Consider the following 72089-nt stretch of genomic DNA (forward strand, 5'->3'; position numbering starts at 1 on the left):
AAAATTGTAAAAAATAATTAAATAAAATAATAAATAGTTAAATAAAATTCAAAATAGAAAAATATAAAATAGTTGTATGGTTGATTAATTATATAAGAAATGATAAGTAAAAAAAAGTGTAAAAAAATTATAACATAAATTATGTTTATTATATTAAATAACATTTAAGAATATAAATAAAAGGATTGATTAATGATTAATGAATAGATAATTACAAAAAAAAAAAGAAGGTAAAAATTAAGAGCATTAAAATTGAGCATACGCATTTATATTAAAATTATAGTAGCAAAAATTTGAGTTTATTAAATAATTAAAAAAAGAAAATATATTTAATTATGGTTTATGGTTTAAATTATTGGAGTGATATTAAATAATTTAGAATAAATAGTTAGAATTATATAAGTTTATTTATGATGAAATAATAAGTGTATATATTGAATTTAAATTTTAGAGTGATTTTAATAAGATGAGATTAAGTTATTTTAATTAAATTATTTAATCTTGGTAGAAAAAAGAATTTTAGTAATGTAATTTAAGTTATTGGAGTGATATTAAATAGTTTAGAATAAACAATTAAAATGATAATTATGTAATATTAGTTATGATTAAATTATAAATTTATTTATTAAATTTTTAATTTAGGTTGATATTAATAAGATGAGATTAAGTAATTTTAATTAAATTATTTAATCTTGAATGAAATAAGAACTTTAGTTAGGTAATTTAAGTTATTGGAGTCATATTAAATAGTTTAGAATAAATAATTATAATTATAATTATGTAATATTATTTATAATGAAATTATAAATTTATTTATTAAATGTTTATTTTAGAGTGTTATTAAATTTCTTGAAGATTAAGTTATTTTAATTAAATAATTTAATCTTTAATGAAATAAGAAGATTAGTTATGCAATATAAATTTTTGGAGTGATACAAGTTAATTGAAATCAATTATTAATCATATAATTTAATTAATGATAGCTAATAAAAATAAATAAATATGAAATTATATTATTAGGATGTATGTCATGAATTTATTGAACATGTTATATTTGATAGTAACAATAAAACTAACACACACACACACACACATATATATATATATATATATATATAATTTTTAGATGGCTTCTTCTTTTCGACAAAATAGAATCATTCATCCTGGACCAGATGATCCTTTATTATTGCGCTTACAGAAGATTCACGTGTCTAAACATATTGGGAATGGTTGGAAACATCCTATTTTGAAGGTTAGGAAGAGCCGGTTTAATCCAACTGGTTTGGATGATGTTCCACAAGAGATCCTTTCACATTTAGAGCTTGTGGGATTTACCGGGATTACTCACATGTGTCAATTTTCATTAGACCTCTCGTTGATCACTGCATTAGTAGAGAGATGGAGGCCAGAGACACACACTTTTCACTTGCCTCAAGGCGAGTGTACGATCACTCTGCAAGATATATTCGTGCCTCAAGGCTAGTGTTGAAGAATGATTTGAATCGCATTATGGAGCCTATTTCTTCATCTGACCCTCTGATACAGAGTGACAATACTGAGGATCCAGTCATACATGTGAATCAACCTAGGGACCGTAAGGAAGGCAGGGGATTACACCGTAGACTCACTGAGGTTCAAGCCACCAACTGGTCTCTTCCTCTGATACCTGAGCGTCATGATGGTGTATTCTACGTTCCATCGCAGTTTCCTTTTCACTCATAGCCAGTGAGGCCACCTACATATTTTCACTCATCTCAGGCCACCCAACATCCGCCACAGACCCTTCAATCACCATTCATCACCACAGAGTGTTATATCCCATGTCCATAATCATTCATCACTCCGCCTCCATTTCATCCATCTACTCTAACACCACCATCACCAGATCCAGATTTTGTTACTGGTCAATCCTCATATGATACCCCATATAGTCATGGAATTGATTTGAATGCTGACTTCGAATCAGCCTTAGATGTTCCACATCCAGAGGTACGTCGTAACCTATATCGTGGAGCCAGAGATCGACCTAGGGAGTGTATCTTGACACCACATCAACCCGACCAGCCACACGAGGATTGACCTTGACAGTTCTGAGCCCACTACTTGTATACATGACTTATGCTAGTGTTATATTTATGTTGTTCCAAAGTTTGTTACTTTAGTACTTTGTTTAAATGCATATATCGTTCGATTTACATTATATGTTCTTAAATGCAGAATTTTAATCAATAAAATAACATATGTAATGAACTAACTTCTAACTAAATCAAGACAATCTCATATGAAAATAAACCTAATACACCATTCAATGTGAATACATAAAGCGTTCGTTATACTACTCGTCAGGCGAAATCACAGTACATTGACATCTATTATGACCAATTTGATGACATTTACTACATTTTGGTCTACTTTGTGACTCAACCCAATCCATTTCGTTCCTAATTCAAGTTGATTTTGGTCTTCCTTTACTTTTGATTCTCGTCTCATCAGGAACTAACTTCCACTCACTGTGTGTAAGCACATTACTATCATTTTCCAAGGGGAATCATTGTGATGAATATGCGTTGAAGACATTTTGTATGGAGTAAACAACATCAACATATTGCCAAAAGTCAATACTTATTGATGCACAAGCAGCAATAACATGTGAGCATGGAAATCGATATGCTTGAAATCTCCCACATGCACAGTATCTTCTATACAGAACAACAATCCATTTGTTATCACCCCTTTGCGTGTAGGATTGAATGCCTCTTCAACTTCAAATCTTGTTCTTTCTATATCATAACATCTCACTTGATGTGATGATGCTTCTTCTTGATTTTTCTGCATTTTTTGCAACAAGTTTTAAACAGTACCTCTTACCAGCGTTCAGGTCATTCAAAGCATCCTCTCCACGCTTTACAAAATATTCAATCAAGCGTCTGTAAGTGCATTTGACCAGAGTAGTTATAAATAAGTTTCTTGCTCCCTTCAAAACCTTGTTAACAGCCTCTGACAAATTCGTAGTCATGTGCTCATAATGACGTCCATCATCGTCATGACTCAAAGCGCTTTTTTCCTTCAAAATGTTATCAATCCACCTCTGCATTTCTGGTAATTCATTGCGAAATCTTCTCAACTTGTCTTCGAATACAATCTTGGTAGGTAAATATGTTGTAAATAACAATTAAGCCACCATTGATAAACAATTAAAATGAATATAAGTGAAGAGGGCAGCTTCCAAATAAATAGAGTCAGGTTACCTAATTTTGTCAGCTTCTTCTTCAATTCAATGTTCTTGAATCTATGATTGAAATTGTTTGCTATATGACGAATGCAATAAACATGATATGCATTAGGAGGTTGCCATTCAATATGTGGATTTGAAACAACACTTTTGATGCTTTGATGCCTATCAGATATTAAACATAATCATGTCTTAGTTTTTACGTGCACACGAATCATTGCCAAAAACTATTCCCACGCTGACAAAGTCTCTCCTTCAACAATTGCAAAAGCAAGTGGTAGGACACAATTATTCCTATCTTGTGTCATTGCAATCAACAATGTGTGATGATACTTATCATACAAATATGTTCCATCCACCTGAACAATAGGCTTGCAAAAGTTGAATGCTTCCTTGCACTGATGAAAACACCAAAATAATCGTTCAAATACTCTAAATATGTTGTCCTCATGATGTCCAACAACAAACGACTTCGTTTTAATCTTAAAAACAGACCGTGGAGCATGAAATTGCATGTACTCTAACCATCTTGGCAATGTACCATATGATTCATCCTAGTCACCAAATATTCTTACGATTGCCTTTTGTTTTGTCTTCCAAGCCTTCTTGTATGAAATTTTATATCCAAATTAACTTGTCATTCTTTCTTGAATTAAACTTATAGGCAATGATGGTTCAAGATTAACCATACCTACAAAACAACGAAACAAAATAGGATAGTCCCTTTATTGTCAAAATGCTTCACGAATTTACATTTTGTGCAAAACTTACCAATGATGCATGAACAAATCAAATCTGAATCTAACTTGGTATGATCTTGTGAAATTGTTGGGTTGAGGCATGTATGCTTACCCCCAGACCTTGTTATTTTTCACTTTGTTGCATTTTTAAGCAATGATGCTCTTATTCTCCAAGGACAACCATTGCTATAGTTTAAACACTTCACATACAACTTTGTTGGCTTTGACTCAACAATAAAATAACTCTGTGTATTTTCATTGCATGCTGTTTTAAGGCATTTTTAACTTTCTCTTTGAAGTCAAATAATAAACCCACATGTAACGGATCTCCAATAACCCATGAATTCTCATCACTAATTCCTTCTGCTTTAATATCTTGGTCTGGGTGGTCCCAATTAATATAATTGTAGTGTGAACTTATATTCCAAAAAGGTATTTCACCTACAATTATATATAAATAGATATTATTCATCATTAAAAAAATATTTAATTTAATCAAGATACTCTATAAATATCACCTCCAACATTTTCTTGTTGTAAATTTAAGTTTGAATCAAAATCACCATCTACATATGTATCCGATCAGCTATCTAACGGAATATGTCCTTCATCAATATTATCATCATCATCATCACCATGATCATCATCGTTATTGATTTCATCTTCATCTTCATAACTGCATAATTTTGCACATCCTTCAAAATACATACACTTATTCAATATGCGTAATCACTAAATATAAAAAAATTTAAAATTATAATATAATTTATACCTTCTGTAATATTTATATTCCCTATTTTCATAAGGTTAGGCGGCAATATTGATAAGCTTAAGTCCAACCTATTTGACCTAACTTTTGAACTCTCACCAAATGCAATATCCACATATAATTCAATAACAGTTGTAACACTTTGTTGTTGATACGTATTAATCATACAATCAATGTCTTCATCATCACATATATCCAATGCAGTATATTGTTTAACACTTGAATCAACCATAAAAAGAGAAATTATTCTGAATATGAAATGATTTTTACTAAGATTCAACTTGTCATTAATATTTTTTTTTTAAATTCATAAAACTTATTCCTCTTCTTATCTTTATCATTTTTTTGCTACCTTCAAATGTCACATCTTCGTTTCTAACAACAATTTTTTCTATTCCAATATACAATAATAATAATCTCACTCATTCTGCATTTATAAACAAAAAAAAATATCAATAAACAATTATAACACTATACTTATTTATATAAATAATTTATTTAAATTATTATTAACATACAGAAACATATTACTACATTTCACATTATTTTATGTTTCACCAAATATATAACATCATATTTATTTATTACACTTGTTAATATTAACTATCTAATAACTTCTAAAATTTTAAAACAGCATTTTAATAATTATATTTTTATTAATTTATACACAAATTTTAACTACCTCTATTGATTTTAGTTATTAAAAAATTATAATTTCATTAATTTATCAATAACATAAAAATTCATAAAAGTATCTAAAATTTACTAACCTGAAATTTCTTCTTTCAAAGTTTACGAACTCAGAAAACACTTCAATCTGATTTCTATTCGATCTCCATCCGCACTTCATATACTAAAATTTTGCTGGATATTTGTGTGCAGTGGCAGGGGAAGGACTGGTGGGTAAAACTGTGCTTTCGTCTAATTTGAAGACGAAATTAACAGGATGTTGACACGTTTCAACATCCCATGATTTCGTCCACATCTAAGACGACTGTCCTCTGTTCGAGCTCCACGTCAACGAGTTCTCTCTTCTCTTCTCTCTCCGCTGGTTTCAAATGGTTTCTTATTATCAATTTTGCCTGCCGAAGCAACTCTGTAAGAACTGGTTGCTTTACTGTTACTCTTACCATAATGTCCCCTGGGTCTTGTGGCCACTGCAGAGGAAGACCCAATCTTATGGTAACATTCCATTCTTCTTTGCTTGTTTCACCATTAGGTTAGAGAATCCATTCTCGCTTCCTATCCAAACCATTATTATTTGTTGTTTATTGTATGGTACTCGTCTTGGTTTACGATTAGGGTAGTGTTTCACTGTTCCTCCTTAAGGATTTTCACTGATTATTGTTAAACTTGAGAACACTTTTTGGATGAACACCACATTCCTTCTTAGGAATTAGACTAAACAACATTGAAATCTAACTCGATTTCTTCTTATTAGAGCAACATGAAATGATAATATTTTAAGATTATATATATTTTTTATTATTTAGGGATTTTTTTTACGATTAACTTATTTTAAAAAGATATTTATTATAACTAAAAAAAATATTTTTCATAGATTTTATTATTTTAATTTGTATAAATAATATTACGATTAAAAAATCAAAAGTATTTTTTGGATAAAAAATGCTTTTATTTTTTAATTTATTAGTCTAGTTGCCACTAATACCTTTCCATATTTAATTAAACAAAACAAATCGTAATATATTATTACTATTGCAATTTTTTCTTTCATTTACTTTCAAAGTTATTTAATAAAACATGCTATATAATTATTTGACTACCTTTTATAAGTAATTACTTAGAAAACGTTAATAATATTATTAATAATAATAGTAGTAGCGGAGTTTTAATGATCATATGTAACTTTATTTTAAAATTTAAAACTTATAAAAATAGCTTTTATAATAGTATAACTATAAATTCATTAAATGAATTCATGAAGTATCCTATATTCATAAACTTTTGAATTTATTTTATCTTAAAAATTAATTTTTTATTTGAAATCAATATAATCATAAAAATTATTTTTATTTTATTGTAAATTATAAAGACCATTTCACCTTTAATTTTAAATTGTTTGAACCTGTTTTAGGGGGACAATTTTGGCATTTTGCTCTCTTTTGAATATTACTCCCTCAGCAGACCCCGGGGTCTTAGTTTGCGTGCTCCCAAGTCCCCAATCCTAGCGGCCATTAACTCCGACGAGACCCATCTCGTTCTAGTGAGAACTTGAGCAGAACACTATCTTTTCCGGCTAGATTCTGGCTGTGTCTGCATTTTCACCTGGTTTTTGGTCGTACCTAGCATCTCAATTGAGACCCACCTCTCTTTGGGTCATTTTCCAGCTAGCTCCAGCACATTCTGGTGAGACTCACCTCTATTTGGATCCTTTTGCAATGTGCTCAGGCAATTTGCGGCAATACCCAACCGTTGTTTCGCCCATTTTTTGACGACTCCTTTATTTTACTATTGTTGATGCGTGTTATTAAATTCTCAAACTCTTAACTTTTGATCATTATTTATGACATAAATTAGACGATGTCGGGAGTTTTCAATGTAGAAATTTAAAATGCAGTTTAAATCTTGTCATGTTGATTTGAAAATTTGCACTTTTCCCCAGAAGTAAATGTTGCAGTGATAATTTTAATGCTTAGAACATAGTTCCTCAATTATCTGGGAGAGATTCCTCCAGAGACTCTGATATATTATTAAGAAATAAGTGGTTTGAAAGTTAAAGCTATGGAGCATACTTTTGTACAGTACTTTTTCCTAACTTCAGTATTAGTGCTTCTCATTTGCAATATAGCCAATCTCTTTTAAGTAGGAATAGGATTCAGATACTAATATCAAAATCATCTATAGGTTTCTGGCTTGATGCTTATGCATATTAATATTTTTGTACTAATTGCAGGTGCTGATCTGGATCCTTATGTTTTATTTCGGATTATAAAGATTCTTCATTCAGCCTATAGAGATGGACGTATAAAAATTGCAGATTACTCCAGTGTCTTCATCACCTTGGTCTTGCGTTTGAAAGTTTCTCCTGGTAGCTAACAAACCTTTTTGGACAACATATATGAACTTCTAACTTTTGATAATATCCATTTCTTATTTTTCCAATTTAGTGTTTTTTTCCATTATGCTAAGTAGGAGTGATTAGAAAAGTTTGGAAGGGGTTGAAATTGGCAATGCAAGACAAAACATGTTCCATATCTGCATTGCTAATTTTCATCCTTGCTGATCCACCCAATTTACGCTCCTACTGTTTATATCCTTCTTTTTAACTTACTGATAACTTTACAAGACTTACATTATTTACACGTGTACTTGAGCTAACAAAGGTACTGAATTGTGGACAATCATTGACATGTATGTATAACATGCTACGAAGGTTGTGTTCATCTCAGGCCTGGGAAAAGTTTAACTTAGTCATCTAGGGTGATTGAATTAGCTATGCTTGTCGATCTTTTAAACCTACCTTTGGTAGTATTCTGACTTTAAAAAATGTTAGTTTAATTTTGCAGAAATTGGTTCTGCTCGTTTTAAGAGTGATCCACTCTGCCAAACTTTGAAGTCAATGACAACTGTTCTTTGCTCGTACATGGCACAGATGGGTGACAATTCTCTTGTTCTGCAGATGATAGAGAAAGTTATAATTGATCACATAGTAAGTTGATGCAATTGTTTGTTTTGTTTAGATTTCTTTTTTATCTCATTTGGAGATTTTCTAGAAGAACAAGTTCTCATACTGATATTTTGTACCACAGCTGTAAAAGCCTTCTCTGGATAATAGTTGTTCTCTCCTAAGAATACTTATTACAGTTGATTCCAAGCCCACAAGACTTTCTCAACAAAGCATTATCACTCTAGGCCATCATCTTTCTGAATATCTGGTGGATGCTGTGCAGGTGAGCATGTGCCAAAAACCCTATGACTTGTTGCCTACCCATTTCATGTGTCTCACTTCATTCTTTTGGATGTCCCAAATCATTCTTTACATTTAAAATAACAAACTTCGATTTTTTGTGTTGGTCCATGGTTTTGTTTTGAAGGTCAAGATGGATAGAATATCTTTGACATATGATATTTACACCCAACTATCGAGCTAGGACTTTATTCTGTTTTTTTTTTTTTTTTTTTTTGTATCATTCTTGCATTAATTTAATTTAATGGTGAACTTTCCATATTAATAAATAGTTGACGGTGTATAAAACTAACTTTTGAACCTCAAGGGAATTTTTTTGTAAGAAATAATCAAGATCTTTTCATTTTCTCATCCTGCCATTTCTAATTCTAGTGAAATCTATAATATTATCTTTTCTGTTTTTACAAACTGCTAGATCCCAATTATCTTTTCTGGCAGTGGTAAATGCTTCTTGTAATTTATCAGTTTTCTTCCTTTTTCATTCTCTTCTAATGCAAATGGATCGTAATTTTTTGTTGACATTAATTGATTTAATTATTGTTTATTTTATGGCTTTTTTGCTAGATCCCTAGTATTTTTTTTAAAAACTAATTTATTTAATATAACAATGCTTCTAGTAATTTATCTTATTTTTCTTTTTTTTATATCCTAAAGCAATGAATATAATTTTTTGCTTGTATGAATTGATTTTAGTATCTTCAACTGATTATATATTTCACTGTACCACAGTGCATTCCGGAAGATGATGGCAAACAGTGGTCCAGCGGTGACAACAGCAACAACGGCGCTACAGTCACATCCTGTGACTGAGACAGGAAAAAAAAAGCCAGCCTAAGCACAATGAAGGTACTATGAGTTCAGGGATATGCCGTAATGAAGACGGATGCTAGGATTTGGATGCCACGATAAAGGTGGCTAAAGTTTGGCATGTGGAAGCAGGGACCCCAAGATTGGAGTCTCTAATACCAACTTGAAAATTCTGTCAAGATAAATTCTTTTCTTAGAAATTACATTACAATTACATGTATATATAGGCATGTAATCCTAATATTTACATCCTAGAATGTCTTTTAATAATTACAGAAATAAAGATGATAAACAATAAATGAGTATATATTCTCAACAGGTTTGATTATGGATTTGAACCATCCAATTGTCACCAATTTCAGTTGAGATACTTTGATAGACTATGCTAGGATGATGCTTTAGTTGCATTTGTTTAATTCTGATCATCAAGTCTTTCAAGTGTTCAGGTTACATCAGCAGTAAAATTAGGGTAGGTTCAAATGGGTGGGGCCATGTGTGCTGATATTGCTCAGGCTGACTTATATGTTTCATAGTTTGATGTGCACCTATACTAAGGTCCATGTAAGTTACAGATGGTCAAGCTAGTAGATTTGGTTAGATTGAAGTCTGGTGGTAATGGAAATTGCACTTTTCCTGTCCAACAGATACTTCATAAGCTTTGACATTTTTATTGTTTTGATATGTCGTCACTTTTCTTGTCTTATTGTTAATATATTTCGTTTCCCAAAAATTATAATATCCCTTCTTTGCTAATTTTCATTTTTTATAGTCATCAGGGGGATCAGTATGACAATTGAAGAAAGGCATCAAATACAATATGCATTTGAACAACTGAAAATCTTAAGAGGATAACCATGGTCATGAAGGATATTGTGGAGTGAAATTGGTTTACGTCAGTTTTTCAAGCCTCAAACACCATTATTTCTTTAGCAAATTTTTGTGATATGATATTCATCTTCATGCTTGTAACTTACCATTTTATTATGCATTGCTGTTAGAGCTTATTATTCTATTACGTAGTGTGTGCCATACATCTTTAGGAATTTTAGAACAATCAGTAGGTAAAATGCAAATTAGTATCTTAAGGTTTGGATCATGTGTGATTTAGTTGTTGAGATGCATTTCGCTCTCTAATGTTTATAAAATGTGCTAAACAACCTGTCTGTCGCACATGCTTTAGGGAGTAAATTGCACTTTTCCCTATTTTGTTCTTACGGATATAAGATGATATTGGTTTGTCAGCTTGTCAGGTGGGTGTTAATGCAGTAATATTTAAATGTCTCTTGATTTTGTCCAATCAGTGCGATCTGAGCCATGCTGCAAAAAGATGACTTCTGCATTGGTGAATTTTCAAATCAATGTTTATCATCCTCATTCTTGGTTTTCCTCTTGAGATATGTTTGTCTTCTTTATATCATTTTGTTCTTGCTGAAAAATCTTTTGCTTCATTAGTTTGCATTCATCCCTTCAAACGAATAATATTATTCATGACTGCCATGTTCACCAAATAAAAATGCCATTAGTTGTTGAATTTATCCATATCCATGCATGTAATGAAAATAGCAATTGGGTAGTTTTGTGATAAGAGTCATGGTCCTAACTCTAATATCTTTGTAAATACTAACTTTGACAAGGCCAAACCTTGGCTGGTTTACTCTAGAAAAAAGAGGACAACTAATAATGATAGTTAGCAGTTAGCAATGTTCCTCAGAGAATTTTCTCTGCCAAAGTAATAAAAGAAAGGAAGAAACCCAATTGCAACCAAGAACCCTAACCCTAATAGTGGAAGAGAGAAAGAAAGGAAGGAAGAAAGGAAGGAACCTAATAATAGAAGCAAGATACCCTAGTAATAAAAGAAAGGAAAAAGTTCAAGTAACCCAATTGCAACCAAGAACTCTAATCCTAATAGTGGAAGACCAAAGGCGCATAACATATATGATGCTATGTTTGGCAAAGGGATTCTTAGATCATAACGAGACCGTTTCATAATTAAAAGTGTCACACCAGCATCCAAAATGAAGTTGTTTTTGTCAAATGGGATTCTAACGTAGCACTTAACATGATAACTCAGCCTTTTGTGACAGTTTTTTAATGGGGTTTGACGTTAGGGACTAAAATGAATAATGAAAAAAGAAGTTAGGGACAAACGTGATATTTTAAATGTCTCATAGACTAAAATTCTGGACTCAAACTCTTTCAGTGAATGTTTAGTCTTTGTGTGCCCTTATAATAGTAGATCACAAACAAACTATTATTTTTATATGATAATACAACTATTTTATAGCAATCTATGAAACAAATTATAATGACTATATTATTTAAGTATGCAAAAAATTTAGTATTACATGGGACAAGTTGAGAATGTGTTTGGTTGACATTTATGATCTCAAATGAATAATGATATAAATATTCAAGAAGTTTGTTCATGTAAAAATCTAACCAATATTTTTATAAAGCTATTGTTAAGTGAATTTTTTGAGCAACTAATTCACTAGATTGAACTTCGTCCTCTTAAAAAGAGAAATAAGTATGTTATGCACTTTTTTTTTTTTGCTATGATTTTTTTATTCAATTTTTCTCACAAAATTTTTAATAAGGAAATATCTAATAACATAAAAAATTTTGTAGTTATTTCTTTGACTAAATTTTTATCCCACATGATTTTTCCTAATAATATTTTAACTAAGTATATTCTAAAATAATTGACATCCAAATAAAGTGTTATAAATTATTATAAGTAGATGTCTATCTTTTTACCTTCTCATAATTCTTGAGAGCTTAAAGATTGTAACATATTTATTTAATTCAAATTTTAAAAAAAATTGAAATTTTTGAATTGTAAATATAAACATATAATATGATATTGCATTTGTATTAAAAATATATAAAATAAATTGAATTTTTTTTTCTTTTTAACTTTTGTTCTCTCTGTTATCATATATTTCTATATAATTTTATAATATATAGATTTATACATACATTTTATTCAATTTTAAATATATTAATTACTAAATTCTTTTTATACCTATATTTATTACAAGATTTATGTTAAAGAAATATTTATCCATTATCTATACAAGTGAATATATCAATTGATTATACACGTAATCAATTTGATCATTTAATATTATAGGTATTAATGAAATACAATATAAATTTATGGCATATAACTTATTTTATTGATATTAATAAATAAATTATTTATTTTTTATAAATAAAACCAGAAATAATATTAATTTTTTTTACAATAGACCTTTAATTAAATATAATAATTCTTTTTTACTTTTTCTTTGTTATTAGAATATAAGATGATTAACCGTGATCATTTCTCTATACATTGATTAATTAGAAAGAAAGAGATTATTTAGGGCAATTTTAAAAAGATATATACAAATTATTAAAAATTTTAATTTTAATGATAACCAATTTAAATAATTTTTTAATTATTTTAAAGTAATAAAAAAATGTCTAATATACAAGATCAAATGTAATAACATAAAATTTATAATTGATATTAATTTACATAAGATTTTCAATTATGTTAAATGATTTAAAATTAATTTCACCTAATTTAAAAATAAACAGATCCTCAAATAAATAATAATTAGCAAGTTTAGATGCGATAAATAATAGTTAAAAAAATATTTTTATCAAAAAATATTGTTATTGTTTAAAATTTTGGTATGTTCAAGAAAATTATTAAATGGTAATTTAGTTTTTTTTGGAATTGTTTTATTTATAATAAAACAACTTATCATTGAATACTATCATTGGGTTTGTAAATTTTTAAATACAAAATAATTACTTCATGTAATTTATTGAATGTTGAAGAGACAAGAAAGGTTGAATTAAGAGAATTAATAGTTTTATTCAATTATAACTACTCAATTTGTTCACACATGTTTAAGAGAACTTCCTGAGAAAGTATGCTGATTCATTAAGCGTGATTTTGGATAACTTTAGGTAAATTTAAATCAGCATCTACTAGGACAGTGATAGTTTTCTTCTGAAATTTGTAATTATTTGAGTCAACACATGCTTTATTAGTTTGATAAGTGACATTGTTGTGTTCTTACTTTAATTCACTTTAAAAATTTATGTTAATATTTAAAAATAAAATATACGCTTCTAAACACTAACTTCTTATTTTTAATTGAGTAGGCTGGTGAAATTAATGTATAAATTCTTGTCCAAATATAATTAATAAAAAATATGCAAAAGACATCAGCAAATAATTAATATATTATTACTTGTCTTTAAAAATTAATGTATTATTGGGTGTTTCACGCATGAGACATTTTAGTGCTTTCGATATCGTAATTTTTGACTTATGAGTAGTGTAGGCCACTTGCTAATAAAATAAATTTATTTTGTTAAAGTGGAAAACAAAGACGTATATATCCATCATTCATTAAACAAATACCACATCGTCATTTTGATTCTTTAAGATTAAAGAGTGAATTAATCTTTCGTTGTCACTCAAATGTTTTTTCAAGGATAATATATTGAAGAGAGAATAATAATAATGGAGATTATTCTGTAGAATGATGTAATAGGAAAAGAATGGAGGAAATTATTGCAGCAGAGATATGAACACAGCATGTAAAAGGACTGAAGTTTGATTGAATATAAAGGAAAAGGATAGCTATGACCATCTTTGTGGTGTCTGAATTTTGATTGTCAAAGATCTCTATCATCGGTCCCAAGGCTGGGAAGGGACCATTCTAGGAGTTGCTGTTTTCATGCAGTCGAATTCTACATTGACTTTGCTTTTATAGACATTCTTCAATCTTTATCTGTCTCTCTTGCATAATCTCTAAGGGGGACCATTTTTAATTATTTAATTCAGTTTCTATTTTTCAAGCCATTTTCATTTTTATTTTTACTAGTTCTATCCCTTTATTCATTTATTCTTACTATTTATATACCATGTCGATTAAGCTCACTAGCTTTATGGTGAACTGAATGCAAAAGTATTTTATAATTTTGTAAATAATTATATATTAAAATTATTTTATTTTAAATAATAGCTTATTTTAAAATTTATTTTGATTTAAATATATAATTATTAATAGTATTTATCAAAATAATAAATATTTAAAAAAATTAATAATTCTTAAATGTAATTTATTTTAAAATAAAATTTTATCTTAAGGTATCAATTTTTTTTAATTAAAAGTTAATAATTAAGATATATCAATGATCACAAATTTAAAAGAGAAGATGTAAACGCTGAAATAAAAAATTGAAAAATAAAAGTGTTTACTTAAATACAATAAAACATGTAGGTGAGTTTGTTTTTATATTTAAAATAGCTTTCTAAAAGCTATAAAATAAAATTTTATAAAGCTATTTATCTTAAAGAAAATTTTTATAAAAAATCAGAAAATAAAAAATTAAGTGAACTAATATTTTTTTTTGTAAAATTATAAATCTGAAATATCATATTTAAATTATAAAGATGGAAAAACATAAATATTGATAATTCTGCATGATTATACACCGCGACAAATATAATACTAAAATAAAGATTAGATCAATTGGGATGTAAAATTGTGTTAAAAAGATATATGTATAAAAAAAAGAATCATGAATATATTTATTAAAGTTAAAATAATAATTATTTTTATGAGTTTAGTAATAAATATTGTTGTTTGGTGAATATGTAAATATTTCTTTGGTGAATCTTAAAGAAAAGTACAAATATCTTACATTTATTTTCTAATAATGTTGTAGCAACAAGTTTTAATGAAAGATAGTAAGAATAATTTAATGATGTTTTTGTTAGAAAATAAAAATTAAGGAACATTGATAGCTACAGTGAAGGTTAAAAAAAAAGCTTTTAAATTCAAATGTATGAGATAAACACTTACTTAGCTTGATAAATTTATTTTTATGGCATTAGATAAAGGAAAAATATATAATAAATTTATGATTATATCTAAACTTCTTCACACCTTTTATAGTCTCTTGTTTATGTTTTTTTTTTTTTTTTTTTTTTACTTTAGCTTCTAAGCAATACACTTTTTTTACTAAACAAGAATAGAATCTAAAAGAAAAAAATTCTAAAATATAATATATTCGATGAAGAAATTTATTTTGAGAACATCAATCAAGAAAATAGAAAATTGAGAAATTCCAAGATGAATTACATATTCATAAAGAATCTCAATTAAAGATCAATTTTGATTACATAATTAAGATTGTTCAAAACAATATTTCATTTGGACCAAAAGCATGAGAGAAATTTTATCTAATAAACAAAGACTCTATTAGAATCTATGCCAAAAAAAGAAATACAAATATTTATACATAGAATATGTATAGGTAGCAGTCGACATCTTATAGACGAAGGATTGAATGACTTAATTTAAATGTTTCTTGTAAATATTAGACACAATAGATTTGATAATTCCACAATAAGAACAATCAAATATACTCTGAGGAGTGATTAGATACACAAACATTAGATAGATTAAGACCTTATAATTATAAAGGTCTTAAGTCTTTGTTAGTGATATTGAAAGTTAGTTAACCATGAATAGTTGTAGGCCTCATGTTTGTTATATACTTGTCCTTTAGCTCTGAATCTAAATTTGTGGTAAAGCCACTAATGTTTTGACTAATATACTATGGTTGAATTTTTATGACTTTAGACACTCGATTGAGGTTTGTAGAGAAATATTGTTGATGTGGCCATGCTTTTATGTCTTACAATATATGACATACCAAAATCCCTCTTTTTGGGAGAATATCTATGTTATAATTATTTGCACATCATTGTTATTAATTTGAAAGGTAGAATTAAAAGATGTGTTTAACTGTTTTATTCTTGTTTGACCTCTTGGATTAAAGAGGTTGTTTCCATTTTACTAGCTCACATAAAGATTTTTTCAAAGATATATCATCCTTATACTCCCTCTTCTACAACACCTTGAACTTCTCTTTCCTTTCTTACAAACTATCAAACTTTTACTATGGCTTTGAAGGATCTTTCCTCTTCAACCTAGATCATTTTTGTTGTAAGGCGCATATTGTTAATTTTAACTATTCAAAAAGTTTTTAACTACTGAAAAAGTGCACTTGTCAATTGTAGAAAAAAAAGCTCTAAGACCTTTTTAATATCATTTCCATGTAGACTATATGCAAGCACTTACTATTATTATTTTTTAGATGCTAAGCAAATTTTAAGATTGAGAATGTTTGGGTTCAAAATAAAATTTAGAATTAAAAGAAAACTAAAGGCAGAGAGAGTCCAAAATTGTTTTAATATGGATAAAAGCTTAAGACTTTAGTTTCTTCTTATGATTATTTATATATTTCCCCATTTAATTGTTTTAAAGTAATTACTAATTATCTAATCTATTATTACCATTATCCAATGATCATGTAATAATGACAATTGTATCTATATGTTGCCCTAGTGATCATAGAAAACAACAAGATAAATAACAATATTAAGAAACATTACATTTGTTAAACTCAATTAATTGATTATAAGTTTAGGTAATAGAATGATTATGTTAACTTCAAAACTTATATTATCTTTTAGTTTCATTAACATACTAATAATATAATCATGTATTAATTGATTAACTAGGATTTTCCATTGAGTGGTCAATTCAAGAATAAAATTAACATAAAAAAGATAATTATAATTAACAAATAACATCAATATCATAAAATTAAATTAAGATTTAAAGGAGGATACATCACATCCACCATAAACCCTGACAAGAAGCATTTAGTTACACAACGTCATAAAAATAAAAACAAAGGTAACTAAAAACAAAACATCCATAATACTAAATAATAAGGAGAGAAAAATTGTTATGATTGATCTGATCTAATGAAATCACAACTATGTGATAGAAAAGGAGATGGAAAGGAGAATAGGTCAAGTATCAAATTTTAAGTGTCCTTCTACTAGATACAGTAAGACCTTTTATATACAATGTTGGATTAAAAAAAGATATGATTTGACTTCTAAAAAATATGAATTTTTGTTGTGAGATCTAGAATTCATCAATTCTTTGTTTATTTCAACAACTTTTCTTTATGATTTGACCTTTTTTAATTAAGTTGCATTGTCACTATTTCCTATAATAAAATATAAAAAAAATTAGTCAATTTAAAGGATAAAATAACAATTCTAATTAAGAAAATGTTAAAATATTATAGATAAAATAGTAGAATGAAATCTACGGATAAAATAACAATTCTAATGAAGAAAAAGTTAAAATATCATAGATAAAATAGTAGAATGAAATCTACCACAACTTGACATCACGCGAGGCTAATTCATCCTCCAAGACTCCTATTGTAAGAATTTATTAAGGCCTTTTGACTCTAATTCTACAAACCAATGTTATGACACATACTTACCATGGTAATTCAAGATCCTATATATGGCATACCACTCAAGATTAAAATCTTAAATACTTTTTTTTTTCTTGTTAACTAGAAAGCTTATGTCTTTCTAATCCTCAAAAGATAAATACCTAACTCTTCAATTTTAACTTTTCCGTTATAGAAATGTTAGATTAGTTTCATTAAATTACAAATTTAGATATCATCAAGTCAAAACTATCAGTTAATGCGTTATAAAATTAAAATGTTATTAACAATAATTGCCTACTTAAAAAAACTAATTTAGAACAAATTTAAAACATAAAATATATAAAGAAAACAAAATATCAGAAAATCAAAGCGAAATAAAACCAATAGTTAAAAGATTAATTTATTAATTTAACTTAAAAATAACATGATTTATATATGCTTTTCCTAATTTATTCTAATAAGTTTTTTCATATAACATTTAAATAAATATTTTGATAAAATTTATAATCTAATCTATGCCATAAATTTTCAAATAAAAAATATTATATATATATATATATATATATATATATATTAAAATAGAATAGGATATGTGTCACGAAAAAAGAAAATGAATTTTATTCAATTGATAAACGGGCACGGCAATTTAGGTAGAGCAAACTGTCAGTGATTTCCCTCTTCTTCTTTTATTATTTCAGGGTCTGGACCAGCGCTGCCTGAACACCGCATTTTACTAGCACACGGTTTTCCGACTCTATGTGATAAGTGTACAACCCATTTTTTTTTTAAAATATAAGCTTCAATTTGAATAAATTTATCGTCATCAATTTGATATTATATTTGGTTTAAATATTATTTTTTGAGAATAATAACGTTTCTTTCAAAATCATTTATTACTTTCAATAATTATTAAAATCATAATATGAGAATGTTTGATTGATTTAATTGTTAAATTATTTTATATTATATATTACACATATATAATTTTATATAATTTAAATATTTGCAAGTAGGTTATTCATATTTTAATATTATTTATATTTTAAATATATATTACACATCAAAATTAAGTAATTAATAAGTATTATATTTTAATATTACTTATGTTTTAAAAATATATTACACGTCAAAATTAAGTAATGTAATAAAATAATAATTATTTTTTTTTGTATAAAATTAATTTTTTTGTAAATAATTTTAAACTAATAATTCGATTGATTAATTTTATATTCTATGGAAAGATATCAAGTGATGTAAATATAAAAGTTTTAATGTTTAGGGTCAACTGGTTTAACTTTACATGTATATCAAATTATATAAGTATAAGTTACACTAAGAATTATATCATTAATAGAAATAAAAATAATTATAAAAATAAATATTAATATTAAAATATCTATTTCATACATATTTTTAACATTAAGTGATTGTAAGTGGTTTTTTTTTAGAAAAATACAATTATTAATAAAAGTTAGGTTACAAAATAATAATAAATAAAAATAAAAAATGATAATCAAATTATGCTAGATTATATTTACTAAAATCTATATTTAGTTGGCTAGAGTATGTTACATTTTCCATAATGACATCATAAAAAATAATTAAAAACCTTATAAACAAGGATAATAAAAAATATGCAGATTATAGAAAGTAAAATGATGTGTACAATATATTGTTTCATAACATTTTTCAATATAATTATATTAGATTTTTTTAATATAATAAAATTTTACTATCATTTAATAAATAATAAAATTATAAATGCTCCTTTTCTAAAGCCTATTTCTTCATATTTAAAATATAATTACTTATAATTAATTTTAAATAAAATAATTTAATATAAAAATACAAAGAAACTTATAAAAGGCACAAGGGTAATTATTAATAATATATATTTTATGTTTTTTAATTTATTTTTTTAATTTTTTAATTATAAATAAGTTATTTTAGTTTATTTTAATAAATTTTATAGTTAAAGCTATGATATTGTTTAAAAAATGTATATTAAATAAACATTGCATTTCAATGAACCATTATATATATAGCTTAATGATGCGTTTAGTTGATAGATGAAATAGAAAGAAAATAAACAAGTGAGAATAAACTATCTTTGCTTGTTGGACAAGTAGAAAAGAAAAAGAGAAAAAAGAAATAAATATATCGTATAAAAGTATTTTTATAATAATAATGCAAAAATAATATTATTTTAACATATTTCTTTTTTAGTATATTTTTATATTATTTTAAAATTGTGTAATATTATCATAAACGAAAGGAAAAAAAATAATCTATCGATTTTACTATTCATTTCCCATGGAAGGAGATAAAATTTTGCTGTGAGACTCACTCGCTTTGTTTTTCTTTCTTTTCACAAAAGGACAACACATCTAAACAAAAAGGAATTATTCTTTCTATCATTTTCTTTCGTCACAAAATCAACACATCCAATCAATGTCTAAACGAGTGTTAATTTTTTTTCCTTTTATTTTAAATAAAATAGTATTTGTAGCAAAATATTGTCTTGATTCAATAATAAATATAATAGTTTTTGAAAATTATTTTATTAATTAAGATATTTAGTATTTGCTTTAATCTTAGTGTAAAAGCTTTAAACGTTAATCAATTTGGGAAGGGAAATATATTACATATTTAATTGATAATACAAAATAAATTCATCACTATTAATTTTAGTTATACGGCGATGCGCAACAAATGAAGGCATAATTCTCCAATAAAGCATAAGATTTGTTTGAATAAAAAGCAATATGTCTAGGAATTTATGTCAACTCTTTTTACTTATCAATTTGATATCCTCCAAATTTCATATATGTCTACGTGTCAAAATAATAAAGATTTAATAAAATTAAATAATTTAAAAATAACTTTATTATATAGTGTAAAAAATTAATTAAATGTTAATAATATATATATTAATAATCATAAATTTAAGAGATAAAACTATTAAAGATAAAATTTAAATTAAAAAATTAAGATGATTTTTTATTAATATAAAAAAATTTATAAAATTTTTAGAGATTTAATAAAGTAATAATAAAAATTTAAAAAAACAATTTAATTTCTGAAATTTAGAATAAAATTAAAATAATAAAAATGTATATCTGGAGAACTATAAAAAAAATAGCTCTAATAAAAATTCACTTCTCAAATAGTGTACTTTCATTTATAATATGATAAAAAATTTATAAAAAAATAAAAGTTAAATTATACTTTTTATTTTCTATGTTTGAATGACTTTTTAATCTGGTTCTCCAAGTTTAATTGAGTAGTTCATTTCAGTCTTTAAACTTTACACTATAATTTTTCTTTAACATTGCTTTATTTTTCAATTTTTACTAATTCAAATAATAGTTTGATAATTGATGTAAATATAAATTCATAATAAAAATTATAGATGTATAAGATTTGATCAATAATTATAATTTGTCACCGACTGTTAGATAGTTATAATGAAAAAAAAAGTAATTAGTAGTAAATAATTTATAGACAATTAAAGAGATTTTTGGTGATGATTTAAAAGTTTTGGACAATAATTGAACAGTAAAATGCACAGAAAATGTAAAAATAAGATAAAGTTCTTGTCCGAAACACTATTTTTTGAAGAAACTTTGATAAAATTAAAAGATTGAATGAAGTTAAAGGAATCAGTGGAGGTTAAATTAAACTTACAAGACTGTTACATTGAATAAAAATTATAAAATTAAATTAAAATTTCACTTAAATTTAAAGGATAAAAAAAAATATAATTTAGACAAACTCAAATCTACTTTAATGGAATAAAATGGATGGTAGGTCCACCCATCTCTAAGATTGTAAAAGTAGATTTTGGGTCAAACTGAACGCGTAATTTGACTGTGTTGATGTAAATTAATATTCCAGTCAAATTTTTTGTACTTAATTTGACTGTGTTCAAAGAGTACCCCTTAAACTAATAATTTTGGTTGTCGCAAGGAAGGTGCTCAGTGTTTCAGACTACTGCATAATTCCATGCATGTATAGAAGAACCAAACTCATTTTGAAATGAACAGAAAAGCAGCACTATAAAATTATGTAATTTTTTTTTATTTTAAAAAATATGTTAATACAAGTTTTACAATAAATAAAAATTTAATAATTAAGATGAAAGATGATATATAATGTTACATAGGAGACAGTTGTCAGATGCACATGATAATTACACACTGCAGGCAATGAGTGTAAATAGTTTAAAGTACAATAATAAAGCGCATTAAACAAATGTAGCATATTGGTTTCAGAAACCAAAGAATTGATTTGGATAAGGAGGAATCTATATTCTTGAAACAATTATATGGGGAATGTAGGTAAAAGATAATAGCATTTGAAGATTTCTGGAATGTCTCTATTTTAGCTACAACTAGCAACTTTTTTCATGTTTGCCGTATGCTATATGGCTATAAAACTCCTCCAATAATTGCTCTATTGCAGGCATATTTTGATTAAAGTTGATATTCTCAGATCATCACGTATTATTAGCTCATGTTTATGCAAGTTCCCCCTGCACTATTTACGCCAATCTCAACCAGAACAGAAAAATGAACATTGAAAAATTAAACTCCTGAAAACAGGAAATGAACATTTAATAGAAAGAATCTACTTGATGTGACCATTTCATTTCAAAGCGTGCGATCATAAAATTGTCATATATAATTTAGTGGAAGGAAATCTAGCATAATAATCTTCCCTCGTAAAGTAGGTGATGACTGGACTGCTTTTCAACATGACAGTGACCCCTATTCTATTTTAAAAAGGTTGGTAATTTAAAATAGAAAATCTAACATGACAAAATTTCTCCCCTTTAATATATTTTACCATTACTTGTAAAATCTGTTTATTAGACGTTTAGCACTTCAAAAACAGATTAACTTTTGTAATAGATATCTAATTCTCTTTAAACTTCGTCTATAAAAGATTCTACTAAAAAATTAATTTTATTTTACTCTATATATTTTTAATTTAAATAAATTTACTATTTTTATTAAATTGTAAGTGTTCATTAAAATTTTTAATGTTTCAAAAACTACCTAGTTTATTTAAAAACAAAAAAAACTTATTTAATAGAATATAAATTTTATAAAAAGAATAAAAACCTAGAATTTATTGAACTAAAATAAACATTTATTATGACGAAAAGGTTACCAATCTCTTTCACATTGTGAACTCTCTCTCCCCAACCCCACTAACTTTTGGGTATAAATAGGGAAGAAGGAGACCACTTTTATGAAGCATTCCTCTGCTGAGAAGCAAAAAGGGTTGTCAACTCTGTTTGTCTCTTTGGTTCATTGATTACAAAACTAAAGTAGAAATGGTGGTGTTGTCGAAAACAACAGCAGAACAGTACTCTTATTCGTATATTAGGAACTGCAAAGCAACGACATTCCCCACAGCAACAGGGATCCCTGTGGTGGACCTCTCCAAACCTGACGCAAAAAGCCTCATAGTGAAGGCTTGTGAGGAGTTCGGATTTTTCAAAGTCATAAACCATGGTGTTCCCATGGACGCTATCTCCAAGTTGGAGTCTGAAGCCGTCAACTTTTTCTCTCTGCCCCTCACACAGAAAGAAAAAGCTGGGCCTCCCAATCCATTTGGCTATGGAAACAAGAAAATTGGAGTAAATGGGGATGTTGGTTGGGTTGAATATCTTCTTCTCACCAACAACCAAGATTACAACTCCATCGCCCTCTCCCCTGCTTTTCCCCATAACCCAGACAACTTTCGGTATGCTATTCCAACACTCAAACCATAATTGAAGGCGTCAAAATATGTTGTTTCTTTTCTTCATTTGTTACATTCTTTAACTTCATTGTTTCTTCAACATATGAAAGGCCAGAAATGTATATGTGAAAGTTTGGGTCAAAAGTTTTAATTGCTGTGCTGTTGCAGGTGTGTGTTGAGCGATTATATGCGTGCTGTGAGGAATATGGGTTGTGAGATTCTTGAATTGATGGCTGAAGGATTGAACATTGAGGAAACGAAGGTGTTCAGCAAGCTTCTGATGGACAAAGATAGTGACTCTGTGTTCAGGCTCAATCATTACCCTCCTTGCCCTCTTGATAAGGGTTTGAATGACAATGATGAAAACGTTGTTGGGTTTGGTGAACACACAGATCCACAAATCATTTCCTTGTTGAGATCCAACAACACTTCTGGTCTCCAAATTTGTCTGAGAGACAAGAGTTGGATTTCAGTTCCACCCGACCACAGCTCCTTCTTCGTCAATGTCGGTGATTCCCTCCAGGTAGAGAAAGCAAGTTTATTCAAGGAAAAGATTAATATTTTTTATTAAAAATATAATTACTATATTTTTTTAACTAAAATTTATTATATTAATCACCCAAATTCAAGCCTAAGAATTGTCAGTTTTTAGTGGCTAACCCATCACACATAAAGAAATTGCTGCCCGTTTCTTTTTAACTGTTATTTAGAGTGATATCATATAAAAAATCGAAATTAAGAAAAATAATTAATATTTTTATTTATTTCGATTTTAAATATTTTTAATAATCATTTTTTATTATACTTTTTAGTATATAATTTAATACAAACACCTTAATTGCAGACAAATATTTTTAAGAGTTGATATGAATATTTTTATCTTTATAATAATAAAAAATAAACACTTTTCCTCTGTTAGGTTTCCTGGTTTTTTTTTTGTTCCTTTATAATATATTTTTAGTGTCATATTTTTCTTAATTTTCCTGTTCTTATGGATAAGATATAATTGGCTTGACTGTGGATAAACCTTTTCCTTTCCCTGATATCTTTTGCATCTGTGCGTGTTCCAGTTTTGGTTGACTTGTGAAATGGGTTTATTTGTAAAATAAAAGTAAAAAATTATTTATTATTAATTTAGCTTAAAATATTAATATACTAATTATAAAAATTTAAAGATGAATAACTTTTTATTTTAAATAAGTTCATTTTTGAAAATCTTTTCCTTGCCACATTAAATTTGACTGTTTTCCAAATCTAAAGAAAAAAGAATTAAATGTCTTTTATAGTTTGAATGCGATTATCTATCTTTGTTAGGGAGTATCTAAAGGGGTTTTGTTCATTTGAATGGTTTGGTGGGTGATCCACATGCACACAGGTTATGACTAATGGACGGTTCAGGAGTGTGAGGCACAGGGTTATAGCAAATGGGTTCAAATCGAGGCTTTCAATGATTTATTTTGGTGGTCCACCTCTGAGTGAGAAAATAGCACCATTGCCTTCTCTTATGAAAGGAAAGGAAAGCTTATACAAAGAGTTTACATGGTTTGAGTACAAAAAATCAGCCTATGCTACAAGATTGGCAGATAACAGGCTTGGCAACTTCGAGAGAATTGCAGCTTCATAATGCTTCTTCAAGAATATTAGGGTTTCAATGTATTACTAGAACTGGGTTTTCCTTTTTCTCTATCGTTCAATATGTCATGTCATATATTTATCGGTTAGAATTAATCAATCATAACTAGGATACTCATGTTATGTAATGTACTGTAAATTACCAAATATGTCTTGCTATTGTATCGAAGTTTTGAAAAATATAAGGTATAATAATATTTGGCTTTATTATTAATAACAAATATTTCATTTTATAAGTTATTAATAAACTAAAAAGATAAAATTTTTGGAGCTAAAAGGAGAATAAATTATTTCAGTTAAAATATATTGCTTTTGTATTTATTAATTTAATATTGAGTTAAAATTTAAATTTAAATTGAGATTAATTAAAATTATAAAATTGTACAATTTTACATTTGAAAATACATACATATATATATAAGATTAAGTTTTGAAAATAAAATATTTTGAAATTTTTTAATTCAGGGTTAATTTGATATATTGGTTGATGAATTGAGTAAAAAAAATTAATTAATTTAATTTATAAAAATTTTAAGTAAAAATGGAAATTTAATAATTTCAGATAAAAAATTAATGAGAGACTAAAATTGTTAAAATTTAAAATTTGAAGAACTTAGCGAAACTGCACATACTTCTAATTAGAGGGATAAAAATGCAATAAACCTACTTTATAAACTAATTAAATTTAATAAATAAAAATATCAAATCGAAAAATGAAAATTAAATAGACAAAAAAATTGAATTTTTTTAACTAGATTATAATAAATTTTACTTAAGATTTTAAACATTGAAACATACATTTTTGTCAAAGAATGTATTTATAAAATCACAAAGCTAACTTAATTTTCTTGTAAACATATTCTATAGTTTTTTTATTATAATATATTCTCTAATTTATATCTTATTAGTTTTAATGTATTTATAAATTTATTAATTTTGAATCCAATTAAAAATCGTCAGATCTCATGTTTTATTTATTTAATAGTTCGTGTTTGTTTGTTAGAATAAGTATTAACAAAAAAAAGTGTGCAAAAGAGATAAATTAAATAAAAATTATATAGTTTCATCTAACGAAACTAAATAAAAACCAAAACTAATTTAACTAACACTTTTAGAGATAAGATTAAATCATATCATATTTGAATTTATAACTAAACCAATGGAATGACTAAATGAAAATTTTGATGGGATTATATCGGTTGAATTTTCTTTTTAACATTAATTTTACTCAAAATATTTAAACTTTTATTTTATTTTATTTTTCTTATATAATTTTATAAAAATAATTTCAAATAATTCTTCTTTTTTTTTCTATTAATGATTTAATTTTAAGTCTAAACTAATTAATAATTAAGACAATTTATGTAAAAATTTTCACTTGAACATATAATCGAATAACCTTTTAAATATTTTGTTAAATAAATAAGAACATAATTAATTATTTATCAAAATTTATCTTATTTTTTGACAATTAAATAAAGGAAGCTTATTATTATTTATGAAAGACATGTTCGTAATATATAAATTTTTAATAATAGAAATCTCTCAGATTTGCAATGTTATGTTAAAAAAATTTTAATATTAAGTGTAAAAATTATGGTAAAATTATATATTCATGTTCTTATATATTATAATGGTAAGATTGTAAACGCAGAAGAGGGAGATATATTTTGTAGTGATAATCAAGCTTAGTTATTTATTCACTAATTAATTTGCTACAGTTAGAAAGCTAAATATTGGAGAAATATTAGGAAAACAACATGCAAGTTTTAAAAATATTCTATAAAATGACGTGCCACAACTCATATGACGAGGTTCAACTCTAAATCCATCAATTTCTCCATTTAATGCAACTCTATCCTTTGAAATATCCTACCATAATGTGCACAACTCATATAACAAGATAGCTTCTCCAAGTTTTGAACACTTTATCAGATAGACTGAAAATCCATTACTGCTAAATCCATAGGCAATAACATAAGCTAGCTTGGTTGAGAATTATTATTTTATTGCATTACACCAGGATGATAAAAATGATGAAAGGGAGGATTCTAGTTGTATAGCAAACTATAAAAGAGATGTTGAGTATAAAATTTGAGTTTGACTTCATAAAACTTCTTTGTGTTCGGTAAGCAAGTGTATCCGTGGAGAAGTAATAAATGGTTCTTAAAAACGAGTTTCAAAATTATCGTCCCACAAGGATTGGTTACTAATGAAAGAATAGGCAAGACAAGCCCTATCTTTTTCATTACGTGAGAATCAGAATATATACACATCAGAATACTATATGTATAGATTTTATGTGATAGCCTCAAAGAATAATTACAGCAAATCAACTAATTGTAGAAACATATCAATTAATTACAGATATGCTCTAATTGCAGAAATATATTACAGATATGGTATAAAAATTAGAGCATATCATGTCCATGATATGTGTCATGTCTGTGATTTGCTCTTCATCCCCCTCAAGTTAGTGCATGAAGATTGTGAATGCTCAACTTGTCCAATAAGGAGAGAAACTGAGTTTTCCCAAGTGCTTTAGTGAAAATCTCAGCCAACTGCATACTAGTGGGCCCATTTGTAGGATGAATGAGGCCTTTAAGTATCTCATCTTGGATAAAGTGACAATCAATTTCAATGTGTTTAGTTCGTTTGTGCTAAAACGAATATTTGTGTGAGATAATTTTCTGTCTTATTCCATCTCAAAGCCTTTACATATATACACTTTCAGGCCAATGACCAGCCTTAATTGAGGCAACAGAATATCTCAACATTATGCTGGACTATTCCCTAAATAAAACATATCAAACCAATCATTTCCTAATATAAAGATATTGACAGCAAAATAACTAACAATACAAAGGTAACAGAATCTGCTAGATACAATGCAAATATAGGTATATTGTTTTATCCCCCTCAAGTTGGTGCATGTAAGTCCGTAATGCCCAACTTGCCTTGGAGAAAATTAAATTGTTTTGTACCAAGAGCCTTTGTAAACAGGTTTGCGAGTTGAGCATGAGAAGGAACATAGGATGGACTGATGTGTCCTTGAATAATTTCATCCCGAACAAAGTGGCAATCAACTTCGATGTGTTTTGTGCGTTCGTCGAAAACTGGATTCTTTGCTATGTGGAGTGCGGCTTGACTGTCGCAGCGCAGCTGAATGGGCACAGTGAGAGTGATCCCAAGATCAGAGAGTATGTCTTTCAGCCATTTCAACTCACAAGTGATGTTAGCCATGGAGCGGTATTTAGCTTCAGTTGAGGATTTGGACACAGTGGGCTATTTCTTTGTCTTCCAGGAGACAGGTGAGTTGCCAAGTGTAATAAACCAACCAAAAAGTGACTTACGAGTTAAAGGACAACTTGCCCAATCCGAGTCATACCATCCATAGAGGCAAAAATCGTTGGCACGAGGAAAGAGGACACCCTGACCGAGGTGCCCTTTTAGATACCGCACCACACGCAGTGCAGCATGCCAGTGGTCCTTTCGAGGATTTTGCATGAATTGTGACAGAATGTGAACACTATAGGATAGTTCAGGGCGTGTGAAGCAAAGATAGATCAGGCGTCCAATGAGACGTCGGTACTGCCCAAGATCAGAGAGCAGTGGGTCGTTCGCCAATGCTAACCGATGGCTTTCTTCCAATGGGGTAGGAGCAGGTTTGGCACCAAGTAACCCAGTTTCAGCTACAATATCCAAGGCATATTTTCGTTGGCAAAGATAGATACCAGTGGGAGATCGAGCAACTTCTACCCCAAGGAAGTATTTAAGGCGTCCCAAGTCCTTCATGCGGAAGCAACGATGAAGATAGTTTTTAATCTCTCGAATGGCAGCAACATCATTTCCTCCAAGAACAAGGTTGTCAACATAAACTAGGAGCACAAGCTGTGTATCTCCTCAGCAAAGGGTGAATAAGGAGTAGTCAGAATATGACTGCTGAAAACCGTACTGAGTTAAAGCAGCAGAAAGTTTGGCAAACCAACATCGAGGGGCTTGTCGCAAGCCATAAAGGGATTTACAAAGCTTGCACACCGCACCTGATCGTGATGCTTGGAAGCCAGGGGGCAATTTCATGTAAACTTCCTCTTCAAGATCTCCATGTAGGAAAGCATTGTGCACATCCATCTGGTGGAGTTCCCAGTCTTTAGCTACCGCTACAGCTAATACAGTACGAATGGTACCCATTTTGACCATCGGAGCGAAGGTTTCGGTGAAATCTAATCCTTTAACTTGGTGATTTCTGAGAACAACTAACCGAACCTTAAACCGCTCGAGGCTCCTGTCGGAGTGGTATTTAATTTTGTAAATCCATTTACACCCAAGAACTTTCTTCCCGGGAGGCAGTGTCGCGAGCTCCCATGTGCCATTGTCTTGGAGTGCTTTTATTTCATTTGCCATTGCCTCCTACCATCGAGCATTTTTGACAGCCTCAGAGTAGTGCGCTGGTTCACGATCTGTATGTATAGAAGCAAGGAAAGTCTGGTGACATGGAGAGAAGTTGTTACACGAAACATAATTTGCTAATGGATAACACACACCTGAGGTGGCTGATGGAGTGAGAGAGCGAAGTGATGGGGCATTGTGTATCATAGTGTTAGTGACATAGTCTTTGAGTTTTACCGAAGGCACCTTGACGCGCTGCCCTCTACCAAGAGGAGTATGAGTATCAGCAGAGACATCAGTTGGCGCTGCTAGCGTCGTCAGATCTTCAACCACTGTTGTTGCTTTATCACGGTTGACAAAACCCCCCATTTCGAAGGTTGCCGGTTCAGGTTCTGGTTCAAACTCAGTCGCTATTACTTCAGCCTCTCATTGACCACCTGGGTCTTCAATTATTACTATTTCGTCATGAGGTTGTTCTTGTGGACTGACCTCTTCTTCATCTTTTGCAAAAGGAAATTCTTCCTCCACAAATTTAACATCTCGTGAGACGAAAATATTTCCTTTTTCCAAGTCAAACACCTTCCAGCCTTTTTGTCCATATGGGTAACCAATAAATACACATTTCTTACTTCTACTGTCAAATTTATCTCCTCTTCTCCCATGATTGTAAGCATAGCACAAAGACCCAAATACTCGCAGGTGAGTATAAGACGGCTCCTTCCCATGTATCATTTCATACGGAGTCTTGCCACCAAGAACCAATGATGGAGTTATATTAATCAAATGCCCAGCGGCTACAATGCATTACCCCCAAAAATGGAGAGGGAGTTTTCCTTGAAATCGCAAAGCCCGAGCAACATTTAAAATATGCCGATGCTTCCTCTCCACTCGCCCATTTTGTTGAGGGGTTCTGGTGCATGATGTTTGATGTAGTATTCCATTTTGTAGGAAATATAATTTCAAACATATGAACTCGGTTCCATTATCGCTACGCACCATCTTAATCCTTTTACTATACTGTCGCTCAACTAGGGAAAAGAAATTGATCATCGTTTGTGCCACTTCTTTCTTTTCCTTTAACAAATAAATCTACACAACTCGAGAATAATCGTCAACCAAAGTGAGAAAATAAGATGCACCATATGTTGAAGGTGTTCTATAGGGTCCCCATAAATCACAGTGTATTAAATCAAAAATATTTGAAGCTTGAGAATTACTTAAAGGAAAATTGTCTCTTGTTTTTTTTTATCTTTCACATACTTCACAAAGTTTATTGGAGCACTCACGTTTATAAGTACTGCTCAAATTGGGAAGCATTCTAACTACTTTAAAAGATGGATGTCTCATTCTCTTATGCCAAAGTTCAAGTTGTTTCTCAGCACAAGTTTGTAGAGCTTGCATTCTTTTCACACTATGATACAAATAAAGCCCATCTTTTCGTTCACCCGCTCCAATCAGCATCCTCGAAGTGAGGTCCGGCATTACACAAACTTTGTTAGTGAACAATACCAAACATTGTGCCTCATCTGCTAATTGTGACACAAATATTAGATTGCATTTTAATTTTGGCACATATAACACATTCTTCAAATTGAGCCCTTCAAGAGCAACATCTTCTTCTACATTTGACAACACCTGTTCACTGTTTGGCAACCCCACAGGACAACCTTCTATAACTTGCCTGTTCACAAGGATATTCAATGTTCCTGTTATATGATTAGAGGCACCACTATCTATGATCCAAACATCCTTACCAGTCATCTTTTCATTTTCATTGATTTTTCTGGAGTTCAATAAATCAAGAATGGCACTCCATTGCTCGTTGCTTAGCCCTATCACATCGTTCCTTTTTCCTTTTATTGCAGCACCAACGTTACTGTTTCCAGCAACCTGTGTCACGTTTGCACGCTGAGTTCTGCCCCTTCCTCTGCTTCCACCAATCCTCGATTGACTTCTTCCGCTCTTTTCGCCTTCATTTCGTGGGTGTTCACCCCACCATTCAGGATATCCTACAATTTGGAAGCATTCTTTCACATCATGTCTTGGTTTGCCACAATGAGAGCATGTTGCTGTCAATTCTTTCCCATCACCTCGTCCTCTTCCTTTATATCCTGTTTGTACAGCAAGCCCTACAGTCATCCCTCTTTCTTCCTTTGATCTAGAGATTGTCTTCATTCTTTCTTCTTGCACCATGATAGAATAGACTCTATTTAAAGAAGGCAAGGGATCTGTTGCCAAGACATTGGAACGTGCTGTCCTATAAGTCACATCTTCTAGACCCATCAGAAATTGATGGACCTTTTCTTCTTCTCTCTGCTTTTCAAACAGGAAACTGAGGTTACACTTGCATCCTCCACACGTACACCTTGGAATCTTTTCATAATTCCCTAACTCATCCCACAACATCTTCAATTTTCCATAGTATGCCACCATGGTCATCCCCTGTTGCTTGCATTCAGCCTTCAACTGCTGAATTCTTGGTCTATTGGTCACCGAAAAACGTTCTTTAATTTCTTCCCACATATCCTTTGCATTCTCCGCATAGGCCATGGTGGAACGCAAGCTTGGTTCGATGGTATTCAGAATCCAAGACACAATCATGGACTGGACAGTCCACCAGTCTTCTTCCTCCAGTGCATCTTTCGGTGGTTCTTTGTGTGCTCCATCTATGAATCCCCACTTCTTTCGTGCCCTTAGTGATATCTTCACAGATCTAGCCCATTCTTCATAGTTTTCACCTCGAAATTGCACTTGTGTGATCACGTTCCCAGGATTGTCACTTGCACTCAGCTCATAGGGGGATGAAGTTTTCTTGGCCACATTCCCTTGAGTTTTATTGGTTTCTTCATCGGGTATTTCTCCTTCAACTCCTGCCATTTTGCAGTAAAAGTTTAGCCCTTATATGATTCAATATCAGAGCTCGGGCAGCTCTGATACCATGATAAAACGAATATTTGTGTGAGATAATTTTCTGTCTTATTCCATCTCAAAGCCTTTACATATATACACTTTCAGGCCAATGGCCAGCCTTAATTGAGGCAACAGAATATCTCAACATTACGCTGGACTATTCCCTAAATAAAACATATCAAACCAATCATTTCCTAATATAAAGATATTGACAGCAAAATAACTAACAATACAAAGGTAACAAAATCTGCTAGATACAATGCAGATATAGGTATATTGTTTTAGTTTGTGAAACACAAGATTTTTAGCAATGTGAAGTGCAGCCTAACTGTCACAGTGAAGCTGTATTGGTTGAGTATAAGAGACACCAAGGATAGAGAGAAGACCTTTGAGCAATTTTAGTTTCACAAGTGATGGTAGCTATAGACCGATACTCAACTTCAGCGGAAGAGCGAGAGACAATGTGTTGTTTCTTAGTTTTCCATAAGATGGGTGAGTGACCAAGAAGAATAAACCACCTGTAAGTGATCGCCGAGTCAAGAGACAGGTAGCCCAATCTGAGTCACACCATCCATAAAGTTACAAAGGATTATCCCCGCCGCAACAAAATGCCTTGCCCAGGATTGCCTTTCAGATATCACACCACACACAAAGTAGACTCCCAGTGTGCTTGTTTTGACTGCTGCATGAATTGAGAAACGATGTGAACACAATATGACAATTCTAGTCTTGTGAAGCACAAGTAGATAATGCAACCAACCAAGCATCTATACCTCTCAGGTTGAGGAAGGCTTCTCCAGAAGCAAGAGCTAATCAGTGGTTCTGCTCAAGAGGTGTAATGGCACGTTTAGAACCTAAAAGTTCAACTTCAGAAATGATGTTCAAAGCATACTTCTGTTGACAAAGAAAAATTCCTGTGGGTGATTTGACAACTTCAACTCCAAGAAAATATTTCAAAGTCCCTAAATCCTTCATATGGAAACAAGTGTGCAAGTAGGCTTTGAATGCTAAAATAGTAGCATGATTATTTCCTGAAATAATAAGATCATCAACATACATTAGAACCACAAAAGAGATATCCCGTCGTTGCAACACAAATAAAGAATAATCATGTGGCGATTGTTTGAATCCATATGCTTTGAGTGCAGCGTATAACTTGGCAAACCAACACCTTGGGGCTTGTTTAAGCCCATACAAACATTTATGAAGTTGACACACCATCCCAGGATGCATGGTATGAAAACCAAGCGGTGGCTTCATAAAAACTTTCTCTTAAAGATCCCCGTGAAGAAAGGCATTATGAACACCCATCTGATACAATTCCCAATTCTTTGTTGCTACTACTGCTAATACAGTTCGCACAGTCACCATTTTGGCGACAGGGGCAAATGTCTTATAATAATCGACCCCTTCAACTTGATGATTACTAAGAATTACCAAGCGCACTTTAAACCTCTCAACTGTCCCATCAGATTTATGTTTAATTTTGTATATCCATTTACATCTAAATGCCTTCTTCCCTAGAGGTAAATGGGTAATGGTCCATGTTCCATACTTCTCAAGCACTTGAATCTCACTTTTCATTGCTTTTCTCCATTTAAGATCTTTTACTGTCTCAGCATAATTTGCAGGTTCTCTATCCTAATCAAGACCTGCAAGAAAAGCACGATGTGCTAAGAAAAATTTCTCAAAGTGAACATAATATTCATATATTTATGTTCATCAATGCTAGTGAAAAAGTGAGTGGATGATGATGTCTAGGAGCCAATTGAGGCATTCTATACCATGCCCAAGCATGCAGAAGAGGTAAATAATTTACAATCTTGATAACATTATATTTCACCACGCGACAAAGCTCACGATAAATGACAAACCTCCAACTATATATTGCAATCCCATTAAAATCAGTAAGAAGAGAGGACTACTTCATATGAACCCTAAATCTTAATTTGTCTGGCAACAAGACCTAACCAAATATAACTATTATGTATGTTTTAGTGTAACAGATAATAGTCTGCTTGTCAGTATTGTGTACAAATTTCTCACCCGAAACTGCTCCAAGTAAATTTGTACACAATGGTCATATATCCCGATAATAAAATTTCTCCACACTTCCTACCCACTTCTAGAGAACTCATCCACACACAAACCTAGTTGAAATAAAACATCTTCCAATATGATCATTCGTTCTCCAAATGGAAGATAGAATGTGTGTAACTCAAGACTCCAACACTCTACAAGTCCAATCATTAGTGTCCTATCATAATTGAACATTAGGACTATCTACTCAACACGCCAACAATTAATCTACCTGACAAATAATTCCATTCTCAATTTGGAGTGACCATCATATTACAGTGTCTACTTTTAAAATTCAAGTATTATATATGATATAAAATATTATATATCAAATATATGTAATTATTATAAACTAAATATAAAAAATAAAAATTACACCAAAATATTGTTTAAAATTTTTTTTATATATAATATTTTATTTAAATAAATACATTACAACAAAATTACACTTAAATTAACGACCTCAGAATAATTTAACAAAAACTAGAATTAAATTTATTAAATTTTTATAAGCTAAGCTAAAATTATATAAAACAAACCATACATCAAACAACATACTAAAATAACATAATCATAATGTATAAAGTTTTATTATAACAAATAAATAAATAAATTACTACAATACCAAATTAAATTAAAAATCTCTTAAAATAAATTTAATACTCATTAAATTTAAATTTATTAAAATTTACTAAGTTACAATTAAATATTCACTTAACTAAAACTAGAATTATTTAATTTATTTCAACAAATAGTAAATTATATAAAAAATTATTATTATTTGATACACTAGTGTAAAATTTTATTCTACTTACTATTATTAAATTGAACTAATTATATGAATTACAATATTTTTTTTATAAGCAAATTAAAACAATTTCAGTATACTTATTACTTTTTGTCAAATCACGCTAGTAATATATGCTACATAATTCTAAAACTACAATAAAATTAAATAGTACACATATATTACCAAAAAAAAATATTTAATAGATAATTAATTAAATATACAAATAATTAAATTAAAGTTTATAAATCTTTCTAAACATACTAAAAATTTAATGATACATTAGATTAAATGATAAAATAAAATACAATAAAAAATTTAAAACAACAAAAAGTTACCAAGCAATTTACTTGCAATGTTAATCACATTATAGCACTTCTTTTTTTACCCCTTTGTTTAAAAGAAATCCACTCCACTTCTTCTTTTATTTTTCGCTTTGCATATGTTTGCACAAAGTCACTCTTAAAGTGTGTTTTTCTTAAGTAATAAGAATAATAAATATGTTACAAGTAGATTAAACTCAAGTTTTGATCCCCTCAAAAGTTGATTACGATAGACTTTTTTTCTTATGTAATAAAATCAATTATAATTAACTTTTCACACACATGCTTATATACACTAAAGTCGTTTATGATTGACTTTTTTCATGGCTAATAACATGCATAGGAGCATCAATGAAGCGTCATAGTTGGACTCGTTTGCACAAAAGACGATTTTAGTCAACTTATGCTATATCTAAATAAAAATTTATGTAATTGAATTGACTTTTGAAAATATATATAATATATAATTTCTTTTTAGAAGGATCTTCTTATTCTAATGTAAGTCTAAAAACTCTTGCATATAATCAAAACATTTTATTTAACTTAAATTTAATGGCCAGTAAAGTAATAAATTATAACCTATTATATTTAAGTTAAATAAAATGCTCAAATTGAGTGTAAGAGTTTTTAGATTTATATTAGTGTAAGAAAATTTGTTCCAAGTTTTTTATTTATGTAAAAAAGTCTTACATGTAATACTTTTTATTTTAATTTTTATAATTATATTTTTAATATAAAAATTAAATTAAAAAATATATCATGTACAAGCACGATTGTTAGAAGAAAAAAAAAGTATCATGCATAAGAATGAATATAAACGTATTTAAATATAGGATAACATCTTATAGCATAAGTTATTTAAATCATAATTTTATTTCCAAAATATTGAAGTGTATACAGAATAACATGTCTTTGGTCAGACGTTTGGGATTATTCTTTGCTTCATTTCATGCATGAGAAGAATGACGAGAAGAAGAAAAGAATTGAAGTTACAGAAAAAGCTTATCATTATTATTATTATTATTATTATTATTATTATTATATATGTATCTTTGGTAGTTTTCACATACATGAAGCAGTCGTAGATTTGCCTATTTTCTTGCAAAATGTTCGAACTACCTTTCAAAATGGCACGCTTTCCCTTTGCGGAGAACCTGAGCCCGGGATTGTTAGGTGGCGCTGTTGCTCTTGTAGCCGTTGGCCTCACCGCTGCTTATTTTTGCCTTCGCATGAAAAACACCAAAGGTATTTCACATTTCACTGCTTCTACGTTTTATTTGTATCTTTTTGAGTTATTTCAAATAAATCTTCTGTTTTTAAGATTGGTAAGCTATTTTTTTTTCTTTCAACTTAAAATAATAATTATAAACGCAATTTAATTTATAAACACTCCAATAGTGATTAATATTTATTCAATAAATCTCATCTCTCTCAATCTTTTTCCTCCTGTCCATTTACATCATTGCTTACATTTATCACTTCTTTTTATTTTATTGTTATATTTCTCAATGTATAAACATACATTGAAGTGTCTTAAAAAAGCATAACTTTAATAAAAAAATATAAATAAAAATTTTTATTTTCAATTTTTTCCCGTGCTTAGAAATAATGGTTTTTGATAATAATTAATCCCTAGAAATTAAAACCAACTTTGGCACAATACCTATAGTTGTGATCCTGCAACTAGTAATTTCAATATTTATTCTTCAATTTTAAACAACTTCATCATATACCGTTAGTGATTGTTGCTTCCAACTAATAAAGTTTTTTATTTTCTTAACAGTGTTATAAATCTCAAATCTTTACACCGACACTAAGAAATTAATAATAATAAGATTTTATTAAAAAATAGTTTTATTTTATTTTTGTATCTTTAATGTAATAAATATTTTATCATTAAAAAAGTATTACTTTTAGATATTTAAAATCAGCAATAAAGTTAAACAAACTTATTTTTTTATTAATATATGCAATAATAATAAACGTAAGCAATACATTGTTTTAAATATATTGTTTATGCATAAGAAATTGTACGAAAGAGTGTATTATTGACATTCTTTTGTAATATAAGAGTGTATTATTAATTAAGAACGAAAAAAATTGTAACTAAGAGAGCCTTGAATTTTTATTTTTAATTTTTTTTTGTAATTTAAATCCAACATTATCATGTTGAGGTCTAAGTGTTGACAAACATCTGTTCGAGCGATAGAGATAAAATGGTACTTGTCAAATCCAAAGGGCGATTATTTTGGGATAAGAGATCCATTTTAAGTGAGCTTATTTATACTTTATTCTCCATAACTCATAACTAGCTCTTGCTTTCTTCCACGCGCAGCAATAGCAAAATAGAATTCAGACAAGTTGCCAAAAACTATTTCCTTAACCCAACATTAGTCTTAGTTGTTGACTAGTTTTTGAACAAAAAATGAAGAACAACTAGTTTGAAACATCACCTTTTATTTCAATTTGGTATTGTTACTCTTGTCTCTCATTATCTCTTTCTCAAGCAACATCCCAAGAAGTGTATTATTTTTTCTTTCTCAACCTCCTAAGTGTGATACTCCAAGCTTAACATGCACACAATCATAACAAGCTAACATTTGGGTTATATTTATACCATGGTTTACATAGTTGTATCCAATAAACAATGATGATTTGTTAATATTCAAGCACAAAAGGGTTTATAGTTTCTATCATTTAGATCAATGAAACGGCAAAGATGAAGATGTAGTAATAAACGATAAAAAGTAATAAATAAATATGGCTGTATTTGCTTATATGCTGGAGTTTATCAAAGAACAAAGCAACTTATTGAAGTTTTGAACGGAAGGTGCCCCAATTTTACAATGTCATCAGACTCGTCTTTGCAAAGAAATTTAATATCAAAATGACAAAATTTTCAGGATGCTTGGACCCCAAAAATTTCAAAGAATTTAAACTTATAAAGAAGACTCAGCTCAGCCACAACGTTGCAAGATTCAGATTCGCCCTTCCTACTCCTTCTTCGGTATTGGGCCTTCCAGTTGGAAAAAACATACTTGCTAGGTTTGCAAAAGATTTAACTTACATCCGATGACTATTGTGAAGTAATAAATTATAATCGGTTAAATTTAAATTAAATAAAAAATTTAAATAAATGTAAGAATTTTTAGATTTATATTAATATAAAAAGATATTGTTTTATATATATATGTTTATGAAAATTTGTTATTATATATAAATTTAAACACTTAATAATTTTATATAAAATTTATCAATTTAACTTCCAGTTGAAAGATTCTATTAAGTAAATCAATTTTACAAAACTTCATTAAAAAATAAAATTAATAAATATTTTATCACATTATTTTTTACAAGTAATATATTTTTAAAACATAAGAACATAACAAATTTTAGATAATATATTTTAAAATATCTAAATTATATAAAATTTAATTTACATAATCATAAAAATAATATAAGATTTTCAACAACTATTAATTTTATCTTTTATAAAAAAGCTATTATATAAATTAAGTGTTTAAATTTGACTCTCTGTCAAGAAATCCTAATCGCTCTAAGTTTATATACATATTGGGTAAAACTGTTCTAATTAACTATTAAGCAGGGGGAAAGACAGCCAAGGAGAGGAAGTTATGAGATCATATACCCCAATCACATTGGATTCAGATATTGGCTACTTCGAATTGGTTGTGAAGGTACAATTTTTGTGGAAAATTTTTGCAAAAGGATACATGAATTTACCTTTTCCATATAAATTTAGGTGGATTTTAGCATGGGAAAATGTTCAATCCTCCTCATGTGTGGAAGTAAGAACGATTTCTTTTTACTCTTATGATTAGTGAAATTGCATGAGTCCTTTTCTTTGAACTGTCTCCGGCACCTCAACCACTCCTTGCTCCACAGGAAGAACCATAACCTCAGTCAAGACTTCCCTAACGATTACGAAACCTAGAAACCATCAACCATGGTCTCTCTTTGTTTTCACCATCTTCTCCACTCCTCGTAAAGCTTCTCAATAGAACTACAAATAATATCTTACCTCAAGCTTCTTAAGGTTGTCACACCCAGACAACGTGTGATGGTCTCCAGCCCAAAACATCTCTAGCTTCTTACCATGCCTCCCAATCCCACTTTTCTCCTAAACACGATCACTATGAAGTCTAAAATGCAGAGGCACCGCACATCCTTGCAACGATAACCAATCTAGCAAATGGGAAATAGGATTTGAGACATTTAAGGTTGTGTTTAGCTACATTGCATGTATTTATTTAGACAGTAAAGGAATGTATTTTTAAAAATAAAAATATTTTTATATTAAATAAAAATAATTTTAAATGACTTGTTTTTTTAAAAATTTTAAAATATCTTTATTGTTTCTGACATTATATGTTTATTATTCATAACCTTTTTTATACTTGATTTTCATTTTAAGCATATATATCTCTTATTATTAATTTTATATTTTTAAAATTTTCTGTTAAAACTAAAGTAAGAAAATAGAAAAGATCATTAGTCAAGGATCATTTAGTTATAGACATCGACGGTGATGAAGACCATTTTGGCACCAAATTTTAGGGTAGTCTTATTGGGTGATAATGAAGGACATGTGAGAGGACAAGAGCAAGATTGTGAAAGCAGCAACCCAATTAGATGTGGATTGATTTGCAAAATTGCAAGTATTTATAGACGGTCCAATCATCTATACTGTTAAATTATTTATGTATATATCTTAAACTAGCACTGGTGTAGAAGTTTGAACATGGTCCATGTTAGAAGAAACCATAAATTTATTGTTAACCTATGATAACAACCATGTATATATATATATATATATATATATATATACACACACACGGAGGGTTTTATCACAAATTCATTGATTTTTTATAATTTATTATTATCTCTTTTAAAACATGAATTGAAGGTAAATTTTTTTTATTTCACAGAAAGTCATGTTGGATTATGAATATATATATATAAACAGATAGAGAACTAGACTAATTTCATTTTCAAAAATTATATCATAATGTAAATGGAAAAAACTAATACCAAACTTATACAAAAAATACAGGAGAAATAAAAAAATGCAAGGTTGAATGTAGAACTAAATAAATGGATTTTATTTTCTATTTCTAGAAGAAACAAATATATGTATGATAATACACCTTTTTTTTATTCTTAGTATTCCTCTATTATTATCTTATTACTTTGATATTGTGTCTTCTAATTTTTTATTTTTGTCTCAAAATTTGTGTTTAATATATATATATATATCATATGTTTTTTTGCATGCAGATGTACCCAAATGGAAAGATGTCCCATCATTTTAGACAAATGAAAGAAGGTGATTACCTGGCCGTGAGGGGCCCTAAGGTACTACTGTCCTTAATTAGGCAAAATACAAATTAATTGAAAAAAATTATAATTAATTCCCAAAAATGAAATTAAAGCTCTAAAGTGCTTTGTTTTTAAATATTTGATAGTCTGAAAAGCATAAAAGGAATATAAGTGTAATGGACATGCTTGCAACTTTGTAGGGACGTTTTAGCTACAAACCAGGCCAAGTTAGGGCATTTGGAATGCTTGCTGGAGGTTCAGGCATAACTCCAATGTTTCAGGTAAATATATACATACTTTTAGGAACTCCAAAAGAAGGACAGTTTATTGTTCATATTCAAGGCATTTGAAGGAATTTTTAATTTATCTAAACTTATTTCATCATATTAAAAAATATTTATGTTAAAAATTAAAAATACTTTTGATCAAGTTTACTAAATTGACTGATGATTCATTTATAAATATTTGTTTAGCTTATTTACAAAGTTCTATTATAAGACTTATCATAATAAGTTTACTGAATTAAGTGTTTAAAATATAAACTTCCATGGAATAAGTATTTAATTAAGTCATTTAATGGTTTATGATTATCACATAATCTCCTGATTGATTGGAAGTAAATGTGGAAATGAGTTTATATATGTTGCCTTGCAGCTTATAAGAGCCATACTAGAAAACCCCAAAGACAAAACAAAGCTACACCTCATTTATGCTAATGTAACAGAAGATGACATTCTTTTAAAGGTAAACTCTCTACTTAGAATCTCATGCTGAGTAAAGTAAGAAACTTAATATGATACTTAAATCATGAGACTCTTCTGCAATGCTATTTTTCTTTCTTTTTCTACACAGATTTTATATAGCAATTCCAATTCCCATTAGGGATCTATAATCGGTATATTCAACTACCCGATTTTAAATTACAGAGATGGATCATTGAATTCAAAACATTGTGGCCAAAAAGTAATTTTGATCCAACTATTGCTTAAGAGAATTAAATTGATAGTAAGTTACGTCTACAACACGAGATTAAAGTCCTGTTGGGATAAGCTTGTGTATGAATTTTTATAAAAAAAAAATATAAAAATTAATAAAATTATTCCCATAAATTAAAATTAACTTATACTTTTCTAATTTTTAGAAACTAATTTTATTTAACTTCTCTAAAATTTAAAAAGATAAGTTATTTTTAATTTGTGAGAAAAATTGTATTTATTTTTTACATTATTTTTTCTTTAATAAGGATTTATTCATAAGTTTACCCAATCATAATCTAATTAGATTTTATAGAAGTTTCTTGTACCTACAATCTCTTTTGGTAACATCAATAATTAATAGTAAGTTGTTTTCTTAAGAATAAGTAATGGAATCAGACTAATTGTCTCTTATTCTTGTTTGGAAATGTTCTGCCAATTTTTATAATAATAAGAAAATGACATTGAAAAGTAAGAGTATAGAAAAAAGAATCAGACAAAATCATTTTGAATTTAAAGGTAATTATTGAATCCACTTGATCTGGGTGTGATATGTTTGTGTGCAGGAAGAACTAGAAAACTTTGCGAACAAATTTCCTCACAGATTCGAAGTCTATCATGTTCTTAATAAGGTTAGTTGCTTGTAGGATTCTTGTAATATGCATACTTTTCTGTCATTAGTTTAAATATATTTCTTCTTATATAAATACACATGATTTAAAATTAATTAAATGGCCTTAAACTAAAATTAAAATAGAAACTATAATTCATGTTAGGTGCTTATTACATTAGCTACTAAATTTAAAAAAATATCGAATACTTTTTTAAATTATATTAAGATATTAAAAGATATTTATATATATATTTTAAATAAATCATTAACTCTGCTGTTAAAATTATTTCACGTAGAATTTACCTTTTATTGTGAAGTGATGAAATTAAATATTTGATATTTTCAATAATTTGCAGCCTCCTAATGAATGGAATGGTGGCGTTGGGTATGTGTCGAAGGAGATGATTAAATCCCATTGTCCATCACCATCCCCAGATATTCAGGTTGAATTGATTACCAAATGAAAAGATTAAGTGGTCAGATTATATTATTGAAAAGCTTATATTAAAAGAAAAATGATATGATTTTCCAGATACTAAGGTGCGGTCCACCACCAATGAATAAAGCCATGGCTGCTCACCTTGACGCACTGGGCTACACATCACAGATGCAGTTCGAGTTCTAACGCTTCAATTGAGTTCCTTTAATTTCTTCCAACACTTTCTATTGCTTTGTATCGTACATTTGTGTGTTAAGCAAAATTCATCATATGATTCATTTCACACACAAAATAGAGCAATTAAAGGATATGTTTGAACGTAAGGAAATTAAAGGGCAGGGAAGAATGGGCTAAGAAATTTAATAATTAATTTCTTAGTTTGGATGGGGGTAGTATAATTTTTTTTTATTTTAAAAATATTAAATAGTATAATAAATTATAAAGAATAATTTTTTAATTAATTTATATTTTTATAAATATTTTTAATATAATTTTTTTTTCATTTTTTTACTTGTTCAAACAAATAGAAATATTGTTTTATCATTTCTTATCTTCTTATTTTAACGTATCTAAACAGTAAATATTTATTATTTTTTCACTTTATTTCTCATTCTATTTTTTTTCCATTTCTTTATTCTTTATTTCATCCCGACGGCATCCAAACATATGACCGTATTATAAAATTGTTATTATTTTTAATCTATTTTTTATTTTTAAATATTTATATACAAAATAAAAACAACAATAAAATTTTTATTTATACATAAATAATTAAAAATAATAAATAAAGTAAAGCAAATTTTATAATTAAAAGTAAAAAATAATTTATTTTTTTTTTATGTTAGAGTTTCATTTCTTGTGCCAAATAGGAAAGTTTGCCTAATACATGATTAAAACGATTCTTCTAATGCACCTTCTTTGTCTACCACCGAGCAATATAGTTTCCTTTGATTTGTTTTTAGGGCACCGTAAACTAAATTATATAACTTAATCAATGAAAATAATTAAAGTTAATTATTTTTTAACTTTTTCTATATTATAATATAATAATTTTATTTTTTATTTAATATTATTAAACTTAATATCAATACTTACTTTTGTTAGTTGTATTTTATGTTCTCACAAACTTTATTTAATAATAATAAAAAAATAATGCTTCATAAAAATTATAAAATATCATGTAAAAAATATATAAAAAAATATGTTTTACCTTAGTATGGTAACTTTTTAAATATGTTTGTAGTTCATTTCTAAATTCAATCATTATTTTATCTATTAAGAGTTCATTTAGAAGAGTTTTAAGTTTTTATTTTTAAATATCAATTTTAAACAAAACACACTTAATTAAGATGGAGTTGAATTGATTTTTAATTGAGTTTTAAACCAATTTAAATCAATTTTTTAAACAAAAAGATATTTTAGATTAAAGTTTTTAATTATACAAAGAACTCATTTAATCTTTATTTTTTTTAAGAGACCTAAATATTATTTTCACTATCATTGTTATCATCTTTCATTAACATTATTATCACCGTCACTATTATTACTTACTAATTATCTTTATTGTTGTTACTACCAATATCACTTTCATAATTGTCACAATTAGAACCATCATTACTATTACTATTATTATTATTATTGCTACTTCTATAATCTCTACCATCACCTTCATTTATATCACTACCATCGATGACTCCTGCAACCATGACCACCATCACATTGTTACTGTCGCTCTCATTGATGTAGACATAACTTTCACTATTATTTATTGTTATCATTATTGTTACTATCATAACTATTACTTTTAATTTTTTTCCTTAGTCACTAATTACCTGCTACCATCATTGTACTATTATCATTGATATTGCAATCTACCATCTTCATTGGCACCAGCTCCACTAATTTATACCACCATCATAGTCATTTCCACCATGATCATTCACTACCAACACAATTTTACTACCATCATCTTTATCATTACTTTCACCATAGATGCTACCATAACAATCATCAACATAAATGTCATTGTTATAGTTATTGCAATTATAGTCGCTATCTTTACTATTTCTTCCTTAATTATTTTAACTACTTATCATCATTATTGTCGTTATCACCTCTTTAATTGTTATTTTTGTCATCACTACCATCATTATTGTCACTATCACTACACATGAACATCAATCACTACTATTATTATTGCACTATTACCTCCCCATTCCCCATTGATATTACCATCACCATTGTAACTATCACAATCACCATTTATTACCAACACTACGATCATCTTCTACCACTATCATCTTAATTATTTAATAATACCATTATTATTACTAGTCACTTTCTCTCTAACAAATAAATTTAACTATGTAATAAATGAATTATATGTAACAAATGAAAAATCACACTTTATAACATATCATGAATCTCTAAAACCTCTTTCATAAGCAACATTTTATTTTTTGTTTTGGTCTCTATTCATAGCATTTTATTATTATTATTATTTCTATATATAGCATATTCTTTTATTTTTATCCCTTGAATTTAATTTTTTTTCATATAAGGACTGAAATAAAAATTATTTTATATATAAAGATTGTACTAAACAAAAGTATCATATATAGAAGCAAAATTTTTTTTAAAAAAAATGTTTAAATGTAAAGTAATGTTATACGAAAGTTTACAACAAAATTTATTTAAATTTTTTTATTTAGTACTTGCTTCCAATTTTTTTATATATAAGGATCAAATTAGAAATAAGTTTCATATAAAGATCAAAATAAATTTAATCCTAAATAAAAGAAGCTTGTGATGTTTTTCCTTTATATGATTTCTTGCTGATATAACTCTTGTATTCACCTATCTCACACGTCAACTAATCCAGGCCTAATTGTTTCATATAAAAAGTCATGTTAAGAAATGGTTGACACCTAAAAGTATAATGTATGAAAAATATTAAAATTCAATTGAATTTTATATGGTAAATCTAACAAGTATGATTAGTGAATTAACTTTAAATTAATATATAAAAGAATACAAAATATCATCTAATAAAGAAAAGCTAAGCACAGTGATAAGTCTGTGAACTGTTTGTATAAATAAGATGTGATTGTTCTCACCTACTAATAGTCCAAAAAAAAATTACTTGACAAGTTTAATTGTTGACAAAAAAAAATGGGATCCTTCTCGTAGAACAAAAGAAAAATATTTCTTCTTTGGTAAAAACAATAAGTGCCTATTTGGTTATTCCTTGTGCTAAACACATTTTTGGCAAAAATAAAACAAAAGAAAAAGTTCAAAAATAGTAGCACTACTCTAGTCAAAAGAATTTTCAAAAGTAGTGCCCAACGGTTATGTAACTGTCTTTGACATTACATCTTTGAGACATTTCTTTGGGGTATATAACACTATAAAAAGGAGACATCAAAGCATTTTTTTTGTTATCACTAAGCCTTCTTAAAAATATTCAAATAACCTATATTTTTATCCTTGTAATCCTTAAGAGTATAGCTTGAAGAGGTTTTAGTAGAATATTTAGGTTTAAACCTAAAAGAGTTATGCAAATATACTTAAAAAGTGAAACAATGTGTGTTGTTAAGTATATAATCTATTACTTGAAACTGAGAGTTGTTAAACAATGTCGTGTTTCTGTTTTCACTTTCAGTTTTCTATTATACAATTGGAGGTTCAAACATATTGGAACTCATCATATCAGAATACAATTTGTGTTTTTGTATTCAAGGTTCACGTTGAGGGACTGATCATGATCGATTTTAAGGGTATCTTTCCTTCTTGTAATGACTTGGGCACTGCTTGTCGGCAGGTTCCGTTTGGTTTATAAACAGAACGAGCTCTTCATCTTCTAAGCCCAGTTGAAGCTTTTAAATAAAATTTTAAAGAAAGTCAAAAAGTTCTTATAAAAAAAAATTAATATATGAATGATAAAAAAAAATTCTCTCATAACTTAAAAATAACTCATTTTCTTAAATTTTAAAGAAATTAAATAAAATGTTATAAAAAATAAAGAAATGTATATTATTTTTAATTTATGAAAAAGAATTCATCCTATAAGTACTTACTTATCTTTAATCTACTTTATCTATTCATTAATTTGATCATAAGTTAATTTCTTTTTGCAAACATTTAAAGGATGGTTGGTTTCTTTTTTAAAAATAAAATATAGTACAAATTTTTATTTTATTTTATTTTTGAAAATAGAAATGTTTTTTTAAAAAAATTCAAACATGCTCTTAATGTCAAATATATTTTTAATCACCAAAGATAGATTTTAATTTTTTTCATTTAATTTAAAAATTTTATTAAAAATAAATTAATATAATCTTTTTAATTGTCAATACCATAGTAGTCAAAAACGGATAGCACTGAGAGTTCAACAATAGATTTTGAATGATACAATAACATGCAGAAATTGAAAATGTAAATGGAGAGCAAAATCTCAAAATTGCCCCCAAAAAGTCATATAATATTAAGAAAACAAGGATAAAATTGACATTTTTGTTGTACATCAAATGGCAGCCGCGATTCGGACCGCTCCTACCGCTACACTGAATTGCAACGCTATGTACTGGAACGGCGGCAGGGAACCGCTCCGCTACATTGCGATAACAGCCATTATTAACGACTATGGGACTCAGCAAGTTTTGAAAACAAATTTACTAAACAAGTTTTCTTTTTCATTTTCACATTTCTAAAACAATTTTCAAAACAATACCTAACAGATTTAAATTTTTCCTCATAAAACAGATTTTTTAAAATTAATTTATAAGATAGTTTTCAAATACCGTGAAACAAGCCAGCCTCATAAAAACTGCTTTTCCGAAATATTCTTCATTAAAGAGACCCACCTTTTTTAAAACCTTTTTTTATTATTATTTCTGTTTAAACAAGTTTCTCCTTTAAAGAAGTTAAAAATAAATCAAATCAAACACTACCTGAGTATCTACATTCCTTCTACATAATTATACATTCAACTTTACAATTATCTTTTAAAAAAAATAAAAAATTGTCCGGACACCTAACTTTTCGTATAGATTGTCTATCATCATATCTCCCGCTAGTCTCGTTGTAACAAGATAACTCAGACATATCTTTTAGCATAAAATGGACCTGAAACACATTATGGAATTTTTTAAATCATTAGCTACCAAACCAGCAATGAGTTATCAAATACCTTTTGGTCATCAGCTTCTTTAAAAGTATTTTATGATACAACAAACATAATTAAAGAGTAATAAATTATTACAGCTCATGTTGAGCATCGGTATCTCCAAAATAGGGATGGATAGCAGAGTATCCTTGATATCATGGTTATTATCATGTATCGTCCACCAAGGAGCACTAGAGTAACAATAGGTTTTGGAATGAGGTGACATGCTATTTACAAGTTGTGCAGTGAGATCTTTTCAATTACTATAATCCTTCTACATAATTATTCTGTTAAATATCCTCTACAATGAAAAATGCAAATTGATTGAACCACATTAAATGTGTGTGTTCGTGTACATTTTCCCCCTCCTGCTTAACATCATCTGATCAAGCTAAAATTTATGCATACCTTGAATTATTGAACAAGCTTGGAACTCTAACCAGCAGTATGGTTAGCCATTAGTCCATACCCACGAGGCATAAATTCCCTGATCTTTTACTCTGCATAAATGGCAGTATGCAACATGTTAGAAATAAACAACTAATGCTTATGGAATCAATCAATGAACAAAATCATATTTTATCATTAAAACATCATACTAGAAACCAATGAGCTATAGGAACAGGGGTAGTTATTATTAATTCTTGAGCAGCTACAACAAAGCAGAAAGTTAGACAGCAAGGCCATTGATATTAATTTCAAGGGTGAAACATCAATTTTCAAAATAAAAAAATAACATACACTACATATCTATATATTTAATGTAGGAAGACTTAATTATTTTAGCATATTATCTAAAAGTAATTTTTCTAATCTTCAAACATTGAAACTACAAAAAGGATGGGAGAAAAGTGAATAAATCTTTAATGTGAATGAATTTAATGATTGTAAAAAATAATAATTCGAAAGGAAAAACAGAGCATTGGAAAAGATAAAACAAAACAGTAAGGACGTGTGGTCAAGGAATGCATAGCAAACATCAAATAATGTAGCCTTTGTACTTGAGCTCAAAGTGGAACAGACTTGACCCGAATATCAATAAATCAAAACTAAAAAGTAAGCAAAGAAAGTTTACTTACAAAGATATATCATCTCGATCAATTTCAGGGAACAAGTTAATATAAAATCGAAATCCATCAGGGCTTATATCTCTGCATAGTAAACCTGGGAAATATTCCAAAAATATCAAAACTCAGTTACGTTGCTAAAAAGTATTCAACAAAGTGGTACAGGGGCATACCCTTGCTCTCAGCAGACAAGAGATGCTCCTTTGCCATTGCTGGGGCAACCCCCAGTGTCCTTGCAGCATCACTAGCACTTATGCCAGCTCGAAGAGCATCAGGCTTCATCACAAGCATTTTGATTTTTGTGAAAACCTAGACCAAACATTATTTAGTCATTTTAGTTTAATTTGATCACCTTCCATTTCAAAATGAGTAGAAATAAATGACAAAAACATAAACAAAGACTGACAACCTAAAAAAGAAGAAAAAATAATATTCCCATTATGTCCAATATAAAAAGAAAAAAACAGTGCAGAAGATTGAAATTCTCAATCTAAAATATAATCCCATGTCAACGTAGTTATGTAGCAACCTATTACAGGTAGATTATAAACACGTCATACCCAAAGAAATTTATATGGCAGATGTTTTTTAGAAATCAGATAATATATAGAAATAAATATAATTTGGTCGCAATTGTATAGACCACTACAGATAAAATAGCTTCTCAAAAGTCAAAACTAAGAATGGGAGATCCATAGTTCAATGCTGGACTAAAAAATTAACATGATGAGTCGATGACATGTTTGGTAAATTAAAATAGTTGAATTACTTTATGAATAAGTAATTAGAAAGAGCAAAAGTCCCTTGCAAAAACATATACCACCAATCAAACTAGAGAAAAGGCCAGATTTACGCAAGAAGAACTATTTCATCATCTCATGCCAAACTTTTTTCTTTTAAAATATTAAAGGGAAACAATATTCCAAAAATACAAGCAAAACAAAAAAGACACATCAAAGCATTTTGATAGAAACCTAGTATCTCATCAAGAAGAAATAGGGATAAACCCACAGCTCCACCCATTAGAGAGGATAGCACACAGAAATTAGCACCTCGGTTTTAAGGGCCATTCCAAATTGCAGCTAGGGTGGGGGAGTAGTCTCTTGCAAATTACAGTAGCCATATTCCTCTAAAATTCATCCGGTATTTCATGTATCACAATTGAAAAAAGGCTGTGGGGAATAATCTTGTCATTCCCACCTTGCCTGATGGCATGGATGCTGAAATGGGAGAGATGGTAAAAAGACTTGAATGGTTTGCTAGCTAGATGTTTAGAGTTTAAGTGTTGTCCTACTCCTATTTTCTTTTATGCTTTAGTTTTATGATGTGTTGCTTTTGTTTTGGTAAAAACTTATGCGACTTTATAACCTTTGAGTTGTCAAAGACCTTATGAATCCTAGTTGAAGTTTAATTAACTGTTTGGTGTGATTTAAGGGTTGTTTTATATATGTTATTTTTCATTCATATAGATATGTATTTAAATATAATTTTGCAATTTAGTTGACGCTTACGAGTCATGTTATGATCCACCAATCCTACAATCCAAGACACCCCCCCCCCCTTCTGCTCCAATCTTGAAAGAAAGCATGGGAAAGACACCATTCAACAGTTAATGCAGTGGAAAGGCAAATAAGTTGAAGAAGCTACTTGGGAAGATGATTGTTCCATGAGAAGCCAATTTCCCGCATTCAGTCTTGAGGACAAGACAGATGCTGAAGGAGGGGGCAATCATAGAGCCCAAGACCAGATGGATCAACTTTTGGGTCAACTCAATAAAGGCCCTAGCTTTTGGAGAGTGTATACTAGAAAGAAAAAAGGGACACGTGGCAGCCAACAGGCAGAGGAGGCAGTTATGCAAAAGGAAAATTCTGTTGCAGCTGTAATTAGGATTAAAAAAAGGAATCAATGGTGGTGGGAGTGTGTGAACAGAATTGAGAGAGTAACAGTCTTTCTACTTTCTAAATACTGAATTCTTAAGTTTCATTACCTTCCATGTCATCTACGGCTGTGTACCTTTCTTTAACTTATATTTACTGTTCTTTGGGGACTAGCTCCCATATTATCATCTGGTGGCTTCTCAAACCATGTAGCATTTGCTGATGCATGTACACCCTACAAATAAATTTATTTATTCTATTCTAAATCTGAGGGGCCTTACTACTCATTAGTTTAAACATATTAAGTTGCAACTAAACAACAAATCAAATTTGTCCAGTCTGATGGGAATGTGGTGTTTCACATTCAACCTCTCTTAATAATAAGGACCCCTAGCCTAGGTTGTCTGATTATAAATTCCTTAGGTCACTATAACAGTCACAAGCTTGACATTAGGTTCATCCAGTGTACTTGCCTAGGTAACTCTTCCACCCATAAGAGATACAAGTGTTTATCTCAAGATAGTAGGCTTTATATATCTCTAAGGATATCTGCTTCCATGTTTCATTTAAGTTTGGCAATTCCCCTTCTCTGTCTTTCCCCTACCCATTCCAACCTCTCCACCTCTTTTTTAATCTCTTATTACTCCTCTGCTTTCACTATCTACCACTTTGTTAAGTGCAGAAGAAAAAAAGCAGAAATGGATCTAAAGTGCGGGAGAAACTTACAAATGAAATAGAGGAAATGTATATGGCATTAATGGAGAATATAGTATCTGTATATTGTATATGAGTATGGTGATATATCAGAAATACAAAAATAACAACCCTCTCAATTCCCAGAACTGGGAGCCTTTGACTCTAGGCAACAAAATGCCTCCAATAATTATTTTTTCCCATAAGCAACTATTTTCTATTTCTACCTTCTATAACAGAACCGCTCACACCCTTGTGCCCACTCTTTTGATTCACTAATGGACTGGTATCACTATCACACTTCTTCCACCTCTCCATTGTATACCCAAAACAAAATCCTGTTTCTTCAGTAGATTTAACTTAATAGTGGCAAACCAAAACAACTGGACATGAAAATAACACCTTAAAAATATATTGATGAAGTTTAAATGTAGCAACCTCTTAGTTTATATGTAGCTCAGGGCTCATTCAACAAACACAAGCAGTATAAATACAAGCTATTCTACAACAATCCACCAACCTGATACCACAATTTCACAATTAGTGCATGGCACAAAATCCATATTATACCCACCACAAGACAAGGAGATTTCCCAGGTTAATAACAATATTAAAACCAAAAATAATAATAAAATTGACCAGACATGAAAAGATAAATTGAGCTTACCTCCTCATCACTGTGAGACTTAGTCTGTATTACCATGACTCCACTATCAAACTTTCGCAGAACCACTGGGCTGAAACAATTGAATAACATAATCAATTTATGGAAATACAACAAATCAAAAAAGGGATTGCATTCCAGCACTAAATAGGGTAGAATCCAAGGACTACGAATTAAAGTTGCCTACTCGCCATGTCTATACCATGACGGCATGACCATAATTTACCAAAACACAGTAACATATGTAATTAAAGTAATTAATGTAAGATAACGTCATACGTACACATCAAACTTCTCCCACAGAGAACATGCTTGCAACAAATCATCAGGTGAGATCAATTCTGTTCATCAATACAATCAAAACAAGGGAGTATTAATTAAAAAGAAAATGTATTACTTTGTGTTTAGATAACTACTTATTTAAGCAAATTATGTCATAAATTAAAGATGGAACTTATTAGAATAAGCTGAAAACAACTTATTTTGATAAGTTATACCAAGAAGCTTATTGAAATAAGTTGAAAATAGCTTATGAGAATTATAAGATGTTCATAAGCTCATCCAAACAGGACATTGAAAGAAAATCATGTCTATGGGAAAGTAGAGGACAGAGTATTGAAACCTGTGCCACGAGCACGATTGAAGAGACAATAAATATCAATAAGATTGATAATTCCCCCAGCTCTCTCAAGTGGAACTTTAACAAAATCTGCCAACTAAGTATGAGCATGGACAGATTAGATTAGATTAAAAAAATAGAAAACTAACAAAAGAGTGAAAGACAAACTGTCATGCAACAATTAATTAACTGCATAACATTTTAAAAAAAGATCACTATTTTTCCTATTACTTTTATTCAAGTGAGAAAAATGTATAAATGATATGCGCACAAAGCCTTAAGGTGTTAGCAAAATATCAAAACCACCTATTCATACCCCAAGAATGAGAGAGAATGAATGGGAGAGCTTTTTCTAGGTGCTTCTTGCACAACAATTGAGTCAAAAGACCACATCCACAATTGTACAATGCAAAGAAACAGATACACTGTCAATCTTTTGCATGCATCATGATTTCAAATTCAATCATAGCTTTATGTACATGAAGCAGTTCTTCTGTTTTTAATTAATCTATTATATTCTAATCTTCTGCAGGCTTTTCTCATGTTATCCCTTTTGGCTCGGTTTCTAGTGCTTTTACTTTCTTCCCCAACACCAGTTACTACTCCCACATCAATCCTTCATTGTCATCAACAAAGGCAACAAAAATTAATCTTCAACATAAGGTTCAATACTGCAATCATATTTTAGACATGAGTGCTTCATTATTCCCAGGACACTAGCAAAACTTAAATGTCCCAATGAGCTTTGTCTTTTATTTTTCAATTATTGAATTACATAAGTCATGAGAACTGCCTCCGCCCCCAACAAAAAAAGGAGGAATTGAAAGCTCCTTGATAAAAATCTTCAACTGTGAAATTGTTTAGATCAAATCAATCTTTTAAATGGTAAGACAAAAAGATCAATTCACAACAATAACAACAAAACCTTATCCCACTAAATGAAGTCGACTACATGAATCATACGATATCATTTGAAATGGTCATAAACCAAGTTTTCAAAAATATTATTCATCGTGAAATTTCTTTTAATGATTTTCTCTAAAGTTCTTTTTGGTGTCCCTCTACTCTTTCTCACAAAAAGATCATACAATCAACTCCCCTCATTGGTGCATCCAATGATCTTCTTTGCACATGTTCAAACCAACTTAACCAATTTTCTATCATCTTCTCCTCAATAGGTGTTTTTCTCGTAGGACTACTCTCACTTTTTTTTCACATAGACCCTTTAAAGTCTAACATTCACTACCACAAAAGATAGGTAGACATATAGCAATTCAATAAAATTTTCCTTTTAGTTAAGGCAAAAAAGATCAATAATAATATCTTTCTTAAAAGCATGTCTTACAATTTGCACGATCTTTTGATTACTAAGAAAATAACGCATGATTGAGGAGGAGTAATAAGAGAACCTGACGAGATAGCTGTTGATGATACAAAGCACCTGCAGACTCTTTTGTAACAGGGGAGATGATACCAACACTCAATAACCAATCTTGCATCTCTTCCTTGGAACCCATATCATCATCATTAGTTGCATTAGTTTGAGAATTTGAACCAGACAAAAGTTTTAACCTCATTTTCTCTGCCAGCATCACCATCTCTTTAGCCTTGCTCTGCAAATCCAACATCAACCCAATGCTTAAGCTCATTTAGCTTGATACAAACCAAAAATAAAACCAGCTAAAGAATTGCAGCACAAAAATACTTTTAGATCTAACTACAATTGTCACGATCAAGAAGGAGAAGCTATAAGTGAACATCTGTGGGCACAGCATAAAGGTAAAACTCAGCTCACAGTTCAATTACAAAAATAGCATAAAATTATATTTATTGGAACATGGATCATTTGCCTTAGTGGTCCCTCATCAATCAAATCAAGTGATGTTTTCTTTCAATAAACTAAGCTAAAATGAGAAGGAAACATATTTTCCGCATATTATTCATACATAAATTGACACTGCCTAGTACAAATAAAGTAAAATTTCAAAAATCTGCATGATTAGGTTGCAGGGATTATATGGTTTAGGATACCTTCACCTGCATCGTAAACATGCAGCTTATGTCTGCAAATATAGCAACCAACCACCACCCAACATTTCCTCTTAGCTCATAGACCAAGCAAGTCATGATTGCCATAAAGATTTGAAAAACTGATGCACTTGTGAACTCTAAACAAAACCCTATCAAGCAATAACTACAGATTACAGCTTCGTCAACTACACCTTTTGGGAAACAGAATCCAATTTAACACAATCCATCAATGTCATCCTCTTTCACCAATAGCTCAAAGGAAAATGCTGAATGGCATATGTATTTCATGAATATGATACACGTGAAAGTAAAAATTTTCTCTTTCATAAAACAAATTTTCTTCCCCCACTCATATTTCCAATCTCTCTTGATGAGTTAAACAGTCGTTCAAAACACTTTTCATGAAAGTCATTCCTTACAAATACCATTGCTACTCAAAATAACCCTCATTTGGTCCAACAAGCAAAAAAATTACCAAAATATCAAATAATATCATTTTCATGCGATCAGGGCAGACACAAATAAACACAACGGTTACTTTGTTTAAACATAAAATAATTGACACAATACATGACAACATATATGATGATGTTTGGTAACAAGTTTACATTTCTCAAAACACGTTAAGTTAAAAAATTTATACTGAGTTCTACTACAAACTTACTTTTAAGTGGAAAATTTTCAAACATTAATCATATCAATTTAAAAGTACTTTTAAGGAAAATCAATTCTACAAAATCATTCAAACTCTAGTTAGCAAAGGCTCCCCCAAATGCGCACTCTCTCAAAATTAAAGCACACAATAAAAGTTGTCCCATTCCAGTTGTAGAAAAGACAACTCTGCAATCACATTACCATACCATTAGAGCATTCAAATCCTGAAAAGCCTCCTGCAAGCTCCTATCAGTACTCTCCCACATTTCCTGCTCCTTCCTCAATATCCCCGACACTCCCACCATCCTTACTGTCCCATCACCCGAATAAATCCCGCTTGACGATGCCACCGTCGTCCCCGTTGCTGCATTCGAACCAGAACTCGAACCACTCTCCGCCTCCTCCCACGCCCTGGCGCGCCAATTTTCCCAAAATTTTGCCAAAAATGCATCGCAATCCCCCTTCCCGCGCACCACGATTGTAGCCACCACCGATCGAGATCCCAAAGCTGAAATCCTACCATCCGGCGACAGGGACACCTGGAACCGAACCCGCGGGGACGCGAACACGGACCTGAGGGACTTCTTGTGAGAGAAAATGTGGGAGACTGCGGCGAGGGGCACGGCGGAGGCGGAGCCTCCGGAGGATTCCGGCAGCCAGAGGAGGCGGCACGTGGTGAGGATGAGGAGACCGGATTTGAGGTGAGGGAAGCTAGTGTTGGGATCGTCTTCGCAGAGAAGGTCCACGCCGGAGAGGAAGAAGCATTCGATTTCGTTCGATTCAAGCACCGGACGGCCGCTGCCGGTGAGCTTCACCGACTGCAAGCAGTTCCCGGCCATCGGCGAGTCGCACCGTTCGACGTCTTTTTTTCTTGTTACAGCATAGACTCCCCTTCAAAGTCACGGCATAATCTACTTGCACAATTTACCTTCCTTTTTCTTGGGACAAAAAGAAACTATTTAAAAAATTAATAATTTTATTAAAAATATTAAATAATATACAATTTTTAAAAAAAATTAGTAAAATTTATTTTTTTACTTCTATAAATAATGTCCTAAAATATTAACAAGGATATTGACTAATATTTTATGTAAAAAAATTCTTATATAATTTAGCCTTTTATTTTTAATTTTTTTATAACAAATGTTTAAAAATTGTTTAGATTTATTAATTAAAGAGAGATAATTTTTAAAGCAATTTTACATTTTATTTGATAGAGTTTGCTTTTTTATATAAAATTAGACTTTTCAATTATCCCTATGTCCTTTGAAGATAAACTCATGATATTAAGGTTCTACTAAAAATGCTTTCACAAAAATGTTACTAAAAAAAGGACCTGTTTGAATTGAGTTAGAATGTTAAAATTTAATTTACTCAAAAGTCTTAGTTACAAATTTAATAATATCTAAATATAGTGTCATTATGTATACATGCTTTGATTATCAAGTTTTTGAAAAAAAAAACTATGAAAAATTAAAACAAACATGAGAACTATTAAGAAGTTTTAATATCATAGATATCAACAATAGATTCTATATCAATAAAATCATACAAAGATTATTAATAACTAACTTTAGATGATTTGACCATTATTTGTATTAGATTTTTAAGTTAAAACTTATTTATCACTTCATCTATAAGTATTCTTATTAAGATCAATATTAGGATCATAAATGATGAGAAAGAAAGATTTATTATTATTTGTGTTGAAATTGATATCAATCTTCTTATCATTAGTAAAGTTTAGTTGTAGAATCATTGACATAGAATATGAAAATTTACAAATTAATCATTCCAATTATGGTTGTTATAGACACCACTCTCGCTCTTGTTTAGCCAAAACTACTTTGCCTAAGGATGGTATTACAGCTCCATCGGTAGCTCATCATTAATCCTGGTAAATGTTAATTATGAAAAAGAAAATTTGTGAATAATTTATAAAAAATTAAAGCCCACATATGGAACCTGGTTAATCGCCCATATAGAAGAGGACAAATAAAAACAATGTGTCAAAAAATAAAAAATAAGGTAAAAGATCATGAACAACTTTTGCATAGAAATTGTTTTCATGTTCTTAAAGAAAATGTTATAAAAGTTATCACAACTAGTAGCACATGACAAATATGTTTTTGTAAAAGAAACATTAGCAAAATCTTCCTCAAATTGTATGTTAAAGTTAGATAATCTCAAGATAAAACTCCTTGACCTTGATCTAATTTTCATCTTTTATCTTAGTCCTCATATTTTGAGGTGATTATAACTACTATTTTTCTTTGGTTGTTGTTTTTTTTTATAGTTTGAGATCTTATCAACCTGCCTAATTGTCTACTTTTCTTTTGTAATGTTTACAATTTTGATGAAAAGTTAGTGAAAAATCTATTGTTTGAATGTTTATAATGTTTTTTTTTTGTTTATAATTATGTTTATATATGAAAAGTTACTTGATGTTGGTCAATTTGGGAGGGAAATGTAATGGAATAATGATATTGTATTGTTCCATTCTATTTAATATGGTGTCTGTGTAAATATAATGACTTCTATGTGCAATATGCTTTCCATTTGAATTTTCAGACTAATTTTGGCCCAAATAACTTTATATTGGGAACTTATTAATTATTCAATATACTTGTGACAATTAGATGATACATGTTACAAGAACATTATGGACTTAAAAAGTTACTTTTCAATTCTATTGAAAGCTTATTGTTCTTCCTATAAAAGTATAAATAAATTTATTAATATTTATAAAATTTAAAAAAAGGTACGAAGGTTTAAGAAATTTAAAAAAATTAAGAGCTAAAACATACAATTTGTAAATAACAACATTTTTTACAATAATTTTTTATTTTAAATTTTTTTAATGATTTTACTATTAAATTATCATTAAACTTTCATAACATAACTAAAAATATCTTTATACATTATAAAATTAAGTATGACCATTTTTTTTTGTTTATATATATATATATATATATATATATATATATATATATATATATCTTAAATACTTAACAATCATTGTTAGGTTATTAACATTAATACATATGTAAGAAATGTTAATTTTTATTGACATATCATATTAAATGATATGTGTAATACTAACATTACCTTAAAACCATAATTCTAAAGGTGATATTGGATCACTTTCCTACCAAAAGCAAAAAAGAATCTCTTCATGTAAAACTTGAAGGTCCTAACACCAAAAGTCCATATATCTCTTAAATATGTGTCTCTGAAATTAGCTCCCACCAAAGTTAAGGAGATAGTTTACACATACAAGGCTATATCTTCCATGTTGATAGACACTAAAGAAGTAGTAAACAACAATGTTTTTATTAAATGAGATAATAGTGAACAAGGAGATGATGGTGAAGGATCACGTGTATACAATAAGAAGAATAGAGTATTTGGGATAATTATTAAGTTAAGCTTAGGCTTGAGATAGTTGAAGAAAGTTGAATAGGGGATGTTGAAGAGTGTGTCAAGGGATTCATCCATGTTTTCAATTTTTCATAATAGTTCTAGGATTTTTTGGAGGAAGGAAATGTCTTTTATGCAAATGCAAAGGTTAGTCACTAAAATTCTATAGCAATTCATTATGGTTTTAGCAGTGGAAGATAGAGTGGACAGTCCTTGAAGTTGGAGGTTGAAGTTTGTTGTTTTAGGACCATGTTAATATCGCAAATGTCATGTTAAGCAAAAATTAACAATTTTTACATGTTTGTTAACATTGAAAACTAATTTGTAAGTTTACTCTTAGTTTACATGTAATTTATTTTTTTATTTCTCACATTTAGTCAATTTAGTTTTTGTTATTCTAAAATTTTATCAAAAAATTAACCAAAATAATATAAATATATTATACATTATTTATTTTATGCAAATTTAGTAAGGAAAAAATAACAATAAATATACAAATATTTTATCATATTATTTATTTATTTAAATATTGTATATTTTTATTAATTTATATAAATCAATAATGTCAGACTTCTAATTGTTAGATAAAATTTAGAGTTAGAAACTTAATTTGAAAAATTTTAAAAATGAAATTTAATAAATTGAAATTAAAAACACTAAAATTGGATATAAATTAAAGTATAAAAACTAAAAATGCTATTAACCCTTTTATTATGGTACTCTCTCTTATGCGCATGGATTTGAAAGAATATTTTATATCCTTTTTAGATAAATGGCTAAGATATATTTATATTTATTAATAATTAAGTTAATATTTTAATATTTATTTTTTAAAATTTTTTAATATAAAAAGATATTTTAGAACAAAAGAGGTCTCCTTTAATCTTTAATTGCTAATACGCTTGTGATATCTATGTCGTTTGTTGGTTCTACAAAATATGTTTTATAATTCCTTTCTTGTAATCTTTTAACTAGAATTTGTAATTCCTCTTTTATAATCTTCTAAACTATCAACTTAAAAAATATCTTTTTAGTTTCACCTCTTTATATTTATTCCCTAGCCAAAAACAAAATTATTCTTTCTATAGAGTAAGACTAACCTTATTTTCTAATTGGTTGAGGCACATTGTTACTTCTATCTATATTTCACATATAACCTTGGCTAAAGGATACTTCCATCAAAGTCTTGTTACCTTTACCATGTGCTATTTTGGTGCATTATACTCGAAGAGACAAGAAACGAAGAAAATAATCAAATTTTGTGAAAAAAAGGTGAGACAACGTTAAGAATTTAGGAAACATTTCTCACTTGTAGCTACTCACAATTACAATTTATCTTACTTTTTATTTCATCATAAACCCCCCAAAAATAAATAGATAAAACATGTAAAGAGTGGAGATAAAGTTAAAATCTTAAATTTGATTTGAGATTTTTAAAAAAAGTTATCAAGATAATAAATTTTTTATATTTTAAATTAAAAAATCATTTTAAAAAAATAATAATAATAAATATTTCTAAGAATTGACGAGTAAATAATTTTTTTAAACTTTAATAAAAAATTAAATTTAGTACCCTTAAAAGGATACTACATGCCTTTAAATGACCTAGATATGATTATTACTCATCCTCATTGTAAATTCATGTTTATGGTTTAAGGTTTAGGATTTAAAAAATAAGTAAAGTATAAAAATAATGTTTAATACAAAAAAAAATTAAAGCTCAATTAAATCAGAACTAAAAGATTTAAATAAAACAAATTAAAGAAAAAATAAAAAAAAAATTAAAATTGATTCTTCTCATCTGAGAACTAATTTAAAAATTTTTAATTGTGTAAAGATTAAATTTTAAATTTGTTTATATAGAGATCAAATTAAAAAAATGTGTCAAATATAAAAATTAAATTTTTAATTTAACTTATATTTCTTGTGTTAAATTAAAGATGAATAATTGCTAAAAATTTTAACTAAAAATATATATTATTTATTATAAATTTTATAAATATAAACATAAATATTACAAAAAAATTTAAAATTTATATAAGGTAAGAAAAAATTACAAATATGCACAAAAAATTTTAATGTTTATTTAAGATAATAAAATAAATTTTATAAACATAAATATATGTATTTATGAAAATTCTAAAAATTATTAGATAAGGTAATAAGAGAATTATTTCTACCATTTAAAATGAAATTAACAAAAAATAAGTAAATATTATAACTAAAAACATTCTAATCCATACATAATATTTTTAATTTTAATTTAAAAAATCTATTTAACTAATTGTGAAAGATAATAATATCACTAGATAAAAAATAATTTTTTTAAAAAATAATTTATGATAATAAAGTTTTAGGTTTTCCCTTAGGCTCCAAGATTCTTTTTTTTTTCTTTTCAAGAAAGGGAGAGAGAGTAGTACTCCTAGGGTTTCTCACCGTAGCCACTTGAGAAATCTCTAAGGGCTTCCGTGCTCTGAGAGAAGCCAAGTCTTGCCAAGATTGAGAGCTCCTTGCTCTCAATCCTCAATTTCAAGGTCTGCAGAGGGTTATACAACTTGAATACATGGTTCAAAGTTCAAAGAAAGTGAAGATGGGATTGGAGAACGACATGATAATAATTAACCAAAGCATGCAAGAAGACCAACTTTCTGTAGATCCAACGCCAAATAAGGTGCTTTCTAATTACTATACTTCTGAGACATTATCTTATATGGAAAAATTACTAGAGTTGAAAGATCTAGACCTTATATTGAATGATGATGATATTGTCCAATCTGTGTTAGAAGATTTAAATATTTTCCCTGAATTAGGGGATAATGAAGAAATATTAACTAAAAGTCAAAATCTTTGTCCTGAGATTAGAATACCCCTAAAGGATTATGAGTCATGATGCTCCCTATGGAAATATATCCTCATGGTCAAACTCCTAGGAAAATCTATTAGTTTTAGTTACTAATAGACGATACCGAGTTACAATCAAAACAACTAAGTTTTTTAAAGATTTTGTAGTATAAAGTCAAACCTAGGTCGATTCACGGAGATACATTCTTAATCAAATTCAATTTTAGGTTTTTTTTTAAAAAATGCAAATAAGGTTTTTGGGGTTTTGAAAATTGTAAATTAATCAAATTGAATTACGAATAGAATAAAATTGAGTAAAAATAAATTAAGAAACATCTATCCACAGAATACCAAATGTGTGTAACTCCGGCTATCACAGTATCTAAAGATTTAAATCTGCGTTTGAACAATCATCCAATTCAATTATTAATTCAATTGAACAATCTAATTGAACAGAGTTACGAATTAAATCAAATAATCATTTAACTTAATCTGCATTAATTATCAAATTAGAGCATCAACGAGTCCTAATTTGAATTCAAACAACAGAAAAGTCAATCACAAGCGCAATACACAATTCTAAGATTAGAGAGGAAAAAAAATAAACTTAAAGCAATTTAGCGCATGACTCAAGTTGAAATTACAACATTTGAATTCTGCGGATTGAACGAGAGATTTAGCCTTTCATCGAAGCACTTAACCTATGCAAGAATGAAAAAAGAATGAGAGAGTTCGAAAGAAAGTAAAAACAAATATTCTTATTTTGGCCAAGTCTCAAAATCTCAAAGTGTTTTTTCACATCATACCCTAATTCATAACCTTATTAGTCTATTTATAGATTTTGATTATAGCAAATTAAGTGGTCAAAATTCGGGCTTCAATAATAACTAAAAGCCCAAATACAATTATTAAATAACAAGGGTCCAAATGCAATCTTGCAAAAATATTCAGCAAATCTGCCTTAACTTCAAAAAATCATAAAAAATCAAAAATAACTCCAAATCTAGTGATCCATATATTCATTTTGAAGCTCTAGATGTGTAGAATCCAATGCAACTAGAATAAGTCAAAAACAATATATGTAGAAAAAGTTATGGCTAAAATAGTAGTCAAAGGTTAGAATAAACGAAAATACAAAATTAACGCATTTATTTATAATAGGCTTAATTTATTCAAATAAGTAGAAAATAGTAAAAAAAATATAAAAATAAAGCATATGAAAAATGTTTATTAATCAAAATAAAACTATAAATATAAATCTAAAATATATTACATCAGTTACCTCATTTAGAAACTAATACATGGGGAAAGAATAGATCCCTAAAAGTTCTTGATCTCAACAATGATTTCTTCCTTGTTAAGTTTGAGAATGTAGAGGACTATAAACATGACTTGTTTGAAGGATCCTTACTAATCCTAAATCACTATCTCTTGGTTCAGAGGTGGTGACCTTTGTTTAGAACTAAGGATTACAACCTAAAAAAGATGGCTTTATGGGTTAGGATTCCTAATCTTCCTCTTGAGCTATACAATAACAAATTTATGTGGCAAGTGGGAGCCTACTTGGGGTTAATGCTTAAAGTTGATCCCTATACTTCTTTATTGTTCAAGGGGAAATTCGCTATAATTTGTGTTGAAATAGACTTAAGAAAAAAACTTATCCCAACGTTTAAAGCCCTATGTCAAGAGTTTAAAATAAAATATGAAGGACTACATTTAATATGTTTTAGCTGTGGTAAATATGGGTATAAGCAAGAAAGTTGTAAAGATGCCAATAAGACTAATCACATGGACCTAGATCAGGGAATTCCTGCTCATAATGACATAATAAATAATGAGGAAGGGGGGTCTAGCAACTTGGAGATGGGAGAAAATATGGGTCTTGATTAGGGATGGAAACAAGTCAGGCCAGACCAGGCTTTACTCTAAACAGGCCTGGCCTGTAACATAATTATTAGGCCTGAGTCTGAGACCTGTTACCTGTTAAAGGCTTTATTTTAGGCCTGGCCTGACCTGTTTAAGTGGCATGCCCTGGCCTGAAGCCTGTTAACAAAGCCTGTTAAAAAAAAATTAATATTAATAAAAATATAAATATTTTATTATTAAATTAGTTTATATATTTTTCTAATTTCTATCTATGTTCTTAATAATTATTAAATAATTATAATAATATTTATATAATTTTATAAATAATTTTTAAAATATTATTTAAGTATTAATTATAAATATTTTATATTAATAAAATTTATATTTATATTTTTTTTATTTTTTAAAATTATATAAATAGTAAATATTTTAGTTTTATTTTAGAAACATATTTTGTTTATTTAAAGACATCTTATATTCAACAAATAAAGTTATAGTAAATACATAAAATTGATAAAAAAAAATAACATTCACACAGTTTGTTAAATCAATTAAAAGAAAATTATATGTTTTAAAAAAAATAAATTTAAACTTACTGCAATATATATATATATATATATATATATATATATATAATGACAATAATAATAACTATTAAATTAAAAAAATAATTACAAAAAATAACACTTATAAAATTTATTGAATCAGCTAAAAAAATTATTATATTTTAAAAAGTAAATAAATATCGTTATTATAAAAATTGTAGATGATAAATACTTATATTATAAAATTCATAGATGCTGAAAAATAACATATGAGCATAGGAAGAATTATTAAAATTTATATTTAAATGAAAATAACTTATATTTCTAAATTTTTATCTTAATTAAAAAATATGTGATAAAACTTAATATAAAAATTTAAACTTAATGTACTATATATATATATAAAATGAAAACAATAATAACTATTAAATTAAAAAATAATTAAAAAATATTTAATTTTATTTGTCTCATTAATTTGTTATTTTAAATTAACAAATAAATGCAAAATTAACTACACTATAATATTAATGTAATATAGAAAATATTACTGATATAATAAATTAAAACACATACTTATAAATTACATATAAATTGATAAATTGACTGATAATTTAATTAAAACATGTGCAAGTTATAAAAATATATATTATTATATAATTTATTTATAATTATATTATTTATATTATTTGCTACATGGTCTGATTATATATATATATATATATATATATATATTAATATATATTATAATAAGTTTTTTATTTTATTTTGTTATCATTTTTTTATAAATTTTTACTTTCAAATAAAATATAATTCAGATTTAAGCAATCTCTATTTATTATAAATAAAAAGAATTATAACATAATATATTAATATAATAATTAAATAATAAAATTAATAATAATAAATTTAAGAGTATAAAAAATATGTTAATATTATTTTATTATTTTATTTTTAAATTTTATTTTGTTTATTTTTTATTACGTCTTATTCCGGTTCAAAGACTTAACTATTTTTTAAATTGTTTAAATATAATAATTTATTATGAAATAAATTTATTATTTAAAAAGTGTAATTATGTATAAATATTTTTAATTTTTAATATAATATCATTTCTGGTTTTTATAATTATAAGTAAATAAAATTATAACATAATATATTAATTTAATAATAACAGAATTAAGAATATAAAAATATATTATTAAATAACTTTATTATTTAAATATTTTGATAGCTCTATTTTTAAATTATAATATATATATATATATATATATATATATATATATATATTTATACAGGCCGGCCTGTCAGGCTTAACAAGCTTTATAAACAGCTTAGGCCTGACTTATTTACTTAAATAGGCCTTAAAAAAGGCCTGAGCCTGATTTGTTTATTAAAAAGGTCAGGTCAGGTCAGGCCTAAACCAGGCCAGGCCACAGGCCCCTGTCAGGCGGCCTGGCCTGTTTCCATCCCTAGTCTTGATGAAACAGGGAATGAGCCTGATTAGGAGAATGACCATTTTGGCCTCTAGATGCTGGCCAAAATACAGTTTAGGAAGAAACCTACCCATTTCCAATCTGAAAGTTTTAGTAGAGTAAATAATAAGAAGAAGGACAATCATTCAGGATCTAGATTTGATGTACTTAGTGACTCCACCCAAAATCTGGAGTAGACCCTGGCTCCTAACAATAATAGAGCCTCAACCATTCTTGGTGAATCTAGCCAACATTCTAAGGACCTTTTTCATAGCAGGTTGACCAATAAAGTGAATGATCATCCTAGGAAGAGCAACAAAGTCAAACTTGTCCCAAAATCTTCTAAACTAGGAAAAGTTAAAGATTGAAACTCAACTTGTAAATCTAATTAATCCTAAGATCAGTTTGGAAAGCCTAAATTCTAATAGCCTTTAAGCAAATAAAGACATCCTCTGTTTAATGTCAACCTTTCAGAAAACTATTCAGGAAAATTCTAAGGGGAGTAACTCTATACAGGATCTGATAGGCTTAAATCCTGACCTATTTGACCCAAACCTGACCCACCCCCGACAAAATCCCCATTGACAGGCCCCCTAATACCTTTGTATCAATGGAGTTAGATAAATTTAACAGTAAGGAGCTCAATAATCCTATAGACCTCTCTTATGATAATAGAGCAGTAGTCAGGCCTTAGCATCTTAAAGATGCGTCAACCACTCTTTTCTAGTTTTCATGAATTGCTTGTTTTAAAATTGTAGGGGGGTTGAGGAAAGATCCTTCCCTAGGCTTGTTAATGATCTAATTATTATCCATAATTTAGACTTTATTGCCCTTTTTGAACCTAGGATTAGTTCAAACAAGGCTGATATGGTTATTCAAAAACTTAATCTAGATAGCTCTGTGAAGGTTGATGCCATAGGATATTCTAGAGGAATTTGGTGTTGTTGGAACAGTGGAAGGTTAAAGTAATAGTCTTGGACAAAAACAAGTATGTTATCCATCTAAACATTTGGTCTGGGCAAGGGAATTGGGTTCTTTCTTCTATTTATGCAAGCCCCTAAGAAAACTTGAGGGTTGACTGCTGGAACCACCTAATCAATTTTAGTTCTAGAATTAAGGGGGCCTAGTGCATAGCTGGATACTTTAGTTCCATTTTCTTTGAAAATGAAAAAGTAAGGGGTAGACCTGCCAATGTGATTCTTATAAACCAATTTGTAAATTGTTTAAATTCTTATGGCCTTCAGGACTTAAGTTTCAAATAGGTACCCTTATACCTGGCATAGGGGTAGAATCCATAAACAAATAGATAGGGTGATTGTAAATGAAGCTTAAAAAATTTGTTTTTAGAACAATTCCCTCATCCATCTTCCTATTTTAAAATCTAACCATAGTACCTTGTGGTTGAAAATTAAAGATAACTCTAACTGCCCATACTATAATAAGCCCTTTTGATTTTTGGCTTCTTGGATGAACCATTGTGATTTTCAGAACCAAGTTAAAATGTCTTAGGTATATTCTAACTCTTAGTTTGAAAATATCACAAACTTTAGAAATAACATTACTGATTGAAATAGAAATACCTTAGGCAACATTTTAAACAAAAAGAGGTGTATTCTAAGTAGGCTTTTGGGGTATTTCCTGTAAGCTTAGTAGAGGGAATAATCTTTTTCTTAATGATTTAATGAAATCCCTATGGATAGAATATCAGGAAATTTTAGATCGGGAAGAAGTATTTTGGTAACATCATTATAAGTCTAATTAGCTTAAGTTATGAGATAGAAATAATAATTTTTTTCATAAAGCAGTGGTTAGCTATAGGTAAAAGAACCTTATTGAGGCCCATAGGGATGATAATAATAATTAGGAATTTGACCCTTGATGAATCCATATTTTGTTAATATTTTACCTATCTTTTTCATAGATTTTTAATGGAAATCACTATAGCAAGCTATCCTTAGGAGTCAAGTGAAAGTAGTCAGTACAAAGCCAAATTTGAGAGACGAAGTTATGCGTGTTCACTATCATCACACTACAAAAAACATTTCTTGAAGGAGGCTTCGCGTAATCACTTTCACTACTCATAGTGATTACGCACAGGCTTGTTTGACTCAGCGAAGCTGCGCATGTTTACTTTCACTAGTCATAATAATTATGCGCGTTGCGCGTAACAACTTTCACTAGTGAAAGTGAACACTACAGAGAGGAGAAAATGCAATGGGTTGCACGTAAACACTATCAATAGCCAAAGTAATCACTCCAAGAATCGTATTTTTACTATAAATAGGATTTTCACTTTTAAGAAAAGAATCTTTTTGCCATTATTACATTTTTCATTACATACACTTTGCAGAGGTTTTAGGTCAGAATCTTGGGTGACTACCAAAGGTTTAAATTATGGTTTCTTTCTTACTTAATCTTATTTTCTTTTCTGATTTACTTTAAATTTCTTTAGTTTTGCTGGACATCATCTCTTGTAATGCTAAACTACATTCTCATGGAAGGCTAAATTTTGTTTATTAATCCCTAGTGAGTTCACAGATCTTGAAATCTTGGTTTGATTGCCAATACGAGTTTCTTTCTATGAATTTCACTTTTCCTAATCTCATGAAAAATTGGTTAAGAATAAAATGGAGGTTGTTGCTTAATCAATCTTAATTTTATTTTTGACAAGGGTTCAAAGCTTAGTTTGCTTAATTCTAAGGACCGTAGATTGGAGCTCATGTGATTTGCTTAATCTTGCATAAGAAATTAGGGTTGATCGACGCTTGTTCTAATTAACCTAATTCTAAGAAAGAAGGATGTGTTAATTTTTAAGAGGATTTATAATAGAATCTATATGGATGAACTAGGGGTTAATATCTTTCATTAATTGATTTTTCCCAACTTAGTTTCCTTCTTGAATGATTTCAAATCTAAAAACAACAACCCCTTTTTTTGTTTATTTTTTGGACTTAGTGCTCATAACATGTTTGATGTATAATCCTATATCTAATGTTCACAAGAGGATGACCTAGGTTGATTCAATCTAGCACTACATTATTTTTGTTTATATTTTGATAGAGGTAGTGTTTTTGCATTATGCACTTTTTTGTCATAAATTCTGCACTAACTTTGTTTTAATTTGCTCTGTAATTCTATTTTTAAAATTGTGTGGAATTGGGAGGACCCTCCCAGACTCTCCATTTTTTTATATAGAAAATTGCTCGCAATAGATTGTTAACTAATATGGAAAGATGTGCCTAAGAGATGTCCAATTTCTCTATTTGCAGCAGGTGCAATGAGGCCCCTGAAACAATCATCCATGTTCTCAGGGACTATTGGGGGGTTAGGCAAATTTGGGACCAACTTATTTTCCCTAATTATTGAGTTGTTTACTTTAGTGTTGATTTATCTAATTGGTTATCTCCCAATCTTGTGAAAAATGGCTCTATTCAGATCCCTCAATGGAATATTCTGTTTGGGATGGTGGCTGAAAACCTGTGGAATAATAGAAATAAAGTTTTTTTCTATAACTATCCCTTAAGCTCTAAGGCCCTCTTGAATAAAATTATTTGTGATTTTGATTTTTTTTTTTTATATATGGCAGGTCTTATCAGAAGACCTTAGCTAGTTTGCTGGAAGTACAGCGCACCATTAAATGGCACTTGCCTTTGGAGATGCAATTCAAGCTTAATGTGAATGGTTCTATTTCTTAATCCAAAGTATTGCTAGTTGCAGGGGCCTGATTTGATATTTTGATGGCAGTTTTGTTGCAGGGTTTTTTAGTACCTTATACCCTTGCTCTCCCTGGTCGCTGAGTTATAAGGGATTTATTAGAGCCTTCACTTGTAATTGCGAAAAACATTAGTCTTATATGAATAGAAAATGATTCCAAAGAAACAATCTCACTTATTGTTAATTTTCAGAGTTATAATCATCTATTATATTTTGTGACTAATGAGATTAGAAGATTAATATCAAAGATAAGGTTCATTAGATTTAGTCATGTCCTTCAAAAAGTTAACTGGATTGGCTTGCTAAATGTTAGTTAGAGGCTCGAGTCTTTTTCTCTTACTTTGATGATGCACTCTCTTTAATTCTTTTGTTGAGGTTAAATGCTCTTGAAGTCTCTTTCTTTGTATTGTTGTCTTAGGTGTTTCAAACTTTTTAGTACCGTTTATTAGAAAAAAATTTAATTTTTAAACTATTTAAAAAAATTTATAAAAAATAACTTATAACTTTTATAAATATTTTAATTTATTTTAATAAATTTTTTAGTATAGATGATTTATTTTAATAAATTTATCATTAAATTTTAAAAATAAATTATCATTTAATTTTTTATTAAATAAATATTTTTTTAAAAAATAGCTATTTAAACGCACCCAATTCTTTGCTGATTTTAAAAAGGTGAATCCGTAACCATTATTCAACCTTTGCTTTCATATAAACACACATCCATGGAAATTAATAAACTTTCTTAAATAATTGAGATTCAGTCCAAAAGGCCATCCAAATAAAAAATATATAATAAAATAATAAATTAATGACAATAAATAAATAAAATAAGGGAAAAGAAAGTCTTGCAGATTCCGATTAATCCGAAGATGGAAACGCGCTTAGTATCTTCTCGCATTATCTTCCACATTTCACATCTTCTCGCATTATCTTACACTTTCTCTGAACTTTCTACAATGGCCGTTGCAGCCTTCAAATCCTCTTCGCGAAGGGGAACCCAATCTTCTTCCACTCCTTCCAACGCCTCATATTCTGGCAGACCCTCCACCAGAGCTCCGAATCCGAGTCGCAGGTCAAGGAGCGTGAGCGCGTGCCCGAGGACCAGTTTGGACATTTCCACCGATTTCCTCAACAAGAGGGATAACCCTCTCTTTGACCAAACCCAATCCTCCAAAACTCTTCTAGAAACTTCCACGCCCGCGAGTTCCACGCGCTCCGTGGCGCGAAGTGCCGAACCGGGTCGGGCCCTGTCCCGAGCGGATTCGGGTCGCCGCACCCGTTCAGCTTCGCAGTGTCCGGTTTCGAGGCGGCGGCATCTGAACTATTCCACATCCGAGGTATGCACGCGGTTCAATTGGTCTTTTTGTTACAGTTTATTAAAGTTTGAGTAAAATACCCATGAATTTAGCTAGATATCTGATAATATAAAATATTATCAGTAATTTCTAAAAATCATAAATGCAGGTTATACTGATATTTTTGGGTTAATATATCTTACTGAAAAGGACTGCTATGTCATGTATTTGTGATCAATAAGGATTAGAATGGGATTCGACATATTTATAAACCAATGAGTTTAACTTTTTTTTTTTCCCCTTCAAATTGGGTTTTTATGCTGTTCTTTTTTAAATATAATATAAATCCAGGAATGAGATTTTGCTTGTTTGTGTCTTTATGACATTTTGAGTGTAGTATTGAGAAATTTAGGGATGTTTGGTTTCAGAAATATATATTTTTCGGGTACAAATTGTCACTTTATTTTTTATTATTAATGTTTTCTATTTTTAAAATTTTGTGCAGAAAATACTGAAAATAACTTTTTTCTGCTTTTAATGTTTCCTGTATAAATATTTGAAAACAAAAACTGAAATAGGATAACTTTTATATTTAAAAGTGCAAATAAAAAATTAAAACAGAAAGAATTTATTGCAACCAAAGACTCCCTTACTGGCTGATAATACAAAAAATTTACTTTAGTCCTTGATGTTCTAAATGTAGTCCATCTTAATGGAATGCTTTGAAAAAAAATGTACATGTAATTTGAATCGATGAATGAAAGTTTGCTTATTTATGTTTTTACAACATTTGTGTGTTTTGAAACCCCAAATCTAGTGGTAGGACACGATAGATTCATGCATTTGATAGGTTGGATAATTGAGTCCTTGTTTCATTGAAATTAAGTAAATGTAAGTCATCAGTACTCTTTGAGCCCAAGGCTTTCCGTCTATTATTTGATTGGGGCACTATCCCCTCCCCTAAAATTTATCTACCAAAAGAAAACATGTTACATGTGGTCACTAACATATGTGGTTCTTACTTCTTGGGACTACAACTGTTTTTTTTTTTTCTTCAGTTTTTAGGACCTATGTATCTCGTAGGTGTGATATTGGAGATTCACTTGTG

At 28.9% G+C, this 72089-nt stretch overlaps 4 protein-coding genes across 5 annotated transcripts in view; 3 read left to right on the plus strand and 1 right to left on the minus strand.

Annotated features, from left to right (window-relative positions):
- The first annotated feature begins 23160 nt into the window (after positions 1 to 23160).
- LOC113865541 (gibberellin 2-beta-dioxygenase 1-like) lies at positions 23161 to 25194 on the plus strand. Its single transcript, XM_027500177.1, has 3 exons — positions 23161 to 23573; positions 23739 to 24093; positions 24946 to 25194. Exons 1-3 carry the CDS (start codon positions 23161 to 23163, stop codon positions 25192 to 25194), a joined length of 1017 nt encoding a protein of 338 aa, XP_027355978.1.
- Positions 25195 to 36817: 11623 nt separating this feature from the next.
- On the plus strand, positions 36818 to 43257 carry LOC113866136 (NADH--cytochrome b5 reductase 1-like). The gene is made up of 9 exons (XM_027501025.1): positions 36818 to 36935; positions 38594 to 38735; positions 39298 to 39388; positions 40989 to 41066; positions 41231 to 41311; positions 41685 to 41774; positions 42571 to 42636; positions 42974 to 43060; positions 43150 to 43257. Exons 1-9 carry the CDS (start codon positions 36818 to 36820, stop codon positions 43240 to 43242), a joined length of 846 nt encoding a protein of 281 aa, XP_027356826.1. The 3' UTR covers positions 43243 to 43257.
- A 4681-nt stretch (positions 43258 to 47938) lies between these two features.
- Positions 47939 to 56756, minus strand: LOC113865317 (vacuolar protein sorting-associated protein 36). Its single transcript, XM_027499780.1, has 9 exons — positions 56032 to 56756; positions 54550 to 54753; positions 53144 to 53237; positions 52805 to 52862; positions 52525 to 52594; positions 49461 to 49596; positions 49300 to 49384; positions 48629 to 48720; positions 47939 to 48180 (listed from the first exon to the last, which is right to left on the minus strand). Exons 1-8 carry the CDS (start codon positions 56662 to 56664, stop codon positions 48672 to 48674), a joined length of 1329 nt encoding a protein of 442 aa, XP_027355581.1. The 5' UTR covers positions 56665 to 56756; the 3' UTR covers positions 47939 to 48180; positions 48629 to 48671.
- A 13781-nt stretch (positions 56757 to 70537) lies between these two features.
- The window catches only part of LOC113865017, a 16068-nt gene continuing 14516 nt past the window's right edge, over positions 70538 to 72089 (plus strand). The window contains exon 1 of one of the 2 annotated variants that reach the window (XM_027499326.1): positions 70538 to 71023. In XM_027499326.1, the coding sequence (XP_027355127.1) occupies positions 70556 to 71023 (468 nt within the window). In that variant the 5' untranslated portion in view covers positions 70538 to 70555. The remainder of the gene's footprint in view (positions 71024 to 72089) is intronic. The other variant, XM_027499327.1, reaches the window with a different exon arrangement.

The sequence above is a fragment of the Abrus precatorius genome, unplaced genomic scaffold (genome assembly GCF_003935025.1).
Source record: "Abrus precatorius isolate BTA unplaced genomic scaffold, Abrus_2018 Scaffold4, whole genome shotgun sequence".
Taxonomy (NCBI): Eukaryota; Viridiplantae; Streptophyta; class Magnoliopsida; order Fabales; family Fabaceae; genus Abrus; species Abrus precatorius.

Bases quoted from the DNA above. Each gene is read 5' to 3' on its own strand.
- LOC113865541 (XM_027500177.1), top strand. From the start codon at position 23,161: ATGGTGGTGTTGTCGAAAACAACAGCAGAACAGTACTCTTATTCGTAT. The intron at 23,574-23,738 runs GTATGCTATTCC...GTGCTGTTGCAG, and splicing joins CATAACCCAGACAACTTTCG to GTGTGTGTTGAGCGATTATA. The intron at 24,094-24,945 runs GTAGAGAAAGCA...ACATGCACACAG, and splicing joins ATGTCGGTGATTCCCTCCAG to GTTATGACTAATGGACGGTT.
- LOC113866136 (XM_027501025.1), top strand. From the start codon at position 36,818: ATGGCACGCTTTCCCTTTGCGGAGAACCTGAGCCCGGGATTGTTAGGT. The intron at 42,637-42,973 runs GTTAGTTGCTTG...AATAATTTGCAG, and splicing joins TCTATCATGTTCTTAATAAG to CCTCCTAATGAATGGAATGG. The intron at 43,061-43,149 runs GTTGAATTGATT...ATGATTTTCCAG, and splicing joins CACCATCCCCAGATATTCAG to ATACTAAGGTGCGGTCCACC.
- LOC113865317 (XM_027499780.1), bottom strand. From the start codon at position 56,664: ATGGCCGGGAACTGCTTGCAGTCGGTGAAGCTCACCGGCAGCGGCCGT. The intron at 53,238-54,549 runs GTTCTCTTATTA...GCTCATACTTAG, and splicing joins ATCAACAGCTATCTCGTCAG to TTGGCAGATTTTGTTAAAGT. The intron at 52,595-52,804 runs GTACGTATGACG...CAATTGTTTCAG, and splicing joins CTGTGGGAGAAGTTTGATGT to CCCAGTGGTTCTGCGAAAGT.